The sequence below is a fragment of the Pan troglodytes genome, chromosome 5, assembly GCF_028858775.2.
Source record: "Pan troglodytes isolate AG18354 chromosome 5, NHGRI_mPanTro3-v2.0_pri, whole genome shotgun sequence".
Lineage (NCBI taxonomy): Eukaryota > Metazoa > Chordata > Mammalia > Primates > Hominidae > Pan > Pan troglodytes.
Window position 1 is genome coordinate 177858506 of NC_072403.2, and position 72089 is coordinate 177930594.

The window sequence follows — 72089 nt, forward strand, 5'->3', positions numbered from 1 at the left end:
CGCTGTCACCTCTCATTGGGAAGATCTACAAAAGTTTAGATGTAGGCTTTGTCATATTCCATCGCAATTACTTTTAAACAGTGAAGCAACTGGTTGAAAACTTTCCATTTCTAGCTTCTAAAAAATCTAGTGCTTTTTTTCCCCCTAAAACACGTCCTCTAAAACCCTGAGAAAATATTTTTAAGGACAGAGTCAGTAAAATACAAACAGGTAGAGAACAGCACAGCGAAGGCCTCTTAGTTCCTAACTCTTCTCAGCTTGTTAGTCCCACCGTCCCCTCAGCCCCTGCTCCATAAGAATGCTCTGGGCAAGTGTCAAGTGACTGTCGGTGTGAGAAAGAGGTAACCCACAGGGTAGGATGATCAGAACCATGAGAATAGGGTTATTTCTAGCTGCTTTTGCACATCCTGTGTATTGTAGGGCATTTGCTCACATTTACTTGAAATTAAGCGTTTAGGCTAGAAAGAGGAAGCTTTCGATCACAAAAGATTCAGCCTTTTATATGATTATCTCATGTAGTTACATGTCGCTTATAAGGCGCTAGCAGTAATTCTATTCATTTTAAAGTTTGATATGTCTTATCCTCACTGTTAATTTGGCACAGAAGCCAAGGTTTAGTGCCTAATTGAAAACCTCCATACAAAGTTTAGACAATGAACTGGAAACTCTATCAGAGAATCTGAAGCCTTTTACAAATTAAGGTCAATCTTCCATGGGATTGTTTTGCTTTTGCAAACTGGTCAAGTTCCTTTGTTTTTAATGCCCTCGCTTTTATTGTTTATTAGTTATGTGGAAAACACACGTTCAGGCGGTGTCTGCAGCCTTGGATTTTGTATAAGCCAGGAAATGAAGTCAGCAGACCTGCAGGCTCAGCAGTGATTCAACCTCTCCTTGCTGAGAGAAGCAGGCACTTCAGAGGTATTTAAAGAAAAATGAAAAGACAGTGACAAAGAAATTGTAATAAATGTGTTTAGTAGTTTGCCATGTACTTAGAACCATTCCATTTATGTAAAACTTTGGAGGCATGAAAATCCTAGGTGGCACAGAGCTTTTTTATATCAATAGCCATTTGAAGATTATATAACAGAAGATTTTGACAAAAAGAGATGCTAACTACTTGAGTCTTTCAAACTTTCCATTTTTTTATAATTGAATTTTCTGGCCCACAAATAACAGGCTTGACTTCTCATTTATACCTTTAGCTAAAATGAACAGAGATGCTTTCTTGTGCTTCTATATTAAAAAAACGGGCTTTTGGATTTTGCTACTATCTTTTCACTTGGACACTTGTTCTAATCAGATTTTTGTTTTTTGCTTTGCCTTAAGTTCCCTAAAAGACTGGGTCAGGTGGCACTGAAAAAAAGTACTTATTGTTAGACTAGGGGACTAAAGAGAGCAACCAAGAGTTGTTTATGTAAATGTATACTTGTTTTAAAAATATTTCATTGAGATTTAATACATATACCATAAAATTCATCCTTTAAAAGTACACAATTCAGGGGTTTTTCGTATCTTCACAAGGTTGTGCAATCATCACCACTCTGTAATTCAAGAACATTTTCATAAACCCCAAGGGGAACTCCACATCCGTTAGCAGCCACACTCCATTCCTCCTGCACCCTGTCCCTGGCAACCACTAGCCTCCTTTCTGTCTCTATAGTTTGCCTTCATATTCCATGCACTTCATATAAGTAGAATCAAGCAATGTGTGGACCTCTTTGACTGGCTTCTCTCTCTTAGCATAATGTTCTCAAGAGTCATCGATGCTGTGGCATGTGTCAGAATTGCATTCCTTTTTATGTTGGAATAGTATTCCATTCTATGGATATATTTTGTTTATCTACTCATTATTTGATAGACATTTGGATTTTTTTCCACTTTGGACTATTATTAGTAATGCTGCTACGAACATTCAAATCCTCGTGTCTGTGTGAATGTATCTTCTGGATATATCTCGTAGTGGAATTGCTGGGTCATTCACTCTCTCTATGTTTAATTTTTTGAGGAATTGCAAAACTGTTTTCCAAAGTGGCTGCACCATTTTTAAATTCTCACTGCAATGCATGAGGGTTCTAATTTCTCCACATCTTTGCCAGCACACCTTGTTGTCTGCGTTTTTTGTGTTTTTTTAAAAACCATCCTAGTGGTGGTAGAGTGGGACCTAATTGTGGTTTTGATTTGTATTTGCCTAAAGACTGATGATGTTGAGCACTTTTTCATGTGCCTATTGGCCATTTGTACGTCTTCTTTAGAGAAACGTCTATTCAGATCCTTTGCACATTTTTTTGTAAATTGCGTTATTTGCCTTTTTATTGTTGAGTTGTAAAAGCTCTTTATATATTTTGTACACTAGACCCATATCAGATAGATGATTTGCAAGTATTTTCTCCCATCCCATGGGCTGCTTTTTCACTTTCTTGATAGCATCCTTGGCTTTTAATTTTGATGAAGTCCAGTTTGTCTATTTTTTTTTTTCTGTTGTTGCTTGTGCTTTAAGTGTCATATCTAAGAAACCACTGGGCAATCTGAGGTCCTGAAGATATACACATAGGTTTTCTTCTAAGAGTTTTACTTTTAGATTTTACATTTAGGCCTTTGATCTATTTTGAGTAACTTTTGTGTAAAACGTTAGGTAGTAATTTATTTTAAGTGTCCTTCACTTAAAATAAATGTTCCTTAGAATTTTTCGCATTTATAGGGAAATCAAAGATTATCCAATATGTTTAATAACGTTTGAACACCTACAGGAAGAATCCTATCATATGGTATTTCTAAGCACTTCTGAAGTTTAATGTATCATATATTTTTTAAAAAATTAGGATAATCTAGGGTTGGAAATTCAAAGAATACTAGGAAGAAAGGCAGGAAATCAAGATTGGCCTCTTAAATCACTTTTCCCTGAATGTCATTTAAGGGCATTTAACTTTGTAACTCCACACAAAGCAGCACTGCCCCTAAATTTGAGTCAAATCTTGCAGTATTAAATAAGAGGAACTTGGTGATCGTAATCATCTTTGTTATTCTCTAACTTTCCTCTCTTTGTCTAAAAGAAAGCCAAGCAAAATGGACCAGAGCATCGAGCGCCGCAAAGTCAATTATTTACACTTTAAAGTGAAAATGGTAAAACGTGCCTACTTTCAAAATGTGAAGTTTTTATGACTAGTCTATATTCTATTCTACAGAGAACATCCATGAAACTGCATCTTTGCTCTTATTACACTTTACAAAGTGTATCAGAAGCTTTTCCATTTCAACTCTGCTTATGAAATATGCATATTCTAGACCAACACTGTCCATTAGAATTTCCTGTGGGGATGGAATGTTCTAGTATGGTGCTGTCCAGAACAGTGGTCATTAGCCACACAGAGCCATTGAGTACTTACTGCGTGGCTGGAACAGCTGAGGAACTAAATTTTTCATGTCATCTAATTTTAATTAAGTTAAATAACCACATGTAGCTGGTGGCTGCTGTGGTGGACAGCACAGCTTTATAGTGACTCTGTGTTATCTGGTAGCCAGTAATTTGCTTAAAACAGTGACAATAACAACACGAACTATAGAGTAGGTAGTCTATTGAAATTATAACCTATTTTGAAAAATAGTGAAAAGTTGGGGTATAGCTCTTGGAGCAATTTGTATTGGTGAATTTAAACAGTGATGCATATGGCTAGAATCACTTCCTCTTTGTCTGCCAAAGAAAAGAATGTATGCAGACTTCTGGCTGCACACATCCTACACTCTGCCAAGCACGGAACTAAAATTCAACAAAAGTTTAATTGCTAATAGTTTTTTTCTACCCTGTGAAAATCTTGGAAAGCACAAAATCATGGAAATGACATGCAGATAGAAATGGAAAACATTAGCAAAATTGCCCGCGAACAAAGGCACAGTGTCTGGCATCTAAACCAAAGTTATTAGGCATTTTACAACATGGAATAGAGCAGAGAGAGGGCATTGGTGCTCCATTTTGAGAACTAAGCTGCCCACTTACCTGGCAAGTTAGCCTTAGTGACTTTCTGTGTACAATACAAATAAAATAAATTATACAATATAATATCTAAAGACTTGGAAGATACTCTTAGATATAAGTACCTTATAGCTATAAATACCACCCTTAATCCATTAAGTAATTTTCATTTTCTTTTATAATGTAATTCCTGAAAAGGAAAGTATTAACACCTCAAGACAGATGTACTAACATCTCAAGAAAACAGATGCTCTGCTCTAAGAAAAGTCCTGGCAAGACCTAGCTTCCGTCTCTAGTCCTAAGTACAGAAGTGCAAATATTACCAAATGAAAACAAACAAACGAAAGTAAATCTAATGCAAAAGGGCAAAAAATAAAAAAAGGAGTTAGGTCTTCTCAGGACTACATATGAGTTCCATGAAGTTTCTCTTACAGTGGATCAAAAAGCATCAAATCAAATGATGTCACATTTCCCAGTACTCTGCAACTTAGGAATTGTAGAATAACATCTTTTTTAAAAAAAAGAAAGAAAGAAAGAAAGAAAGAAAGAGAAATCAGATAAGCAGAAAGGTGTTAAATGGAAACTAAAAATCTCCCTCCTGACTTCCAACCTCCATATCCACTTCATAAATAAAACATTTTTCTTTAGATCCTTCCAGGATGTTCCCTATATACAGTCTTTTATGTATAGGAGGTAATCTTTTATTCAAGAAGTGATGTAAATTGTAAGATCTTGGAGACATGCCCTGAAATTCCACCCCAGAAACACTGGAGCCAGCCTGGACTGCTACTTGCCTTCCTTTGCATCAGCCCGCAGCCCTCCATTCTGCCTGGGGAGCGACTCAAGAACGCCTCCCTCCTCCCGGGAGAGTCATCTGCCAGGCTCAGGCCTCATCATCTCTGCTCTAAAAATGGGCATTAACCTTCAAGCTGGTCTCTAAACCCAGTGAGGTCTCTAAAACACAGGTGTGTCATTTCACTCTCGAACCATTTGAGGTCAAGACTTCACCTACAAGAGAAAAGAGCACTTGGAGGCTTCGCTGGCCTGTCCCCAGGTGCTCCCGGGGCCACCTTGCACGTGGGCACACTGCGCCTCCACCCGGCCATTGTCCCCCCATTCATCCTGTAAACGGTATCTTTTCTGGGACCCCTCCTGTCCCTCTGGCTCCCAGCCACCATTCCCCGGTGGGACGGAGCTCCATCCCTCTTTGCCCACAGTGACAGTTACTGCCATTGCAGGACTGGATTTAGAGAATGAGGCTTTCAGGGCAGAGCCCATGTTTTGTTCATATTTTTATGTGTTGTGCCTTGAGCAACCAATGGCTGAAAGAAAGGGCACCAAATAGTCTCTGCCTCTGTTTATTAAATCATAAAGAGATGCAGAGAGCCTACCGTGGGCGCTATGGAATTATATAGTTTTTTAAAAAGTGAAATCTGGACTGACTTCATTTTGTTTCCTTATGTAGAACCCTGGGGGCCCAGAAACAACATCTGGTTGGACTCCACCTAATGACACAGGGTATCAACCTCTCAACTACACAGAGACACTGCCCTGTGAAATGTCCTTCCAGCTCGGGGCTCCTGCTCACATGAGCCCTACAGACATTTGCATTGTTCCAATATAACCAGAGTCACCCAGGGCTCACACGGCCAACAACCGGGTTCTGATTTGGAGGCAAGACCCAAAGAGAAGACACCTGGGAAGGACACAGAAAATCAAACTTCTTTCCTCAAAGCGCACATTCCTCAACAATTCTCTAAGTAAAATAAATAACACATTTGCAAAAATGGCCAGAAAAATCCACTCCAAAATCCTTATTTCACTTCTGTCAAATCTCCAGTTTAACAAGATAAAAAAAAAAAAAAAAAGCATGCAAAACAGAAAGCAAAAATGAAAAGCCCTGCTATGTCTTCAAGTCATTCAGGCTTTAGGTTGGAAGCTGGATGGCAGGATTGGGAAGTCTGGGGACTATCTCACCTCTGCCTACACGAGAACTAACCACAGCGACATTTTGGATGAATGCTAAGTGGCCTGTGGGGCGGATGAGCCGCCCTGGCCTACGTGGTGTGATGCACAGCTGGCTGCATGAGGGGAAGACAGGCCAGAGAGACCGGGGTACCAGAAGGCTCTGGCTGGGGTGGGGGTTGGTCTTCCCTTGGCAGGCTCATCAGCACTTAACCTCCTTGCTGCCCCACCTGAAGGTCAGTCTTTTCACCACCCTGTCTTTTGCTGTGTTTGAAATGCTTCTTTAAAAGATTCACCTTAAAAAATTCGTATTTCCGTGAAACTAAAATAGTGTTTAACTCTGATAATACCTTATTTAAACAATACAAAGTGTTTTTAGCCCCACCGGCAAGTACAAAGAATAAAGCATTGTATTTTTGAGGAAAGCCTGACAAGGAAACTACAGTATTGACAAAAACTCAACATTATGGGGATTATTTTCAGTGTTGAAATGGGATGCATGTCAGTTATTAAATGCAACAGGCTAAATGCTAGATTTTTACTATATGAGAGAGTAAAGCCCTAAATTCTTAGGGCTTATAAAGTCCTAAAACATTGAAGGAGAAATCCTGACACTTTCCCTCCTCCTTCCAAGCCCCATTGTTTCCTAGTGCCTGTTGTAGACATCACCTCCAATGTTCTCCATGCGGCGTCCTAGGGCCTCCGCGCTCTGGCCTTCTCTCCTCTCCTGTGTCCAGGGCCCGCGTTGCCATGGGGTCATTATCAGCTCCCAGGGCCAGTTGCCCAACCGGGGCTATCTCTTCATCTGTAAAAATGAGGCCTGCGTGACCTCCGGGGCCCTTCCGAACTCTATGGTCCCACGATGATGATTATTGTCATTGTATATTTTAATTAGTACTTTATTTTCCAAATACATCTAGCTGAGAAAACAAATTTAGGGGCGGAAGTGAGGAAAGTTTATGCCCGTTGATTTGGAGGCGGGGTGGGGGAGCAAGGAAGAGATAGAGTGAAAAATCTGAAAGACAGAATAGTGTAGAAGCAGCAACAATGTAGCATTTGGAAGTACACATTAGGAAATGGACTAACAGCCTCCATTCCCTGCAAAATGCAGAGACTCCTGGCTGGGCATCCTTTTCGTAGAAATCAGTTACCAGTGAGTGTTTAAAATATAATCCATAGATAATTGATTCTTTCAACAAACTCATTTTTACCATTTCCTTATGCTGAATTATTTTTAAAAAATAGATTGCCGAAATGATCTGTGAAGCAAGGATCCCTTTGAATTTTCATTTTCTATTCAGATTCAAATTAAAGAGCTTTTACTTATTCCTACTCCAACAGCACAAACTATGATCTTAAAATACGCACATCCGTATCTGGTCGCTTCCAACTTTGGCAGAAGAAATAATCATTTCTTGTTCTTGTCAGTGTCATTTCTCTTGTTTACTTATTGGGGAAATGCATGTTGACATTATGAGTCCTCTTAGATGTTTCCACATCTGAAATAATGTTCAACAGAAAGTTTTCCTGAAAATATGGCCAATAACTATTTTACTTCCAGAAAGGGCTTGTTTTGTATTCTTAACGGAGCTCGCTTAAACAATGAATTTGCTATACAGGCTATATTTGAAATGTTGCTCTATATCTCACGTTAACAACTTGAACCCTATTTCTTCATATTTTTCCATATTCTCCAATAAAAGTATAAGCTTAAAAATATATAATTTACAAATACTTAATTTTTCTTTCCACAAAACAAATTTCAGAAAAGTCCAGATCTTTGAGTTCTGTTATTTTGACCAAGATATAGCCAAGAACAAAAAATAAAGACAAACAAGGCCCCTGACTCAAGCGCATGCAATAAACGAATTCACTATTGATAAAAGATTAGTTTGGGCTAATTAGTTTATTGTCAAAATTTCCAGATAACAGTCTATTAAGAATTAGGAAAGAGAGAGTTTCCTGAGTCTCTACCACTGATGAAAGGGGAAAAAAATGACTGTCAGTGTGATGAAAAGTAAACAGACAGAAAAACTGTAAAATCTAGACATAAGAACTCAAAACCTTAGGGTGTCATTTACAATAGTGAAAAATAGCCCTGAACCCTGAAAATCGTAAAAGTAACATGTATTACAACTATCATATGATTCAAACAAGTATTTCAACTTTTTTTTTTTCTAAAGCTGAGATGCTTTTAAGACATTATTTCAGAAAGACTTCCATCAAAACTTTTCAATTTAAAAAAGATCTGACATTTCAATTGTCTGGAAAATTCACTTACGTGTGACACTAGCCTCTTTAAGAAGCCCCAGTGATTAGAAGCCTTTCACATTAAAACACTAGCTCCCTCTGAAAGCCAAATAGGAAAAAAAGTAAAATAAAAAGTCAATGCAAAGTGAAAGAACTTCTAAAAATGGGAAGATAAAATGAATGCGACTTGAAAGTGATTATCTTAACATTTGTGCCTTCTTTTCATTTTAATTCCATTCTGAAAATGACTATTAAATAACAAGACTGCTAGGAATAGATTTGCAATAATAGAAATTACTTTTCAAGATAATTTTGACAGGAGAAAACAAATTGTAAGGACATGTAGAAATAAATATGTATTTTATGTGTATTTTAAAAATGCATGAAAGTACTGAATATTGCTCTTGAATATATGTATATATAATAAAAATATAAAATAAACATGTATATATAATATATAAAATATGTATAGATATTTATTACCTATATATTTATATATTACATATTATATATAATTTATATACAAATATATAAAACATAACATGCATATTATTTTATATACTATATGTATATAGTATATAAAAGTATATAATATATATAAAATAAATGACCTGGAAAAGAACTACCAAATTTGCTAGCTGATAGTTACTGCTTCTGGAGAGGGAGGAAGGGCTGGGATGCTGAATCAGATCTCTGATGTTACCAAGATTATTTTCTTTACTCAAACAGAGTGGCAGCTAATGTGACACAATTATAGTTCCTCATTCTGGGTGGCTGGAATATAGCTCTAAGTTTTATTACTTTTTTTCTTTTTTTTTTAGTTTTTTGTTTCTTTCATAGTCCTAAAAAAATCCCCCAAGAGCTCACCAGCATGAAAGCACTAGCTCTGAATATGATATGGAGGAACAATGATTTGAAGACCTTCGAAAGGCAAGCAGCTTAACACGGGGCATCTTTCTAGATCATCGTTTGGAAGAGAACCATCAGGACGAGCCCAGGGGTCCTGTGAAACGCTGTTGGCCTGGGCAAGGAGGGAACTGGTGCTCATCACTGGCCCTCTTCAGAAACAATCTGCTCCGTCCAAGTGCAATATGAGTATTTCCAGCTGACCGTGGGGAAACTTGTTTTCTAGTTTATCCCAGCTACATTATCAAGAAAATAGTCAATGGAGTCAACAAATGCAAACCTCTGGAAAACATTTCAGAGACTGGCTTGTTGCTACAACAAGAACGGTGATATCATAATCACCATTGTGGAGCGGATGCCAGGTAGCATTGCCAACCTCTTCAGAGTAATTGACATTTTTCTAACATGCAGAGTGGCCATAACAACCACTTCAGCTACACAATAGCCTCCACCGTAACACTTCCTTAGCAACCCGCTTAACACCATGACTTTGAAATCATCCGCTATTTTGGCAGCAGGATGAATGTTTGCTGGTCGTGAACTTTTCAAAGGTCATCAGCTGGAAACAAGCCTGCCCACTTCCTTTGCCCACCCCGCCACTGCCTGTCGTACCCATCCATCACAGGACATAACGCTTAAGCACTTGAGGAAAAGATAATGCACCGCTTACATTTTCCTAATGGAACAACAAATTTTATTTCGGGGATGTTGGGGGAAAAAAGTCGTAGTGTTACTGACCCATGTTTTATTAACCTGTCTCCGATTAACAGAAAGGATGACACTAATTGAAAACAAACCATTTTGCTTAAGCAATTAATCTTTTTTGGTTTATCTTTTAAAGCCAGTTATTAAAGTACACCTATAAAGCTCATAGATAGCAAAAATACACAATTAATTGATATTAAACTTGGAACTTGTATTAGAGCTCAAAACTTATACTTTTCAGTGAGAAAAAAATGGCCAGTAACTGAATTACTTCCAGAAACGGATTGTTTCGTATTCTTATGGAATTCAACTTGAATAATAAATTTAATCAGCTTCAACATTGCCAGAGTTTTCAAGTGATTTTATTCGATTGGTATGTTCAAGAAGAAATAGGAGAAAGTAACCAATAGTATTGAGCTGCTTTTATTTATTATTTTCAAACATCCCATTTGATGAGAAAAAAAATAGCCAAACTGTTTCTTCACAAATATTTTTAGCTATGAAGTTCACACTAATTTAAATAAACTTATTTTTAGATTGACTGTGGTTAATTATATCAATCAAGCAGCTGTTCCTTATTAATTATGCATATGTATAATACACATTTAAACTTTTCTAAAGTAAAAAAGGGTTACAAGTGTAAGAAAATTTAAGAACATTAATACATAGTATTTCTGCTTCCCTTTTCTCCTAGGGGGTTACAGTAACATCCAAGTAGATTCAACAAGTTCAGAAGTTGATATAATCATTGGCCATTTTTGCTTATTTCGATTAAATCAAAGCACTGCAGTAAAAGAAGGCAAATAAATGTTTCATTAAAAAATTGCTTGCTTTCACTCTAATGCCTTACAGAGCTGGGAGCTGTTTTTGATATGCATATGCCGATCATTAGCAGTAAATGACCTTAATAATGGCATTCATCACTTACATTTGCAGAACACTCTCCAAAGTTCACAAAAGTTTCTCCGTATTATGCTCTTCAACAGTGCTGCAACTGAACCGCCTCCCACCCTCTCCTCTCTCCTTCTCTTCGTTCCTCTTTTCTCTTTCCATCCCTCCTGGGCACTGCATTCAGCCCTGACAGAAATCAAGGAGGTCTGGTCCTTGACCCTTGAGAAGCTCAGTGAGGGCCACAGAGCAGAGAGGAGGGTGGCAAGGCAAATGCCATTCTGTTTTAGAGATGGTGCAACTGAGGCCCGGGAGGGTGAAACCGTTGCCTGAGTGAGACCACATCAGCCTCAGGACTGAAATCGCCTGCCTGCTTTCCAGGAAGCTTTTCTCTTCCTGGAAATTGCACAGACAAGTGCAACAAAATTACACATGCATGTTTGTTGTGTCATGTCCCTCTTTCTCTTCACTTTAAAACTGAGGAGGAGGGAATTGTAAAGTGAGGGCGAGGAGAATCTGGCCCTGCTTCCCTGTGATCTTCAAAGCCAGTATTAATACCTGGCACTCCATGCTTGTCTACTGAGAACAGCATCCCGGACGAATCTCAGCTTTGCTCTGCGGGGCTGGCATTGATAGGGGCGGGGCAGAGTAGCTGGGAAGAGGAGATGGGGCAGTCACCTGGATGGAAAGTGGATTTGAAGTTGCATTTGGGTGGCAAGAATGCTTCTTTTCTAGAATGTTTATTTGAGGTGGCTTTGAGGGAGAACAGACAAAGATCACGGGAGCATCGGGGTGCAGTGGGCTGAGCGCTCTGAGGGGCGAGGTGAATGATTCTTCTCCGCTTTGGTCGTGGTTAGGTTTTCCTATAGGACCCTTTTCCAAGGAACTGGCCCTAACAAGGGCACTCAACAAAAACCCTGATGATTCCACACATGTGAAAACAGAGGGAATCTCGTCTTTGCAGTCAGTAGTGGCCCATCTCTAGGAAGGACAGACAGACTCTGAGTTATCCTAAGCAAGATGGTCAAATGGTGAACTCTGTTAAATATATGAACGTCTCTCCTGTGGCTTCAAACCCTCTTGGGGGGAAAATGCTGGCTGAGCAAAACCACTCTGAAGCCGAATGGACAGATAAGATCCGCGGCTGATCTCCCCCAGGGTATTTACATTTAATTGTTAATTATGGAATATTTAAAACATACAAAACAATCTACATCTAACACACAGAGGTACATCATAAAGCATCATAACGGATCACTCGTGAGCCAGTCATCAAGTCCGGAATTGGAAGGTTACCTACCGACACCATGGTGTCTGCTGGCCTGCTCCTCCCAACACTGCCTCCTGCCTCTGCCCCCTAGAGGGCCTCCATCACTGAAATTTTGGGTTAATCATTACCTCCTTTAAAAAAATAATTTTAGCACATATATATGTGCCTATCTCAAGAATGATACATTACTTAGCTTTGCTTGGTTTGGGGTTTAAATTAAAAAGGCCACTTTTTTTTTTCATTTTTGCTACATGTTTATTTTCAATTTTTAATTTTTATTATTATTTTTTGAGACGGAGTCTCACTCTGTCACCCAGGCTGGAGTGCAGTGGCGCGATCTCAGTTCACTACAATCTCTGCCTCCCAGGTTCATGCTGTTCTCCTGCCTCTCCCGAGTAGCTGGGACTACAGGTGCCCACCATCACGCCCGGCTAATTTTTTGTATTTTTAGTAGAGACGGGGTGTCACCGTGTTAGCCAGGATGGTTTCGATCTCCTGACCTCGTGATCCACCCGTCTCAGCATCCCAAAGTGCTGGGATTACAGGCGTGAGCCACCGCGCCTGGCCTACATGTTTATTTTCATTCAGTATTTTGTTTCTAAAATTCATCCATGCTCTATAGTATGTAGGCATAGCCATCTTCACTTCTGTATAATATTCCATTTTTCTCTATAATGACTTCTGGGCTGTCTCCAAAGCTGCTCTGGACTTCCCCGAGCACAGTTCCTGGTGCCCAGATGCATGCAAGTTTCTATAATGAACACGCCTAAGAGTGGAGGTGCTGCCCGTGGGCTACACAAGTGTTTTGCTTTACTGAATACACAGTGCCTGATTGTTCTCCAAAGCTGTTGAGGCAATTTACTTTGCCATCAATAACGGGTAAGGGTTTCCATTATCTATATCCTCACCAACTTTTAAATTGTATCACTGTAGTTTAAACTTATGTTTGTAAGGAGGTTGAGCATCTTTTCATATTTCCACTGACCACTGGAGTTTTTTCCTCTATGAAATTCTTGCTTGTATTTGTTGCCCAATTTTTTTTAATTAAATTTTTTAAAATTAGATTGTCTTTTTTAGAAATTGATTTTAAGAGTCCTTTATGTATTCTAGGTCCAAATCCCTTGTTGGTTATTGGTGTTGCAAGTGTCTTTTCCCAATATTTGTCTTGCAATTTCACCTTTTTAATGCTATTATTTAATGAGCAGAAGTTCTTAATTGTAATAGGGTCAAGTTTAACGATAATTTCTTTTGTGGGTAATGCTTTTAGTTCTTAAGATGTTATTTCATTCCCAGAATCATAAAGGTATTCACTTATCGTTTTGGAGTTTTAATATATTGCCTTCCACACAAACTATTAGGAATTGATGGTGTGAGGTAGTGATACAAATTTTTGTTTTTTTCCCTACGCGTAACAAAGTTCCCCAAACCTTCCTTGAATGCCCTCCTTCTTTTCCAGGTGACATGCAAGGGGCCTTTTCACTTCGACAGAAAAATAAGTCATTGTTTAGTTTAAAATAATGGAAAATCATTGTGTAGTGAATGATTGTGCGTTCACACTTGCACATGTGTGTATAAATAAAGGTCATTTTTTTCTAAGTAAAGGGGATTTCCCCGCATCCCCAAAGTCACATCACTTCAGCAGCTCCCTATTACATCTACTCTGCATCAAGCCCTACGTGGGGTTTTCATTTGTCATTGCAAAGCGGCCGTACTCTGCTGCAATTAATCCCCCTTCCAACAAATGTAATTTAATGCCTTTTAAAAGTCATAAAATGTTACTTGCTTTTAAAATATTGTTTAATTATTTGGGGTGGTGGCTACAAAGTTGATTCTGTTTAATTTTTTGCTTGCATTTTCTGGAATTTTCTGCACACATTCTTGATCTCAGGCAAACTAGCAGACAGGGTTCTGGGCCCCTGGCAGAGCTGAATTCGTGTTTGACTGCTGTGATGCAGCTCCTGTCTCCCAGGGGCTCCCTGCACCTCCCTCTGCCTGTCCCTGACTCTTCTTCCCACGTGGCCATGGCAGCTGCTTCTCCTCTTCCTCCTCCTCAGGTTTGCCAGGGAAGGAACCTTTGCTGCTCTCCCGCCCAACACTGCCAACCCACTCTTCAATTCACTCCGCTGGACCACGAATGGTTGGAGAGCATCTATCGAGTGCCTAGCCCTGCTGGTGTCTTAAGACAAAAACACCTGTTCTTGCCTCAAGTCTAAATGTGTTACTGCCTTTTCTCTACTCTCCCCCTCTATACTTAGTTTTTCCCTTCTCAGATTATTTACATTTGTATCTTTAAGTGGTACAAGTTTGAATTCAATTGGCTAATACCTTGAGTTCTTCTAAGGGGACTGAAATTTAATAAATAAAAATACTAATGTCTAGTAAAAACTTTTTGCCTAATCATTTCGTGTAAAAATGCAATAAAACAGAATACTCTTTAATGTTCAAAAAGGCCAGTCATTTTCTTTCAAACAATTGAACATTTTCATATTTAATGAATGCCAGTATGTAATTAATAGAGATTATAACAATTATCTTCACACCATATCAAAATAGGTGTATCATAAGAGAACAGATAATAAGTCTTTAATGTGATTAATTTGTAAATGCTCTTAAAAGCCTGTTTTATGGAGAATAAAAATACTTATAAAAGTGGTAGGTGGAAATGATAAAGTAAAATATCACAGCCATGCAGACGACCAACAGATGCTCCATTAGACCCTGTGTTCTCAGGATGATTAAGAGCAAACCTGACAAGCCTGGAAGGCAGATTCCTCTCTCCTCCATCCCCCAGTGTTTACCAAAGTTCACCCTGCAAGAAAGCATCATCTAGGAGGTTTGGACCATCTTTGCACTTTTTCTAATTACCAAGTCCTTACATGAGAAATAACGATTGGGCTTATGTTTATGCAAGGCTTCATCTTCCCACATTGGTGCCAGCTGTTGGCCTTCAACTTGCCTGAGGTCTCACCCTCTCAACGCTTTTTCTTCATGATTGTTTAACTTTTTGGATCTCTTTGGTATCTGACTGCTGGATGGTTCAGTTCTAGGCTTTCTCATTCCCTTTTTTGGTGCATTTGGGTCCCAGGCTGGTGCTATGGTGTGGGTATGGTTGGCTTTTCCCCACCAAGCCCATGATGAAATTTGGTCCCCAGTGTGGTAGTGTTGGGTGGTGGGGCCTAGTGGGAGGTGTTGGAATCACTGATGCAGATCCCTCATGAACGGCCTGGTGCTGTTCTCATGGTAGTGAGGTCTCACTCTGGAAAGACTGAATTAGTTCTCCAGGGAATGGAATAGTCCCATGAGAGTGGTTTGTTACAAAGCCAGGAGGCCCCTCTGATCTTCTCTTTGCTCGTGTCCACTTACGCTTTGACCTTCTCTGCCATGTTATGACGCAGCACCACAAAAGCCCTTGCCTTGCCAGAACCAAGGGCCATGGCCTTGAGCTGCCCAGACTGCAGAACTGTGACTTAAACCCACCTATTATTTTTTTTTTAAATAAATACCCCATCTCAGGTATTCTGTTACGGCCACACTGTACAGACTAAGACACTGGGGATCAGGTTAAGTGAACCAGATGAAATGCAAAGAGATGTAGAGAGAAAAAATCATGTTCTCCATCCAGGGATTTACAGGTAGAGAAAGTACACACCAACTAACTGCCACATGTGGTGAGTGCCGGGTACATGCTTGTGGTTGGGCAGAATGATGCCCCAACAAAAATGTTCACATCCAAATCTCTGGAACCTATGACTAGGTTACCTCACGTGGCAAAAGAGACTTTGCAGATGTGATTGATTCACTTAGGGATCTAGAGATGGGAGGCTGCCCTGGATGATCTTGGGGGCCCAAGGTAATCACAAAGGTGGAGACAGCAGAGGGAGGAAGAGGAAGACTTGTCTACAGTAGAGGAAGTTCAGGGTGATGCTAAGTGAGAGGAACTCAATCTGCTGTTGCTGGCTTGGAAGATGGAGCAGGACCACAAGCCCAGGAGTGCGGACGGCCTCAAGAAGCTGGAGAAGTGGGGAGATGGATGCTTCCCTGAAGCCTCCAGGAGCCAGCCCTGCCGATACCTCGAGGTTAGCCCAGTGAGACTTGTGTTGTTCTTCTAACTTAGAGAACTGTAAAATAATGAATTTACATTGTTTTAGGTTACAACATTTTTGGTTGTGACATCAGCAACAGCAAAGTAAGACAATGACCCAGATAGTAAGGTAAAAAAGTCCAAAGAAGGGAAAAGTACCCAAGAATATGAGAATGAATGTAGTTGATTTACTGCCTAAGTGTAATCTGGAAGTTCTAATTAAAGTATGTTCACCTTGAATTCCTTAAATCAAAAGTTTCTTAATAGTTCAAAATCTAATCACAAAGTTAGCGTGTAGCTCAGTAAAAGGACGAAGTCATGTGAACTGCTGACAAGTTAATTGTCCTCTGGGATTTTACTGTCATCCTCCTCAGGAATTTGATTTATTGCTTCAGAGAAATAGAATTGCTGATTTAAGTCTGCTCACAGGCATTGCTGTAGACGAGTCTCCTCCCTTACTTCAGTTTACAGGCATTTATTGGGCCATCTTCACCGTAAATCACTCTCAAACCTCGTCAGAGTCCACAGCAGGGCCAAGGCGTGGGAAACCTGATTACCTGTATCACCAACTGCCTACAAAATCGGCTGAGTGCACGGCAGTTCTGATGTGTATGAGGGCTACATCCAGAGTTAGAGATCAGTGTGGTTTCACTATTTTTCATTTGACCTTCAGAAATGAACATTGGACTCAATAATCCAACCCTCCCCTGACATTTCCTCTGGAACTTGGAACTCTGTTAACACAATCTGTCGTATTTCCCCTGGGTCCATGTATAACGTAGTATTCATCATAAACTAATTCTAAAACTAAGATGCCTATTCCAAAGAACATCAAGAACTACGTCTTATTGTGTACCCAGGGACGTACTTACCCATCCAGCAGACAAGCCCTTGCAGATGCATGGTGACTTAATGGGTACGGGATGTGGGGAGCAGGAAATTGTACAATCGGATTTCAAAACTCCAGTTCCATTTCTGTATGGGAACCATGTGTGATTTTTTAAATGCTGCTGCGTATGAAGGAAAGAAGAAAAGCCACCTATGCACAAATACAGATGTTTGTGTGGTGTTTTCACATGACCACGGCTTCCTAACACTTGCTTTGTGGTCCTCTCTGATGCTCTACATACACTTCCTCGCTTATAAATTCATGAGTATGTGACTCACATACTCTGTAGAATTATGTGGTCTGTGAAGGCAGTAACATTTTTTGGCTACTTAGCCATCTAAAATAGTGTTGAAAATATTTTACTCAGTTCATAAGTGTTTATTGAGTAGATGCTATGCCTGAAGCCCCTTACTAGGGGCTGCTAAAGTAATAACAGAGGGCACCTCATCACACTTGTCAAGTTGCACAGCCAGCTAGCTGTTACAGAATACGAATGACGATTACAGTCATCATTTTAGTCATATTTTTGGCACATGTGTCTTATCAGTTCTACTAAGATACAGTCTTTTAAAGGTTAGGACCAGGTCTTTTAGATTTTTATCCCCCACTGTAGCATGTAAGGTGGCATGTTTTTACCCATTCATACCATTTCTATAGAAGGAATGAATAAAATTAAGAAACAGAAATGAGTACACTTAAAAAGAGGCCACTTCTTGAGATTGGGAACTTTTATCTATTTGATGATTCCGTTTTTCTTAAAGTAGTGGTGGACATTGTTCACAGAAGACAGGATGTTTTCTTATGAAAGGAAACGAGTCACAAACATAGAATGAAAACATCAACACCTGTAATATCATCAGTTTAGAGAAATCTCACATTCAGAGCAAAGGTATCACAGAATGAGTCCTTTACAAACCCTTACCAGCCGTTACTAGCCCTGTGTAAGAACTGTGACAAAGACTGAGATCTAGGAACAAGCGATAGAGCCCATCTATGTCAACACCATTCATCCCAGAGAAGAGGAAACTAGAACAAGTGAGGTTACGTGACTTGCCGCGTTCCTAGTGCAAGGTAGCTTGAAAGCCAGGAGTAACCTAGGTTTGAGAAATAAATGGACTGGTGTTCAAGAAGAAAGTGAGAAGCGGCTATGAAAAGTTGTCTGCCTTGGCCGGGCGCGGTGGCTCGTGCATGTAATCTCAGCACTTTGGGAGGCCAAGGCAGGTGGATCACGAGATCAGGAGTTCAAGACCAGCCTGGCCATCATGGTGAAACCCTGTCTCTACTAAAAATAAAAAAATTAGCTGGGCGTTGTTGCATGCACCTGTAGTCCCAGCTACTCGGGAGGCTGAGGCAGGAGAATCGCTTGAACCTGGGAGGCGGGGAGGTTGCAGTGAACCAAGATGACACCACCACACACCAGCCCAGGCAACAACAATGCGAGACTCCATCTCAAAAAAAAAAAAGAAAAGAAAAAGAAAAGGTGTTTGCCTTTAACTCACTGGACGTGTAGCATCCACCCACTTCAGCCATCCTAACCTCAACCATCGCCTCCCATGAGCACCTCCTTGGTATTTACCTGGTCCTTTCCACGTTTCTGACTAACGTCCTGATTGTTTGCTTAGCTTAGCCCTCTTTCTACTAAGGGACCTTAGGACAACTGAAGAAATTTGAATGTTACATTTCAAAACTTGAATATGGTAGAAGGTAGAATAACAGACTACTCATATTGTTTCTATTTTAAGAGCAGTTAAATGTAAAGAATAGCAAGTAATGCCAAATTGCTTATTTAAATGCGCACTCAAAAATTATCATCCAAACAGCACCCTTCTGATGGACAGCCGGCATCTCTGATCACTTTTGCTTTTATTTACTCCTTTTCCATGCAGGTCACATTCGCTGGTCAGAGGGTGGGAAAACTATGGGTATTGGGACAGCCAGAGACACTGAGACAAGCTAGATGGAATTCAGTGGCATCCGTAATAGGGTTTGCATGGGAAACTGTATATTCAAGCTGGGATGAAGACAGGTGGAGGCTACTGTGGGGATGGAATCACTTAGTTGGTCCAGTTCCATTAAGACAGGATCAGAATGGTAAGGGGGAGTTGGGGCTGAGACTTTTCAGTACTGAGAGAGCTCCTGGGGAACTGGTTTTCACAGAGAAGACCAGGAACCAATGCTGTCCTTTATCCCGCAAAGTGTCAAAGGTTCTCTTCTATCGTAAGGTCCTAGAGCTAAAAGAAGGATAGATCATCATGGATTGGAGAATTAAAACTCTGTGGGAGAATTTCTTGGGAGTCTCAAAGACATGAATTCTTTCATCACTGCTTTGCCTTTTACAAGTCACAGGGCACTGGACAAGGTGTGCACCTCGAAGAGCCTCAGTCTCCTGATCTAGAAAACGGACTTAGGGTCCTTGCCTCCTGGTGTTGCTGTGATCGTTGGAGACAGATTATTCACATGAAGCGCCTAACCTAATGCTTGACACGTTCTAGCTACTCAGTAAATACTAGTAGTTATTCTCATTTTCCCCCATATACTCCTTTTCTAGACTATGGACGGAATTTCTGAAAAAGCAGGGACTAATATCTGAATGCTCTTTGAGTCAATAGTTTTATCTGGCTGGTAAAATAAAGCTTAGATTTTAACTCAAGAGGGTGCTTGATTAGCATCATAGATATCCTCAGAAAGACAATTAGACTTAACCGAAAAAGTCTCAGTGCTAAGAAAATACTATTATTGTTGTTGTTATTGTTATGCTTTTATGTGTTAAACCAAATTCGTATCCACTTGTCATTATCAAAATTTAACAGCCTCTAAATCCATTGTCCTATGAAAAAATAATAGCCTTTTATCAAATTTCTGCACCTTGTAAAATAGTCCTGATGCTAAATCAAAGTAATTCAGATGTCTTCCAAAAACAGTTCTTTTTATTAGGGGGATAAAAGAGAATTAAGGATGAAGTGAGACTTCTAGTCAGTGGTTCCCAAATGGAGCTGCATGTTAGCATCGCCTGGGAACTTTCAGAAATGGATTCTTAATCATATTTTCACACACCTCAACCCAGATTCTGTATTTCAACAAGGTGATTCCAATGTGCAAACAGGTTTGAAGGCCTGTGATAGAGTTCAGAACAAGTATCTTTAAAATAATGGGTTTCTCATTCAAATGTTTATACTTCCGTAATTTGTTTTGAAACTGCTTTAGTAACTCAAATTAGCGGTCACCATATTCCTCATTAATGTCATTCAACAATATTCACAATGAGTTGCGACTTCCTAAAATACAGACCTGAACGATGTATTCCAGAATAACGTTTTAGCTACGTAATCGATTTATTGAGTCTGCTGCATGGAGGAAACAGATTATTTAAGACCTAATCTCAGCATTTAACAGAGTGCACATCTGATGGGACTGACAATTTCACACATAGAGAAAAGCCCCTGATACAGTCTAAATCAGACAGTGTACACTGTGAGTGTCCCAGAAGTTCAAAGGAGGGGTGACCCCAGGTGGAGGGAGACCTGGCATAGCACAGGGTTGGCTGTGCTTTTAAACCCACTAAGCGCTGTATGAAAAGAGTAATTAGCAAATGCAAATTCAGTTTGTGGACACACCAACATTCTTTTCCAAGACATCACTAACTCATTTTGAAGATAAAGTAAACTTAACTTGGGTTAGTATCAAAATAATTTAAATGTACCTGTGAGGGGTAAAGAAGCATTTCTCCTTCACAGAAAGAAGACTCATTTTCCACATGACTGTTTATGGGAAAACTGGGAGGTCATCTTCCTGCAGCTTTTAGAATACAAAGATGACACATGGGCTGTTTTGCATTAATGAGGCTGATGAATCTCACCACATGGCACTTCAGCTTGGTGTTCCCTGATTTCCACGATGTCCTATGAAACTGATATCAGAGTTCTTGTTATCAGAAAAAAAGAGATGGAGGAACTTCTCTATTCCTGAAATGAGAATACTAGAGCAACTCTAAATGGATGAACTTGTGAGTCATAAAAACTTGATTATAAAACTGGACATTTATAGATATCTTTCCTTTTTGAATATTTTTTGATAGGTACTAATGATTTTCTTATTTAAAATTAGGTTGCTAATTTCAAATCTTCACATATAACAATAATGGCAACTATATTAGTAATTATTCTATAGTTTAAATTAGTGTTTATTAACATTTCTTTGCTTCATTCTAGAAAGTATAAGTGAGTAATTAAATATATTCTTTAGCGGCAAATTATTCTCAGTGGGTATTTTCAAATTCAATTTAATGAATAAGACCTCACAGTTGATGGCATAAAAATTACAAACGTGAATAAAATGTAAGCTCTCTCTTAAAGAAGCGAGATAAAATTTAATAAATTCCCCAAGTAGAAGTACTATAGGTTAAAATGATCATGAAGTTACTGATAAACAGCCATTAAAAAAACCCATATAAAAACAAGAGAATTTCTAGAGACAAAAGACCCACAAGTTCCTGAGTGTTAATGAATAGTGAATGCTTTACAAGAAATGAAATGATAATGTTTTCCAGCATGAAGAACTAGGGATTGGATACTCGTGATGATGGTGTTCCAGCCCGGGTGAGGGCCGGTCCCGGTGCTCTGGCCTGGTGAGCATGTAGAAACTGCACCCAAATTACTGAAGGCATGAATAAATGATGGAAGGGATGGATAAGCAATTGGATGGGGACAGAGCATCATTTTCACCATCTCTCCTTTATGCCAGAAGCCATAAAAAGTCCCCCAAATAAGAGACAAGCATAGCTGTCTGTAACAGTATTAGGAGACATACAGAATTAGAGTTTTACAGAATGCTACTTCGTAGGAGTGATTACTCAGCAATGTTAGTTATCTAACTACCTTTAACCATCATTTTTTTCTTATTCAGTAATTCATCCATTCAATAAAACTCATTGAACTTATCCTGTGTGCCAGGCAACCTGCAGGTATCCTATTTGGAGAGAAGGTTTATTAATCAGAAGAGCGGCTAATAGTTTACCATCCGCTCCACTGCGAAGTCAATCTGGAACATTAGAGATCAGGACTAAAATCATCTGAGAATCAGTTTTCTGATCTGAAACCATAGGAATAAATATTTTAAAAGCTCTTTCAACACTTCTTGACCCAGAAGTTCTATAACTTGTTTGCTATATTATAGCACAATCTAGCATAAATAAGAGACCACCTTCATGTTCCTCAATGAGAGTGTGATGTATAGACATTCATTTAAATCTGTATTTATTAATATTACACAATCTGTCTTTACTAAGATGGAAAGCCATCCTTGCTATATTAACTGAAAATGCAGGTTATAACTATGGATTATTCCATGTTTTGGTGGCCACATGCAACATGTATAGCATATATCTACATATATTATGTGTAGAATAAAATGTAACCTTTGTGTGGTGAGGTTACGTAACCCTTTCAAGAGTATACTTCTGGCCAGGTGCGGTGGCTCACACCTATAATCCCAGCACTTTGGGAGGCCGAGGCGGGCAGATCACCTGAGGTCGGGAGTTGGAGGCCACCCTGACCAACATGGAGAAACCTCATCTCTACTAAAAATACAAAATTAGCTGGGCATGGTGGTGAGCACCTGTAATCCCAGCTACTTGGGAGGCTGAGGCAGGATAATCGCTTGAACCCAGGAGGCAGAGGTTTGCCATGAGCCGAGATCACACCATTGCACTCCAGCCTGAGCAACAAGAAGGAAACTCTGTCTCAAAAAAAAAAAAGAAAAGAAAAGAAAAAGAAAAAAAAAAGAGTATACTTCTTTCCTAAGTAGGTATTCTATTTTCTCAGCTTCTGTTAGCTTTCAGGGGATATTTAATCTAACAATCCTGAAATTCATCTCATTATCCTGTCCTCAGCCTTGAAGAAAGAATTCAGAACTACTGCTAATTCTAGAAGAAATAAGTCAGTTTTTCCAAATTAAAGCAGGATGGTTATTTAAAAGTTTTATTTTCTATTCCATAATCTATCATTTAGACTGTTACTTTGTATGCGGCCATTTTTGCAAGTTTGAATGAGGGAGAAAACCTAAGGTAGATGCCTTAGGTATTCAGTGGAGACAAGCAGGACAAATGGAAGCCAAGTGCGTGCACCACCCCCAGTGTGTGCACCATCCCCAGGAGAGGAGGCTGGAAGAGGGAGGGAGGTGGTGGAAAAGGCAATGATGGGACAGCTCCTGGTGGTGGCCACAAGGCTGCTCTTCTGGCTGAGTGGAAGGAGGCCGAGGGAGGGGCAGAGCATCCTCTGCGGGGGCTGGAGGTGAAGATGGCCATGTGGAAATGACCCTGACACAGACACTGAGACTGTAGGGTCTGGAGTTCAGGGTTGAGGCAGTGCCAAGTACCACATCACAGACAAATGCTGGTGGACCACTACAGGCAGAAGTTAATAATTTTTTTACATTTAAATTTAAAATATAGAATTTGTTCAACACATTCTGTTTCATAATAATCCTCCAGTAAATAAAAATGTAGTCAGATTTGTACAAACATATTAGAACTTCACAAGTCTTAAACTTTGCCAGAGATGGCCAAACTTAGGGACTATTTTAATATGGGAGCACTTTTGATCAATTCATCAAGCATAATTTTAACTCACATTTAGCCTTAAAACCATCTGTGAAGCCTATACATGAATAAATTTGTTAATTGTCCTGGGGGCCTGAATGTACAATGAAAAAGTTTATATTATTTTATATATTATTTTATTCCTGGCCACTAGTGATTTTAATCAAGATATATTACTTTGGTTAAAATAATAATTACATAAGAAAACAGCAAATACTAATTGCATGGATTGTTCTCTGGAATATGTTAATCCAGCAACATCCAGAAGAATGGGTTTTCCCACACCAGAATGAATTCCCATGATAACAAACACCGTGCGGTCACTAGAGTTTGCCTTTCCTTTCAGTCGTTGAAAATGTTAACTCTCAGTTCTTTTATTACTTGCCAAAGACATGCTTTATCTTACTTTTCTCCTTTAGGTTCTCAGGCACTTTTTTTTGCATATATGGAAAAAATATATACGGTTTACTCATGGTCACTATAATATTGATAGTTTGACCCTGGTAATTTAAACTGAGAATCAAATTGTTCATGTTTGTGGATAAGAAAGAGACGGGATGGTGTGGAGAGTGAGGGAGAGGAAGAGAAAGAGAAAGGCCACATTTGGGGAACTGTCGATTTTCAAACTGTATAATCTACTGGCAAAGAGGAAGGCACGCTCTGAAGATATGCAAGCTAATTTCCAGGGTCGCTCTGTCAGTACTTTTATTACCACATTGTTAATGTGGAAGAAGTAAGGAAGGCATCGTATTCATGCAATGTTGGAAGCACAATATTGATTTTCATAATTATATTTATAGGTGTTTTCTCTAGTTTCATGCTCAATAAGATTCAGGAGAAAGAGAGGAGGTAGAAAGGAAATACACGTCAGAAAAGATTTCTGACTACTACATGGAATATGCCCTGAAAACAGCGGTGCTCTGTTTGCACACTTCTCTGGAGGAGGAAGTCTCTTTTTAGATCGTTCCTGAGTTAATGTAAGAGAGTTTGGATAAATATAAAATTGTAATAAGCCAATAAGCAGCATCCATAGCACTTTGTCATTAAAAGCAATAAATTCTATGTGCGGCAGGGGTGAATTCTTATCTTCTCGGCAGTGGGCAGGGGTAAGTTGCCCAGAGACATGGCTCATTCTGACACTGGACGGTTTATCAGATGGCTCTGGGGATGATTCCTAATGGGCTGTGTTGAGACCCCGTCAGCCGTCTCTGCCCGTGGGAGTTCTTGCTGTCATTCACTGTGGAGGCCTGCTTTTCTCACGTCCCAAGAAGGTCACGTGGGGTCATTCTTGGCTGGAAAGTGTGTGGATTGAGCACACTGTGTCCTGTGATGTGTCTTGCACGCTACTAGCATTTACAACTTTTCCTAACGTTTTTATTTGATTGACGAGAGTACTTAATGTGTGATCTACCCTCTTAACATTTTAAGAATACAATGCATTACCGCTGACTATACCTGCACAGTTGTACAGCAGGCCTGCGGAGCTTACTCTTGCATAACTGAAATTTTATGCCTATTGATCAGTAACTCCTTATATCTCCCACCCCTTAACCCCAGCAACCAACTCCTGGGCTCAAGCAATCCTCCTGCCTCAGCTTCCTAAGTAGCTGAAACTACAGGTGCATACCACCATGCCCAGCTAATTTTTAAAACAATTTTTGCAGAGATGGGGGTCTCACTATGTTGTCCAGGCTGGTCTCAAACTCCTCTTCTCAAGCTATCCTCCCACCTTGGCCTCCCGAAGCGCTGGAAGGGCAAGGTGGGAGGACAGCTTGAGGTTTTTTGATTCTATGAATCTGACTGTTTTAGATTTATCACACCAGTGAGATCACACAGAATTTGTCTTTCTGTGTCCTCCAGGTTCACCTATGCTGCCACATATTGCAGAATGTCCTTCTTCTTAAGGCTGAACCACAGTCCTTGGCATGTAAATATGCCACAATTTCTTTATCTACTTGTTGATGGACATTTGGGTTGTCTCTGCATCTTGGCTATTGTGAACAGTGCTGCCACAGTCCTCTGACTTATTTTAATGTTTATTTTCCATGGTAAATGCCCCTGTGTTTTCCAACCTCCCCGATTTCTGTTCACACTTTCTGAGACACCTGAAGTGACACTGCTGGGTCTTTTGATGTCACAAGCTGCCCCCTGGCTTATGAGACACGGCTCATTTCTAGGGAAGGACAAAGATCAGCGCAGTCTCACAGCTCCATGGCCTTCACCCTCCCAGCTCTGCAGTGGCTCGTGCTGCCTTACCAAGAGTCTCCGGCCAGGTCAGCTTGACGTTCCTTTCCCAGTTCAAACTTACTGTTTAGGAAAAGCGTTTCTTGGGCTTTGCTAGCTTGTAGGGACAGCGTGAGAAGAATCTCTGTAATCACACTCCAATGATACACATTTTTAGGGACTTCCTTGAAACCCACATAATCCTGACTGTCTACTTGCCTTGGGGTCCGAAGTCAGCTCTGTGCAACACACATACAAGACTCTCAGCATCGGCTGTGAAACCATGATGATGTTCTGCTGTGGCAGATGGAATCGATCGGCTGGTCCTGCATCAGGCCCCCGCACGCAGCCCGGCCTGCCTGCCGGTCATGGCTCCTGCCCGACGTCGTGGATCTTCAGTGTCTAGAAGGAGGCACACTCAGTCATGCACCTGCATTCCCACACCTGCTGCTTCTCGGGCCTGCAATGTTCTCCCCTGACCCACTTGCCCTCATCTACCAAAGGCAAATGTGAAACTTGTGCAAACAACTACCAACCAGGCCGGGTTTTCATCCCTAAGATGAATCACCGTCGAGCAGAAGGCCATCGCTAACCATGTCCTCTGGATGGAGCAGGACGCAGGCTGCAGAGGGCCAGAGCGTCTCCTGTAAGGGAGCGGGAAGGAACAAAGTTGATCAGCGTCAACGCCACCGCCCTGGGCAGGTGCTCTGTCGCCGCCAGAGGGCCCGGGGTAGCCAAAGCTGCTAGTCACCTCGGGTCTCTCCGGGCTTCTCTTCTCAGGGCACTTGGTTCCCTGGCTCACTCTCTCCTTCTAATGCTTTTGTTTGTCTCCAGGATGCCACTCTGTTTGACTGGCACCTTTTTTTCTTTCCAGTCTCCCCAGTCTCCGCTGCAGGGTTCCTCTCCTTGCCCCAGATTCCGCCGGGTTCAGTCCTGGGTGACTCCTCCACTGCTGTGCCTTGAATGCGGTCCCGACGCTGACCACACCCAGGTTATGTCTCCAGCCCAGTCCTCTCTTCAAGTCCAGACTCCAGTACCCAAAGACTCACCCCATTTCCAATGGGATGTCCAACACCCCTATCCGACCTAACACGGTTAAAAGGTTTGTAGGTGATTGTTGTGGCATCCAGTATTCAATAGATTTTACTGACAAATACATACTTAGAGGTTTTAAGTGTTTCTTCTATTTTCTCTGCTGGGACTCTTATGGAGTGAAATGTCTCCCAGCTTTTCCTGTCTGGTGGGGTCAAGGCCGGCAGGCACAGTGGTGCTGGGGTGGGGGGTGGCTGTTCTCAGTTCCCTTCAGTCCCCTTAAGAATTAGCTCTCCATTTCATAATGCAGATTCAAATGCTCAAAAATAACACAATGTGTATGAAGAGACAGAAATGAAGCCTTCACACCGTTTCATACAACAGACTCTGAAGACTGTCTCAGGCCAAGCATTGAAACTGGGCTTTATGTGGAAGTTAATCACCAAAGGCACTGAGGTTCGGGCTGAGAATTATTACCAAATGCATGAGCCAAACTACCACAAACCTTCTCTCTATCTGCTCCCATTCTTTTTATTTTTCTTTTTGTATCTTAATTGTAAGAAGTCCTCGGCCTTATAAGAAAAGAAATAATTCAATATGATGAAGATAAAATTCCATTTACAGATTCCAAAATCCTGTCATCAGAAAAAAAAATACATAATGCAAGCTCTTATTAGCAGAAGTTGTTTTGCCAAGCAGAGGGCATTCTGGACAGTGGGAGAGCCTGCGAGTCCTCTCCCTGCCGCCTGAGACCCGGGGCTGGGGGGCGTGGGGTGCAACTGCACACCTGACAGTGCGCTCCCTGAAATCTCCCTGCAATCCCACCTGACACAACCTGTGCTCTCCACACCCCCAGCTTTCCATGACAAGACTCACAGCAGAGCAAGCGATCGGGGCTCACACTGGCCTCTGCTGCACCGCTGGGGGTCTCCCCACAAAGCCCTGTCGCTGTGACCTTATGGAGTGCCTTGGCCAAGTGGTGGCACTTAGATAAACACACAGGGGCTGGCATTGCCACTTTGCCTTCGGCTTGTAGTTCTCTGATATTCAAAATGAATACAGACCATCTTACAAAGATTTCTGCATCAAAATTCATCGGAGGACAAGGAGATGTGCACACAGTGACAGTAACTTGCATTTGTTAGATGCTTATAATGGGCCAGGTACTGGGATTGGCACTTCACCCAAATTATCTGGTTTAATCTTCACAAAAATTCTGTAAAATAGGTATTATGTTTCTTTTACAGCCCTAAAACCAGCCTCACAAAAATTAATGCCAGTCCAGTCTCAAAGCTAGTAGCAAGCAAAGAGAGACAGGATTCAAAAGTCGAGCCGTTTGACTGCATGCTCCAGCCTCCTGTTTATTGTGATGCAACATGGTTCTACGCAGGCATACACACACACACACACGCTCACACTCACTCACACACACTCACTGCACACTCATACACTCCCTCCCACACTCATGCACTCACGCTCACACACACTCATCACACAATCATACACTCCCTCCCACACTCACACCTGCTCACACTCACATACACACTCATCACACTTATGCACTCCCTCCCACACTCACACACGCTCACATACTCATCACACACTCATAAACACCCAGACTCACACACAGATGCTCACACACACTCATACAATACCCCACACTCACATGCTCACACTCATCACACACCCCTACACTCACACTCTCACTTGTACTCACACACTCACATGCCCATGCATGCACGCACACACTCATTACACACACTACACACATGCTCACTCATACACTCGCACACCCTCACACACACTCATTACACACTCACAAGGTCACTTACACACACATTCCTTCACACACTCATCAAACACACACATTCACTCACACACTCATACACTCACATACACATGTATCTCACACAACCCACACTCTCACACACATTCACACACTCAATAACTCACACACTGACAGGAATATTTTCTCATTCACCCACACAAAAAAACCACTAGTTTTGAAACAATTAGATTCCCTGAGAATTGATGTCTCCCTGACACAATCATACTTTAAAAGGCAGGTCTTAAGTGAAGGGATGACTTTATCGTTTAATTTTATCAATAGTTGGGCGTAAGTAAAACTTTCTTGAATAGGAACTTACAGTACTGATGAGAAAGACCCACAGGACTGTTCATGAATAAACATGAATGTGCCTATTGTTTCGTGCTGCACACAATCCTATTATAGAAAAATATTCAAATTATATAGATACTCTATTATAAAAGAAAACCTTATGTGACATGGGCTTATTTCAGGGCTCTGTCAAAACAGGGCTGTCACTTTAATGTCAAAAAAGGGAGTGAATTTTCTGCATCTACCTACCCCACTCTTCCTGGCAATGGCTCCTGTCATCTTCAGGGACCTGAACTGACTTTTCTGGAGGTGGCTCTGAAGAGACTAGAACAAGCATCACCTCTGGAGGGAAACTTGCAAACATCTTTTTCCTTCCCTTTCTCTCTTCTCTACTTTTCTGTGTTCTTCCTCCTGGAAATTCCCTAACATTTCCTGCTCTGTTTAGTCAGTTGGCCATCAAGCTGTCTGCAAGGGTTTTCCTTTCTAGCAATGACTTTGCTGCTGAGACCCTCATCCACCGTCGTGGTGCCCAGCGTGAGTGACGGGAGCTACACGCAGGTCTTTATAGCACATCACCTGTGACTGGCATAAAAATGGGTCAAGGGCTGGGCGCGGTGGCTCATACCTGTAGTCCCAGCAATTTGGGAGGCTGAGGTGGGCAGATCACCTGAGGTCAGGAATTCAAGATCAGCCTGGCCAACATGGTGAAACCCCGTCTCTACTAAAAATACAAAAACAAACAAACAAACAAACAAAAAAACCAGCAGACGTGGTGGTGGGTGCTGTAATTCCAGCTACTCGGGAGGCTGAGGCAGAAGAATCGCTTGAACTCGGGAGGTGGAGGCTGCAGTAAGCCAAGATCGCGCTACTGCAAGATCCAGCCTGGGCAACAAGAGAAAAACTCCATCTCAAAAAAAAAGTCAAGGCTCGCAACTTAATGTAGTGGCCTGAGTCTAATTTGTTCATCACTCTCCTACCCCTGAAGACATTCTTACTGGCAGTGACCTTGGTATACAGATGAGGTCAAAAAGAATACCACCTTACAGTCCTCTCCACCCTCCATACCTCCTCAGACTGTTCTGTGGATTAGAACTGCAGTTATAATATGCACTATGGTTGGGTTTTTAAAAAGCTTTTCTTTTCTCAATGCTCATCTGAAGTCTTTGCTCATGAAAAGTCTCTGAATTCAACACAGGAAGATTTTGTAGCTAGAATGCATTTGCACATCTTTTCTTTTTTTTCTTTTCTTTTCTTTTTTTTTTTTTTTTTTGAGACGGAGTCTCGCTCTGTTGCCCAGGCTGGAGTGCAGTGGCACAATCTCGGCTCACTGCAAGCTCCGCCTCCCGGGTTCACGCCATTCTCCTGCCTCAGCCTCCCAAGTAGCCGGGACTACAGGCTCCCGCCACCACGCCCGGCTAATTTTTTGTAGAGACGGGGTTTCACCGTGTTAGCCAGGATGGTCTCTATCTCCTGACCTCATGATCCGCCCGCCTAAGCCTCCTAAAGTGCTGGGGTTATAGGCGTGAGCCACCGCACCTGGCCTGCACATCTTTTCTCAATCAGTCACTGGGAAAAGACATTTCCTTACATCTTCTCAGTCATTTGTTTCTTATCTTGATCTTATTTTGGTTTCCCCAAAATGGCAGAGCCAAGACAGAGACAGCTGTCCTGCCCAGGATAACATTTGGGGGATGTATATAAATCAATATGGTTATGTGTAAGCATCAGTTAGGGAATTACCACTACAGAGGTCAATAATAAATAAAATTTTTTCCTTTCACATCCATTTCACAAAATAATAATAATTCTCCAATGACATCTACAATCAACTCTCCTCAATGATTCCCATATATCTATTATTCAAGCTTTTATTTTTTGTTATTCCAAACCAAGACCCAATCCAGGTGCATGCACTGCACTTTAGCTGCTATGTGCCTTGGGTTTCAAATAGTCTATAAAGCCTCACACCAGCCCCAGCCCCACTTTCCCCCTCATTTTCAAGACATTGACAATGGGAAGACAGCAGGGCAATTCTGTGGGATGTTCCACTTTCTGGATTTACTGATTGTTTCTTTCCTCATGGTACCACTTAACTTATTCTTCTATCTCCTGTATTTCCTGTATCCTGGAAGTTAGGTATAAATAGAATAACCCTATACTTGATCCACACTGGAATACTTTGAGAGTGAATGGAGTCTTACCAATAATTGTACCCAAATAACAGGTAAAAAGCAGGACTCTCCTAGCAAATGGGTGCAAGTGACCGTTGGTTTGATGGCTTAGTCACATTCAGGTGATGGAGTTCAGATGACGTGCTGAGCAAGGACACTCCACGGTGTTTCTGTGTGGCCCACGGTGTCTCCCACCAGACATGCTACTGAGATGCTAAGTTTGATTAACTGGCTACTGGCGATCCTTCAATCTCTCTGTTGTATAGGCATGGTTTTGTCACTTGCAATCAACAAGAGTTTTAGAATCCACTGGTAATCCTTGTAAAATCTATTATTTACTTGGAGGCTAAAAAATGATTATTTTTCTAAAGCTATCATTTATTCTACACATATGAGTGTGGATTTTTTCATAATAAAAAGCTTTCCCTTATTATCCAAGGTAAACTTCAGTTCCTCCTAAAAGACAGAATCAATTCTTCTCTTTACTTCACAATATTCAGAACTAGGACTTGAAATAATCGTCATTTCAAATAGTGGAGCAAAGAGGTTTATCCCCTCTTAGTATTATAATACTATTGTCTCAAGAGTATTTGTTCAATATTTTACAATTATTTCTAGTCATTATTATTTTTGATGGCAAGCAAATTTTTAATATGGTCATAAGTTTAGGTATACTATAGCCTGAAAATTTAGGAAATGATGAAAGCATTATAATCAGTTTTAAAATGAAAGTAGTTATATTTATAATATATTCCTAATCTTTGTCTTGAAATGACGGAAGGCAAACCTTACACGTACACAGCAAATGTCTCTTGTTTCTAAGCAGAGAACAGAAATGTCCTAAAAGGACCATGGCTAGATTCATTGATTATGAGTATTTTTGTTGTTTTTTTTCTCTACTTTGATAGAACATAATTATTCTGAGAATATAGCAGATTAGATAGAACAACAGAGTTGGCTAATTCAGGTCACTTTCTAAGTTAAAGGTTTATAAAGTTAGTAATTTTGCCCTTTGTTTTCATTCAATTAAAGAAATGTTTATTGAAGGGCTGCAATGTGCTACTCTTTAAAACATACTTGAATATATTTAATAAATCAGGATACTTGGTTGGCAAATCATATTAGCTTTTAATGCTTAAGATCTTACTAACACCACATTTCTAAAAAATAATATCACCATCAAGACCAATTGTAAATACATACGAAAGTTCCTAATTGTATTCTGCCTGTTTGCTTTAATGAGAAATGAATACAGGTAAATTTTGTAAAATTGGGCCCTTCTGAGAGAAAATTGAGATGAAAAGTGTAACAGAGGCATTACGGGGAAAAAGGATAGGAACTCAGCAGGGCCTTCTGAAGGTTTGCTGTGCTCCCGTTGCAAGACCCACTGGGTCCCAGTGCTAAGTCATTCTGTCCTTCTGTCAGTATGTGGCCACTGTGCTCATCCCAGACCTCACAGAAAGACAGAATTCAAACGTTTTTATGTCCACAGAACCTGCAACCATTGTCCAAAGTTTTAAAATAGCATTTAACTCCGAAAACGGTACCTAAAGGCAGGAGTATGGCTGGGGAGAGAAGAATCTTGAATGTCCCACCAAGAGGGAAACTGCCTCATATTTAATAGAAAAATCTGGAAATCTTCACATGAAAAGATAATGTTTTAATGATATTAATCATCGAGGTTAAATTTAAACCAATCACACACACACACACATTTAGACAGAGTCTCACTCTATTACCCAGACTGGAGTGCAGTGGCATGATCTTGGCTCACTGCAACATCCCAGGTTCAGGCGATTCTCGTGCCTCAGCTTCCTGAGTAGCTGGGATTACAGGTACGTGCCACCACGCCAGGCTAATTTTGGTGTTTTTTGTAGAAATGAGGTTTCACCATGTTGGCCAGGCTGGTCTGGAACTCCTGACCTCAAGTGATCCGCCTGCTTTGGCCTCCCAAAGTGCTGGGATTATAGGCGTGAGTGACTGCACCCGGCCCCAATCAAATACTAAGAGTTATTTAATCCACATGAAGATGCAATTATTAATGATAAAAATTGAAGACAACAGGCTCCATGGAAACATCAGCCACTCCAATTTAAATTCTGGCTAAGCAGCAACAGCAACAACACTCCGAAGCTGGGATTCCCATGGTGGCCAGCAAAGCCCACCCCTGATGTGGAGCTCAAATCTGGCTTCCGGAGTGAATGAAAACCAGTGAAAGAAAAACCAGCGAATGAGAAAAACAGATGGAGGAAGAGGGCAGGTCTACGTACCCCACTGGTTTTTACCTCTTCCTTTGCTAGAGGAGCAGAGATTAGAGGTCATTTTTCTTTTTTACAATTTTTAAAATCAATTTTGAAGGGCATTTTTTTTGTCCTGCTTCTTGGTAACAGCTTACTTCATCTTATTATTTGCCCCTCACCTAAAAAGCAAGTAACAATAAAGTTCTTTCACTATGGAGGGATTTTCCCTAGAAGAGCTTGCAAATGCATTTTCTGTTTTGGATTGTCTACTGTATGGAATCGATTGTATGTCAGGCCATAAGGCGCTGTTTCATCCACTGTGAATTAGTTCAGCCATTTAATGAATATGCATCAAGCTTCTATGTGCACAGTATCACACCGGATTTTCACAGTTTCCAATCGTCTTAAGTAGACACTGTCTACTTAAACTTTAACCGTCTTCAGAAATTTTTTAGACTTATAACAAATAAGTTCAGTAAACTCTCCTGAGCCTGATCACCTTCCTCCCTCTTTTGCAGATATTATCATTCTTACCAAGTGGACCATCGTAACTCTGGGGAACATACACACTGAAATTCTTTGTGTGTGAAACCCTAAAATCAGCATGCTTTTCCTACTGCTCTGCTTGGCCCACGCTTTCTGCAGTTAACCAGGTCATCTGGATAGCGTGGGCCTGCAGCTCCCCTGGGACGTCTGTCAGGCAATTCCTGTTTTCTTTCTTATGAGCACATATTAAAGATAAATAGTGGAAGCCCTGGAATTTTACATTTCCCCAGAAGTACATTTCAGTCTCTCCTTGTTTGACAGTGAGACCCGTGGCACCTTCTTTCTGAGCTGAAGTTCTCAGAACAGAGGATTTACAGTTTCATAAAACTAGGTTAAGGAACATTTTCTAAAAGTGAAGATACTCATGCAATTCCCCAAGCAAGGAGGTGTCATTCTGCTGAGCCCTGAACAACAGCAGGAAAAAGGAGAGCTTAGGTGTTCTTTTCATGATGATTGTTGGGGGCTGAGAAAGGCTCGTTCTACTAATGGGCCATGTTATGTCTCAGGACCCTGGGACTGTCCGCCTGTAAAGGTGTAAGGAAATTGGGAATTTTTATACTGTGTTGGAAAGGCCTCCATGTGAGATGTGCACACAGACAGGAAGGGCAGCTGGAGGGTCAGGGAGCATCGGCTGGAACTGCGGCCAGCTTTGCAGAGGTGTGAGCCTCTCTCTGGCCCCAGTACATCAGGCCGAGTGCCACAGGAAATGCCATCCAGTGTGGTCAGCGAGGCTGAGCCTTTCCAGAATCTGGTTACAGTGATGATAGACCTACAGAGCCTGAGGGCCCTTGGAAACCCAAAGTCCCACCCCCCGACTTTACGGTTGTGATTTATGATCTGGACACATGGTGTCTAGCATAACATAATTCAGCGAAGTGAAGCACCTCGTCCATGGACAAACCATCAATTGATGGGCAAGGTACGACTACAACGCAGGGCCCATTTGGTGCCGCTAGAGCATGGAAATGGTTAGTAATAATGATTCTCCACATCTGAAGACTGTATTACCATTTAAAATCCATTTAGAGGGCAGCGTCCAGCCAGAGAGGGCACGGAGGAGACACTATTGCTCTTATGGTAATAAGGAGGCCACTGCACTCTGAGAGTTGAAATTCCTCTCGAAACAGAGCTTGGACTAGGATCTCCATCACCTGGCTCCTGGGCTGGAGCTGGAGGTCCCACCCCAGATAAAAGGCCGATTATGAAGGCGTTCATTCTTAGTAGTCAGCTGGTCTGCTTAGATCTTATAAACTACTTGGGATCATCAGTGCTTCCTGAATTGTTCTCTGAAATCCTGTAACCAGATGTTTCCATCTGCAGCGAACTTGTCCATGTCAGTGTCCATAATAGAGACCCATCTACATCCACATCATTGTCATGAACAGCATTGCAAAGGCATCACCCTCTCTTCCCATGCACTGGTTCACTTTGCCTTGGCTTAAGAATTCACAGATCAGGCCAGGTGTGGTGGCTCACGCCTGTAAACCCAACACTTTGGGAGGCTGAGGCGGGTGGATCATTTGAGGACAGGAGTTTGAGACCAGCCTGCCCAACATGGCTAAACCCCATCTCTGCTAAAAACACAAAAATTAGCAAGGCATGGTGGTACATGCCTGTAATTCCAGCTACTTGGGAGGCTGAGGCATGAGAATCATTTGAACTCAGGAGGCAGAGGTTGTGGTGAGCCAAGATTGTGCCACTGCACTCCAGCCTGGGTGACAGCATGAGACTGTGTGTCAAGAAAAAAAAATTATCCACAGATCAACATTTTATCTTGCCATAACGGACTTGCTGAATTATTAGGACATGTTAATTGTCTCAAGTCAAAGATCCAAGCAACACCACATTTAAACCCTTTTCAAGCTAAATCAACACCATGTTTCTAGTTAATTCTCGGTATATGTTTTTCTGTAGAGCTATATGGACAATTGGTTCTAAGATTGAGGCTTTGAGCTTTTCATGTTTTCCTTATTAAACATCAAAATGAAAGCCTATCAGGATTGAGAGAGTGGTGCAGGAGAGAAAGAGGTTGTTGGTTCCAGCAGCCTACCAATGACTGCATGAAATAAGACCACTGCTCCCACAGGAGACCCATTATATGCCAAAGGTGGATGCTCAGGGACCAGCAATGGAGATGGGCACACAGACAACAGGCAGCCACGTGTTTTTAAGAGGAAAAATGTAAAGGCCTGGAACTTCTGTCATAAAGTGGGGACAGATGGATGCAGCTGATTTTCATAGCCACCCATAACTGAGCAGAAAGATTTGTGTGACCTGAGTCCAAAAGTCACAAACAGTGACAAGGGCTACAGGATGATGAGGCTTGGGTTGAGTGTCTTCTCCTCTCTCCCTGGCTTTGATAAACAGCCATCCAGCCAGTTCCCTGCCTTTGGTCTCTCTTCCTTTTATCCATTTGCACACTCCAGTGAGGTTCACTTTCTTCCCACATGACTTCTGCTCTACACTCAGCAGCTGGGAATGGCCCTCCCATGCTTCATCCATCAGACCTGATCCCAACCCAAGGCTGCACGAATATCCCCTGGCATTCTTCAACACTTCCCAAGTTTGTCACACCTCTGTAGTCACTGGACTGAAATAACCACTAGCTGAACTCCCATACCATGTCTTCATGTGGCTATGAAGATGATGAAGTGAAACCCTCTGCCTCCAGGGAGATGCAAGCAAGGAAACACAGGAACTACAATTTGCCCTGGGAAGAGCTACCGCAAAGTGGTGGAGCAGAGCCAGGCTGCGTGCGGCCTGAAGCTTATGCAACCACGGGAGCCCTCCTGAAGAAAAATGTTACCAAATTATGAAGGTAAATGTGCAGCCCTAAAGCTCAGACTTTATCAGCTTCCTGGACAACCTGGTCCGTTCCACACATATGGGGTCTGCAAGGTGGATGTCTTTGATATCTACCTCTGTCTCCTTACTTTCAGTCAAAAGCATTTGGTTCGATATGTTGTACCTTGAATCCCCTCTCCCTATCCAATTTCTACCAACTGGACCTATTTGCCTCAATTTCTTCATAAATTCATTCCTGATCGCATGGTTTTCACTTAGGTCCCTCTTAAGTGCCTTGCTGTAGCACTGTTAGTGATCACGTACCACATACAGCAACTTGTACACTTTTTCAGTTGTTTCTGGTTAGATTTATTTTGGCCAATAAATTACGAGTTCCCAGATGTCAGGGCTTTGTTTTATGATGCAGATACCGTGGTGTCTGACATGATATTGATATATTGCCGATAATTAAATCTTGCTTGAGTCATAGATGGAAGAAATGATTGAACTTGACAATTCCATCCTTTGAAACCAATGCTTGGTAACACCAAGGGGCATAATTTTTATTGTGCCTCTGGTCTTACCAGATAAGTCATCTCTGAATATAAACTTGGACCCTTCCCAAATTCACCATTTGGACACAAATTCTCTGGAATTACATCCTTGCTCCTTTCATTCTAGATATGCTCCCTGAGTGGTTTCCATTCCTCTCATGTTTTCAACTTGTTCATCTGTGTCGAGGACCCTCAAATGTATATTTCTGGCCCAGAACTTTCCCCTGAGCTCCTAGCTTACATATTTAGCTACACTTTTGTGTCTCCATGTCCCCAAGGAGCCTGTACCTAAAATGCACCCACAACTAAATATAGGAGGGCACTGGTGGGAAAGAAAAAACTTAAGAGACAAATGCAAACCATGTTCGTGTCTATGTCCCAGTATTAAATGATAGGCTCCTTGCAGGTAGGAATGAGTCCTGTTCATCTTTCTGTGCCCAGCTTGTAACCTAGCCTGGAACAAGGTGGGAATTTAGTAAGTCTGAGTGACTGGGTGAACGAGTGATGTCTCTGAGACAGTTCCTATAGTGAATTGCTAAAAATAAATATGGTATTTAGGACAATCACATAAAGTCTTCTTTGGCCATACACTTTGCCATGTTTCATTCACAAGATGTCTGTGGAGGAGATGTGTACCCAACCCTCCTTGTATACTTTTCCATACATGCAGGCACAGTTAGAGAACTCACAGAATCTTCCATCTTCCTACCTGGAAACTACTTTGTGTAGGAGGGACAAGGTGTGCTTTAAGTTGGTCTCATCATCTGCCTCCCTCCCCATCTCCCCAACCCCAGCTCATCTGGGCCTTCTCAGGGCATCTGAATCTGCCTGCCATGGAACCAGTCTGGTGGCCTCTATTTTTCTTAATGAGCGAGCCATCGTTTTTGACAGCACCAATTGCAAGGTGGATGCTTTTGAAGAAGGAACTAATGAATGAAAGAGGGGAAGGAACCCGTCCTTAACCAAGATCTAGTCAATTTAATTTCACTTTATAAGTGAACAACACATCGGTCTAAAAAGTTAAATACTAAGACATCATGGAAATAGGTGTATTTGGGGGGTGGGCTGATGGGCAGATTGATAGGGAAGATTCAAGGAAAAATATTTTATCAAAACAATGACTCATCTTATATTCAAAGATCCTCAAATTGTAGTATTTTCTTCCAAATCCACGTTAAAATGTTGACAGCTGCTACAGGAATGTGCTTCAAATTCCATTGCGATATTATAATTTTTCCACTTTCGAGAATTCGTTTGCTTCGTTTGTTTTGTTTTGTTTTGGGCCCTATGCTGGCTGAGAAAACAAGAATGTTCACGTCCTTGTATTGGGCGGTGGGGAGAGAGACCAATTAGAAGGTGAATCAAATGTTTGGCGCGAACCACAGAAACGAGGCCAGGAAGAAGAGGTCGTGGTGAAGTGGCTGCAGGTTAGTTTCCTCCGAGCAGCCAAGGAGCGCCGGAGTTTGGAAACCTGGGGCCCTGGAAACCCGGGGGCCTTGGCCTGCAGGCGGGGCTGGTGGGATCAGAGCGCGTGGTCGCGAAGGGGAAGAGCAGAGGCACCGGCTCGGCTGCAGGTGGGAGGGTGTCCGGGTGAGGGGTGAGCGCGGGGTCGGGGAGCGGCGGCGGGGGACTGGGCGACGGCCCCGGGGCCGGGCCGCGGGCGGAGACTGACAGGCGTGGGCGGCGACAGCTGCAGCTCCGAAGCTCCCAGCGTGGAGTCACGCGCCAGGGCGCGGAGGGGAGTGGGACGTGGGGCAAGCAGAGGGGCGCACGGAGGGGAGCATGGAGGGACGTGGGGAGCATGGAGAGACGTGGGGGCGCACGGAGGGACGGCGGGGCCTGGAGCGAGCATAGGGGCGCACGGAGGGGCAGCTGGGCGTGGGGCGAGCACAGGGGCGCACGGAGAGGAGCATGGAGGGACATGGGGCGCACGGAGGGGCAGCGGGTCCTGGGGTCGAGCAGAGGGGCGCATGGAGGGGAGCATGGAGGGACGTGGGGCGCGCGGAGGGGCGGCGGGGCGTGGGACGCGCGGTTCTTCCTCGCGAAGTTGGAGAGGCCTCGGGTCGCAGGGCACCCACTGTGCGCCCTGGACGAAGCCTACCCTGGAGGCAGCGGCTCCGAGGGACGCGGGAAGGAACGGCCGCTTTCCTCAGGGTCCCCGCCTGCACCTGCGGGCTGGCAGATCCGGGGCGTCACTTCTCTCCCAGGGCCCCGGAGGGAGGCGGAAGAAGGCGCAGGTGCGAAGGATGAAAAACCAAAACCAAATCCAAATGAAAGTCAGTGATGTTTGAAAGTGGGAAAGCCCCCAGTGGAGGACAAAGGGGCCTCTCCCAGCCGCGCCACGGGCCAGATGTCCCTTTCTCCACCAAGAGCCCCTGTTTCCAGACGCACCCCACCTTCGACATTATTTACCCCAGCCACTTCCCCGACCCTCGGCCTCCTTCAACTCTATGTACAGGTATATTTAAAACGTTTTGCAAGGCGAGAGGGGAGAGAACGGGCCCTCAGTGGCCTGAGATAGACGCTGAGTCAGGGACCCCTCTGGATCTCCCCAATTCACTGGCTGGTCTTTAGTTCATCAAGATGAACTCTCAGAGGTAAAAGAACTGCTGCCTTTCTATGATTCATACCGAGTTCGGGGCCAGAAAGCTGGTGGATGAGGACATGCTCTAGGAGGAGCCGGGCTGATGGATCTGGGTGGTTGCTCTGGCCCCGTTCCTGGGAACCCCACAGAGTGCACACGACGCCATCTCCCCGAGCCAGTTCCAACCTGTAAGGAAGAATCCTCTTGTGTATCTCAGCCTCCTTAAAGAGGCGAATGAGAAAGCGCCTGCTTCCTCAGTCCCTGCTTTGTAGGCAAAGTCCTGGCAAAATGATTTGTAGTTGCTTATTTAAAAAAAAAAAAAAAAAAGATCAAACAGCTAAGAACATCTTTTTCTGGGCCTCATCCTCTATCTATACATTCCGGGCCAGAGGGTACTCAGGCAGTTTTCTAAACCACCTCAGAGACACAGCCACACGTCTACAGGAGTCAGTCAACGTGGCTGTGCTCTTTTGTGTAAGGCAAACTCTTCATCTTGGGTGTGTAAATATGGAAACCCCCGACAGAGAATGACTTCCACATGGGACCCGCCTGTCACTGTCTATTCATGTGGCACGTTTGTCCAAGGCTCCGCGTTCTCCGTCATGTAGGGCTGGCTGCTCCATCGGGGTAGGTGACTCACCCTAGTTTTGCCACCAGATAGGAATGGGACCTGGCCCTCTCCTAGCCTTGGTGGCCCCTGTTTGAACCTCCCCATCCTCAACCATTTCACGCTGTGCTGCGCAGCCTGTGCCCTGTCTCCACAGTTTCTGAGCCTCTGGCTCCTTTTCCCTTTGGTGAACTGGCCTCACCCGTGGGATGTGCTATTCTGGGAGCTTCCTGTGCACGGACTCTCCTATTGCGTCTCTTCAGCTACTTCCTGGACATGCTACATGGCTCTGCTGAGCGCCCCCCCCAGGCTCGTCTTTAGACTTTGATGAGGTCCCCTTCAGTGCAGCCAATGTGACTTGCTCCCCTAATCTCTCAAGGGAACCAGGGATCTTTCTTTAAATAGTGTGAACACAGATGTCAAGGACCTCACACACTGAGGAGAAATCATCTGGAGAACCAGAATCAGCCACTTCAGCTATTGGGGTTCATTTAGTCAATTTGAAAGGGAGGTTGGTCATAAAGTAGCAGGAATCTTTAACATTGAAGTGCTTAACTTATACCCTTACCATGTTATGTTTTTTCACTCAGTGAGTACATCTGTGTGGTGCCATAGGCTGTTGTGGGGCCCATTCTCAAATGGCCAGAAACAGGGGTAATGTCACATTGTGCAAGTTCTCAATCTTCATCACATGGAGTTCTTTTGGACCAGCGTATGATTTTGCTTCTTAAGTCATTTCTCTCTCTACACGTGAGAGAAAACCTGAGATGGAGAGCTGAGTGGACATTCCTTCAGTGGACTACTAATTTTTTAACTTGTGCTTTTGATTCTCTTTCTCAAAGAGAAAAATACTCCACAGTATTCATAAGTCAGATAAGCAGATGTGGACACGCCTGCATATTTTCCTTTTTAGATACTAGTAGAATGCTCGTTGATGGTATCAGGAGATGATTCCTCTGTTGGGATCTTCACTACAGTAAATAGAAGGCAATCACTTTTGTTTCCATGAAGCTAAGATGTCAACTCCTCAATAAACAGATGCAGGGCTCCAGGCATCACTCTGAGTTCAGCCTTTCTGCCCCGCCCACAGCACAGCACACCAGGATTACAACCCGAGCTCCCACAGGAAAGCAGTGAGGACAGCAGGTTCGTCCTGCAGTAGAAAGGGAAGGTTGAGAGCCTGGGGGCCAGGATGGCATGGGGTTAAGTGAGAATTGTGGCTAATGGAAATGTTGACCATAAGTTGGAAGGAAGAAAAGGACAAGTTCAACGTCAACCTCCTGTTTATCTAGAGCTTTAGAAACATTTGAAAAGAACATGCTTTAACTCCCACAAGTCCTCTTAGAAATTCAGATTCAAGCTGAAGACGCCAAAGAAATTGGCTTGCTGGCGGCAGTGGTTCACCTAACGGAAAGGTCACCACCCTTGGGCTCTGGAAGTCAGCAACGATAACTTTTTCAGTTTGGCCTGAGTTTGATTGTTTTTGGAGTTAGGTACGCCTTGTGCCTGTTTCCATATGTGTCTATAAAGCTACAATCTGTTTTCTTCTACTACGAAATCCAGTGTGCTAGTGTGTGGACAACTGAGAATTTCTGCAAGATAGAGAGGAAGAAGCACACAGTATGAAAGAAAAGGATTCCTATTTCAGAATCCCTTTGGGAAGCCTTTCAGTGAAGGCACGGGGGTCTTGCAGTGTGCAGCCAAATTTCTACGGCCTCACGTGCTCTGCTTCTGTTTTCTCTTTCTCCTCCTTCCTTTGGAGTTGCATCGTGGGACTGTTCCAGACTCCCTTTCTAGTCATGCTTCCTGGGAAAACCTTCAGAAAGTATTCATCTCAGATCACCCTGGACAATTTGCTGAGGGTCAGTCCTGAGCGTGGACACAGCTTGTGAGCATGTGATCTTTAATGTGATGAATTATGTCTTTAATAGTTGCCAGTCCCTCTGGTCCTCCTCCCAGAAGTCACATCCATCTGCTGAACTGGCTCTGTGCTCCCCTGGTTCAACAAGTCAAGGAGTGAAGCGATTCACACAGACAGCGGGTGATGTCGCAGGAGGAGTGGTGGCCAGGGAGCGTGGTGACCTGGGACCAGCCCTAATTCTGCCCTAACTGGGCAGCTCTAGAGAGGTCTTTTCCATGTCCTAAGCCCCAGCTGTCTTCTGTGGAAAATGCAAAAAGTTAGATGAGATGATCTCTCATTTCCAGCTTGTGATTCTATCCTGTTTTCTCTCTTGCTGGAATTATGCTCTGTGGCGGGAGAGGAATTATCCGTGTCACATCTCATAGCTTACATTTTTTGGTACTTGCTATTCTGCGCAACTCAAACTCCCTGGCAGAGCAGAGAGTGTTTAATGTTTACTTGTCAAAGGCAATCCAAACATGAAGCCATCATTTAAGTCAGTTGACTTATTCTACGGCATATGCATGGGTCAAAATGGAACATAACCTTGAATCCCTTTGAAAATGCTCTTCTCAATTTAAAATGATGAAGGCTGTGTATTAAAATAGCAGGGTGGAATTTTTCTCTCATGTGAAGTAAAAGAGATCTTTCCTTGCTAATTATTTTTTGACATGTTACTGACAATGTGGACAGTAAATATAATCAGAGCATTCTACATCAAACATTTTCCTCCTGTTGGGCACCATTAAGGAGGTAAATAACCCCTGTCTATAGATCGTCCTGAGTTTGAACACATACAGACTTTTGAAACACATTGTTTCAGCCTATGAATTATTTCCTCCAGGACTAAAATGTAAGTGTACACAGCTCAGGTAGCAGAGAACCACGTTCTCTGAGGCCCTGGGACCTGCGATGCTAGTGAGAAAATTAAGCTTGTTCTTCCCTAAGAGGCAGAAACACTGGTGCCCCCCTTCATCCTCTGCAGTCCTGGACTAAGCTGGGTGCAGCCCTGGCTGCCCTGGCTCTGGTAGTACCCTGTCCCTGCCCTCTACAGTCAGTCCTCCTCCCTGCTGCAACTTGACCATGTCACTCTCCTTCAGGGTCAAGTTCAAATCCCCAAGATTTGGAAGCAAGGCTCTTCCTTGCTGGGCTTTGCATCCTCCTCACACTGCTCCTTTGTTTTCCCTCCACTCAGCATGCTTTGGAGCCCTGTGCTGTGTCCTCTGAGGCACCCCTAGTGGCCTGTGCACACCTCCTTCTTGGTGACCCCCATACCCACACTGCAAGGATGGCTTGATTGCCCATTTGCCTCTAGCCTGCCAACTCCTAGAGGTGGGTGCCATGAGTTTTCTGAGTGGCCAATGCAGAGCCTCACTCCACTTCTGGCTCCAAAAAGCCTAGTGAGTACTTAGTGAGCAAACCAAATCAGTAAAAAATGATGCTTCAGGTCCACTTGTTAACATTTGTAGGAAAAGAAAGTCACACTGCATGGTCCCTTCCCAGCCCTCCTAGTGGGTGAAAGGCACATGGAAGGCATATTAGCATCAGCCCTGGAACAGGCGGCATCAGGGATCGCAACACAATGCACAGCCTATGCAATGAATTTCCCATGTTAGCTGAAAGCCCACAAACACTTCCAAAACACAGAAAACCCCAAAGCCCAGACCTGACTATCTTTCCTTGTATGATAAATTTGCTCTGTGCAATGTGATGGAATATGCTGGCGGAATATGCAGAGCGCTTGGCAGGCAGGCCTTCCTCCCGGCTCTCAGGAGGATCCTCTCTCTGGGACCCAGGGGTATCCATCACCACCACCGCCCCAAAGATGAGGATTTCCACATCAACATTTCTGAAACTAAGACTTGGCAAGCCAGGTGGTTCAGGAGAGGTGAACTGGTGTTGATCCCCCGTGAGCTCTGTGTTTCAAGAACACTGCATTCTGGCCGGGGAGGAGAGAGCACCACCCTCGGTCTGCCCTTGCTGTCTGGAGTCATCATCCTGACTGGGCTGCTTTCATCTTTGAAGAAAATGTCCAAAGTAGAATCCGATCTGTTGAATGGTGGGGTGTGGTAACTTTCTGAGTATTCCGCAAATGTGGCCTCTCTTCTGCAGGAGAAAAACAGAACTAGGCTCCCCTCCTCACTGGTTCTTCCTCCTCCTGGGTTACCCATGCTCTGGAAGCCTGGCATTCACCCTGCTTAATTCACTTCACCATCACATCCTCAGAGCACTCAGCTTCATGGGCCAACTGTAACATCCCTGTCCATAATTCCTAACATAGACTTACGCCATGTGCCATGTCCCCAGCCACTTATGCTCTCTGCAGGATTCTGCTGGACGGTTGAACATCTCTGGCACCAAACTCCCTTCTTCTCTTTCAGTCACTTGGCAGAGGTTCAGCCTACCCTACAAGCCTCCTCTTCCCCTACCTTCCTCTCCCCAGGATGATGTCCTGGTGTTCTGCTCGCTCAGTCTCTTCCCTCTGGAAGTTCTCTTACCGTAAACCCCCACCCCTTCCCTGTTTTTGTTGGGCTTTACCTTGTGGACTCTAATTACTGTGGGATGGCTGTTGGTCTTTCTGCTCAAGTCTGTCTTTCCTAACACCACTTTGGGAACTGCTACTAGATTAATCTTTCTAAGGTGTTTTCTTAATTTAGTATTTTCCATTTTTCTAGTTAAAAAAAGAAAACAGGCCGGACGTGGTGGCTCACACCTGTAATCCCAGCACTTTGGGAGGCCAAGGCTGGCAGATCACAAGGTTAGGAGTTCGAGACCAGCCTGGCCAACATGGTGAAACCCCATCTCTACTAAAAATACAAAAATTAGCTGGGCGTGGTCCACGTGCCTGTAGTCCCTGCTACTTGGGAGGCTGAGGCAGGAGAATTGCTTGAACCCAGGAGGCAGAGGATGCAGTGAGCCAAGATTGCACCACTGCACTCCAGCCTGGGTGACAAAGCAAGACTCCGTCTCAAAAAAAACAAACACAAAAACAAACACACAAAAAAAGCACTTCCTAGAAGCTAGCATCTGAACAGCTTAGACTGGAATTGAAGATACTGATAGTTACATCATCTCTGCAGCTCTCCCTTCCACCTTTCTTCATCAGTCCTCATGCAGGCCACGCTAGCCTCTGCAGAGTCTCAGGAAATATGGGTTCTGTCCCTAGGCCCTCGCCTGAGCTATGCTCCCCACCCTTCTCCCTTTCCCCTGAATAAACAGCATTATTCTAGAAGGCCCATTCTGCTTCTTATGTCCTTTCTGTCCCTTCCCTGGTCCACTCATTTCTGCTGCTCTCCTGCTCCCTGGCCATTTCTATTTCCCGTCTGGGTCCTGTTGGACTCCAGGAGGATAAGACAGACTCCGGCCTCCCTGTGAGAGAGTGTGCAGCTGAGCAGTGAGGTAGTGGCTCACCAACCGGCTCTGCTTAGCTCCTGCTCCTGAGGCCGGGAGGGGGGCTCTGTCCTGTCTTAGCTGCTAAGTTTGTTCTGAGTTGAAATGATCTGGTGTATCACTCCCTCACTACTTCCGTTGACTCATTTATTTTAATTTTGTCTTATGCTGACGGTGTGTTTGGTCTCCACAAGCCAGTGTCTTTTATTTTTTATTTTTTTATTTTTTTGAGACGGAGTCTTGCCCTGTCCCCCAGGCTGGAGTGCAGTGGTGCGATCTCAGCTCACTGCAACCTCTGCTTCCCGGATTCAAGCAGTTCTCCCACCTAGCCTCCCGAGTAGCTGGGATTACAGGCACACGCCACCATGCCCGGTTAATTATTTGTATTTTTAATAGAGACAGGGTTTCACCATATTGGCCAGGATGGTCTTGATCTCCTGACCTCATGATCTGCCCACCTCGGCCTCCCAAAATGTTGGGACTACAGGCGTGAGCCACCCACCTAGCCAAGCCAGTGTCTTTATAATAAACCACCTCATGTTCTTTCAGAGAGTAGGAAGGTAGACGTATGTCACACTCCTGCCATCTTCTTACTGTCTATCCACTCAGATATTGTATTACATCTGCAGTAGGCACCAAATGAGTATTTTTAAAAGGATAATATTATATTGTCCAGACAAGAATGTTATTTCTAATCTCCAGTTTCAGTGTTTAAACAAAAAATAACTTTTAATAACTTCAGCAAAATTTATCAGTGGTTAAGCAATGAATATCAAAGAACTTGGAGGCAGAAAAAAAAAAGTGTCCTCTCGTTAAGTATCTTAAAAGTCTAGGTGAAGAGGAAAACTGACTTTTTCACACTGACTGCATAGTCACGGACTACAAGCTTGAAGCCAATCAATCAATGGAGCTATTTTAAGAATGGGTAGTGACTTTCTCAAAAGTTTGGAGTTGCTTTGGTAAAGTTTAAGGTAACAGCACCATCATTAATTATGGTGTGGTGAAATATAAGTTAGACATCTAAAATTTTAAAAAGAGAAATGTTTGATTTTATATGTTCTCCAGATATTACCACTTGTTAAGGTACAATTTATTGATCACCTAGAGATTCTTTATTTTCATGTCTACTCTCTAACAACCTACAAAAACGGTAGGTACAATTATCTTCATCATACAAAAAGGAAATTGACCCCAAGAGAGCTTAAGTAACTTCTCTCCTGTAAATTGCGAGTCTGTGGTGTGGGAGGGGGAATTAGATCAGGTTTCATGGACTAGAAATCCTGGGCTTATTCCAGTACTCTGCAAAGTATCCACCCCTAATTTCTAAACCCAGTGGTTTCTGTGTCTGCTTAGAATTTGGAGGAATGCCTTGATGATCAAGTTAATAAAACCATTATTTCACTTAGTGCAAAGTAGTGGTAGGCAGTGCACTTGAGCGTTCTATACACGCTTGTCCTTTGCTATTCTCATGTCTGAAGGGAGAAGCTGGGGCTCAGGGAGGTTAAGGAAATGGCTAGCTTAGAGTCATGCTAGACCTTGGTCTAGATGAGCCTTTAAACTAGATGTCCTTGCTCTCTAGACTATGGTTTGAAAATTTTAAACAGGTTGTGTTTAAAAATAATCTCATGATAGCCTGCTAACCTTATATTTTTGAGGAAGTTTGAATCAGTTCTGTAGACTGGCAGAGGGGAAAGACACATGAAACCCGGAAGGAGCATTTACTGAGAACCTCATGGGAACCGCATATGTTATGGAGACATGGAGACGTGACCGTCTGCTACTGTCGTCTGGAGGTGACCTAGTGAGTTTTCCAAATCAGGTCATAAAGAGGAAAGAAAAACATTGACGATCCTACATCCTAGGCTCCTTCCTGACTTCTGACATCGCTGTTCAGCCCACACTCACAGTAGTTTTGTTTTCCTTGAGTATTTAAGGATGACAGTGCATCCGAAGACAATCTGTAAACTGTAAGGTAATATATAAATCTGACCTGTTCATAGCACAATAAACACAGCAAGCAAATAAACTCCATTAAATGTAATTTTAATTTATTCAGTGGAAGACAACAAAGTTGATTCAAAAGTCAAAGACCTAAGAGAAGATAAATCCAAACTCTATAAAACCTTGATTGATGCTAATCGCAGACAAAAAAAAGAAAAAATAGTCTGACCGTCATAGACACTCATTGAGATGGGTCACCGACAAGTACTAGGGCCACAATGTTGTGCAAACCTGCACTTCCCAGAGTGTATTTCTTAGGCTATTAATAGGCATTAGATGAAAAAAGGATTCTTTGGGCAAATGCAGTTTGGAAACAAGGAGTTAACCAAACTGATAGGTTTTGCTATTGCTGGGATTCTCTGCATTGGTGATCTCAACATCAACTGTCATTTCTAGAGTAGGGCGGATGAAGCAAACAGATTTGAGTTGATACAAAGTTGTCAAGGATGTTATGAAATACACGGTATATTAATTACCATTTCAAAATGCAACACATTCTGAATTTGGAAACACATGGGGCCAGGAGGGTTCTGGATATGGGACTGTGGACCTGCAGGTGTGGGAATGTGTGATCCAGTGCTGGAAGGAGCCGTGCAGCAAGGCTTCCTGGGTTCTCAGCACTGTGCTCCTTCCTCAGCACCCGGCTGCTCATATTACTCCATGACTCCACACCCTCCACCGCCCGTAACATGGGGCAAAACGATCCCAGCCCCTTGCTCCACACAGGGCCATTATGAACATCACGTGAAATAAGAGATAAGCAAACCTCCAAAACGATTCATACATTTTTGGAAATTTTTTATCCTAAAGGTATTTTTTTTTCTTTCTTTCTCCACTCAGAGAAAGACAAGGAATCATTTACTTTTGATAAATTATTTCACGGCCATTTCCCCCATGACTTCATATTCTTAAAATTCTGATTCACTAAATATCAATTTAAAAATTCCTAATTCCTTGACATACAAGTAAAGTAAAGTAGAAATCAAAATATAAAATTTGTAACAAACCTCTTCGTATAGTCACATTCCTCAATTTGGTGTTCCCATTTTCTGTAATCAAAGGAAGAAACAGAGAAGAGCCAACCCTATCTGGAAAATTATTATAGTCAAATGAACAATAGCCCAGCCTACCACAAAGAGAAAGCTAAGGCCTTTAATTCCCTGGGTTCTCGAGACGTCACTCTGCGGCGTATGTCCAGGCGAGCTGTGCATCAGTTCCGTTCCTCTGCTTGTGCCTCAAGAGTCTGGCATCAGATGGGAATTGACAAACCAAATACTGATTTATCCCCAGATGATCCTTGGCCCCAGAGAGATGAATGAGTCACACAATGAAAGTGGACTCTCTATGTGCATTTATGATTGAAAAGGGAGACGGGGAGTTTAAAAAATGTCTATGATTTTAATTCCGGTTGCCTGTTCAAACAAAGCAATAAACACTGTCAGGGTCAACGTTACTTGCAGAAATAGATGAGCAGGAGAGGCTCTCTTTCGTCATCATGCACGCCAGTGCCCTGGGCCCAGCTCCTTAAACACTGAATGTGCTCAATATATATCTATTGGCCAAATGAGTCAATCAGTTGACAATAGCCAAAAAATCCCACAACTCTTCCCTACTGTCCCACTACAATGTGCAGAGTTCACTGTGTTTTTCTTCTTGAGGGGCAGGCATTTTAACTGGGTTTTGAAATATTGTCATGGAAATCCAGGTTTCAGGTTGGGAGAGGTCAAGCACGAACAGTTTAGTTCCTGATTAACCCATCATTTGACACCGTGGTGTAGAAAAAGAGGTCCCAGAGAGAAGAGACAACAAAGTCAACCGTGTTGATGGGGTAACGAAGGGTGGAAGGAGAGACATTATGAGTCCTGAGTTACCTGAATACCACCCAAGGACTCAGATGTTGTGAAAGGATTCAGCTTGGATGAAGGGGCAGAACTGCATGGGGTCGGCGAAGGTGGACGGCCAATGAAGAAGAGAAAACCTGAAAGACGGTGCTGAGGTCCTAGCAGTGCGATCTCATCTCTTTTTTTCTGGTTTTTCCCCCCATGGCTTCATAGAGGGAAGTCCTATGAAGGCTCTCCAACGTAAAGTTCCATTGCACTTGGTCATGGACTATTGGAAGTACTTTCACTCTTTTTTAAATAGTTGCTTCCACTAGCCCATTCTGGTCCCTTTTGTGCTGTATTTGGGGGACAGCTGTGGTCCAGGGTGTGGAAGGGATGGTTCAGGAAAACCTGAGTCTCTGCAACTGAGTTGCCTCGTGACACGATTGTCCCCTTCTTGCCCCTACTCCAGGCTCATATTTTCTTTTTTATCTTTTTTTTTTTTGAAATGGAGTCTCACTCCATCACCCAGGCTGGAGTGCAGTGGCGTGATCTCAACTCACTGCAAGCTCTGCCTCCCGGATTCAAGCCATTCTCCTGCCTCAGCCTCCTGAGTAGCTGGGACTACAGGCGCCCACCACCACTCCTGGCTAATTTTTTGTATTTTTAGTGGAGACGGGGTTTCACCGTGTTAGTCAGGATGCTCTCAATCTCCTGACCTTGTGATCTGCCCGCCTTGGCCTCCCAAAGTGCTGGGATTACAGGCGTGAGCCACTGCGCCTGGCCCAGGCTCATATTTTCTAAAGCTGCCCATTCCCAGATAATAACCAACTCCTGATAAAGAAACTTGAATAACCATTCAGTTAATATTTATTGATCGATCATTCACTACATCCTCACTCTGCTAGTTCCCGTAAGGGATTCTATTTAAAGGGACTGATGCAGTCTCTGGGCTTATGAAGCCTGATGTCTGTTGAGAGAAAGGCCACGGAGCAGTAGTTAGGAGCACGTGCTCTGGAGCAGGGTCTGGGTTTGCTTGGGTTTGAAAGCCATCACCTCCCCTTACAGCCAATAAGAACGGGGGCCTTGCTTCCGTTTTCTTAGTAATGTTATGAGGGTTAAATGATTGAATACCTGGAAAGTTCTTAGAACACTGCCTGGCAAATATTAAGCACTGCATTAAGTGTTTGCTAAATAAATACACATAATGCAGTCAAATAACAATGAAAGCAATAGAATCTAGTGATAAACCTGAGACTACAGGCCAACACCACCAGAGTGCCCTGGGGGCTCAGATGGTGGAAAGAGGGAGGAAGATACATCTCTTGGCCCTGGGAAATGGGTTCCGGAGGGGGGAAAGGGCCGTAGAGCTTTTTCTGTTGGGGAAGTGCTGGGCACAAGGGGGACAGTGGAAGAGTGCAGGCAGGAAGGAAGCCTCTAAGGGGATGATGGGTGCGGCACACTTAATAGCAGGAGTGGCTGGGAGAAGCAATGGGGCCATAGTTAGAATCCTTCCGGGTGCAAAGAGTTGGAACCTAACATCACCCAGTGTTAGGGGGAAGAAAAGGATATCCAAAAACCTAGAGGAAAAAGCCAACAACCATGCTCAGGAAGGTTAGAATCATTGGTAACTGGAATGAGGAACTCAGAGCCTCCCACGGTGCCTCTCCATCTCCTGCTCCTGCTGCTCTCTGCTTGCCTGTCACATCTTTCTTCTCCCAGCAGGCCAGAGCCCTTTATGTAGAGGGATCAGGATTACTAGTAGCTCTGCATCTCAGTCTGACAGCTTCTGCTACAAAAGAGGGCTATCCTGGGAATAAACATCCTGGGAAAGACATTCACTGGCCCCATAGGGTCAAGTGTCCATCCCTAGCTTCTACAGCAGCCCTGGCTTGCAGCAAGGGGAGGGCCGCAGGGTCGGGGAGGACAGCTCCCAGAAGAGTTGGTTCAGGGCATCCAATTCAGAGACCCCCGCTCCCTACCACATACACACGCCTCCCATGTGATAAGCTGAGAGAATGCTGAGTACAAGGTTGGGTTGGGTGGTTAAGCATCAGACAGGCAATGTGGTGTACCCCTGACCGTAGGTGTCTTGACATGTTTCTACACCCTAGATGTAGTTAAACTGTAGAATGAGTCAACGCATACATGGATGGCTGGTCCCTGCAACAGAGCCCGGCTCAGTCCCTGCCATGTCATGTGAGCCGAGCAGAGTGTCAGGGGGAGACTTGGGAAACCCTGCCTTTGGAAATAGGACAACTGGGTTGTAGCGTTGACTGTCAATGAGTTTAGAAAAATAACAAACTCTGAACTCCAGTTTCCTGACCTGTAAAACAACATAAGCACCGCTGTTTATCTCACAGGGATTTGGTGGCAAACAAGGTCCTACGCATCCAATTCTTAAGTGCGGTAGAATGTTAATATTTGCAAGATGAAGGGCAGAGCAAGCCTATCTGACCCTACCTGCCTCACATCCTAGAAGTAACATGTCCCAGCTGTTGATCCGTTGCAAGGCACTGACATTGCACATCGTACTTCACACGGTGGCATGTAGCTCTCATACCTGCTCTCTGAGCAAAGCAAGCTGAGCTGAGTCCCACTGTGTAGACAGAACGCTCAGTTGTGATGAGGCTGCCCCAGATGTTGAAAGGACACAGATCCTGCTCTCACTGTCCCTCTTGTTGATTGCAAGCTTTCATCTGCTCGCTCACTGTCACACGCACCCATCTTCATCCCATTCCATCTCCTCCTCCTTATTCACCCGCCTTTCCCCACTGACTCCCTTCCCAATAAGAAGTAAAAGGAGAAAGTGATGAAGGAGGCCGAGAAATAGAAGAACAGTGACACTAAACTTAAAACCATATTAAGTGTCTGCAAACCTGGCTACCGAGGTTGGTTTCCTCTGTGCTAGTGGGTTGGTAACAATGGTGAAATGAAATGCGACTCTGCGGGGAGTTGTAAAGAAAGTCAAAGAATTTAAATTCAAGCATGCTGCAATCCAGGGGAAGGCTGAGCACACACAAATACTACAAGCAAAATGCAAGCTGGTTTATGTAGAAAAAAATTCACAAATCCACTAGCTGTGGTTTGCCCTCAGATCAGAGATGTGAAGAGAGTCCTACCTAATCAGTTTGCCTGTGGGAAATGGGAGAATGAACTTCAAATACTTAAAATACAAGCAAGAACATTATTTTATGAATGGTTATCACAGACTCCCAAATGGAGGCAATTTTTGATGAATGCTTCATATGGGTGCCAAAATCTAAAGGGCTTCCGAAGGTGATTGATAAATGTTCTCACGAATTTATTTGCAGCAAATCCATAGCAAATGATGAAAACTTCCTTCAAAGTGGTAGATAGAAGAGTATTAAACCCTGCTTACTTCATCTGTGTTAGACAGTACACAGCTGTAGTATGTTTAGCAGGTGTTGGGTTTCAAATTAATCTTAACTCTTTAGAAATGATCAATTTCCTAATTTGTTTATTTATAGGTCTAAAATATCAATTCAATGTATATAAAATGTAAGGGGTTGAACATGAAGCTTGAAGTGTGGCTAAAAATATGTACCTTTCGTTCTGTACGTTTATGAAGCCTCCGTCTAAGCTTGAGTCCTGTGTGCCCACTGGCTGCTGGATCCTGCAGGCATCTCAGTATTTCCAAAACCAGTTTTCAAAACCGAGTTCATCTCTGCACCTGCTCCCTCATCTGATCCCTCACCTGCACTTCCAGCATCCTGAGCCCAGTCAGCACACTTTGGGATAATTTTTGTCTCCTGCCCTCTCCATCCACACGTCAGCAGTTGCCCAGGCTCATGACTTCTACCTCTTAAGTATTTCTCCTTTCTTTAAAATCCCCACTTCCCCTGAGAGATTCAGATGCTCATCCTCAGCTCCTGTTGCCTGATGCAGTTGCCGACCCCACCTCCTGCACTGTTCCATTTCATGCAATCCGTCCTCCAGATGGCCGCTGGCACCACTCTCCGAGACACGCTTGCACCCTGCACATGCTGCCCTCTGACTGCAGGGTGCCGGCAGCCTCCTCCAACCTCCGAAGAGTGGTCATTGATTTGTCCTTCAGGCCTCATCCACTGCCGCGACCCCCACCCCGAGTTGCCCGACACAGTCAGGCAGAGCCGGTTGCTCCTCCCCTGGTTTCCGTGGTGTTTGACCAAAACCTTTGCCAAGGCTGTCAGTGTGCTGGATTTCACTGACTGTGCACCACGTACTCCTCACCCACCCTCCCGCTGTGAGCACATTCCGGCCAGGATCTGAAACCTACTGCAGTGCCTACAACAGTGCCTGCCACACAGTGGGTCTCAGGAAAGCTTTCTTTAAATGAATACATGAATGAATGATGGACTGAAATCATCATATTACTACATTGTTGAATGTTATTCAGCTCTGTTTGTATGTAATAATCAGTGGTTAATACGGAATTCAGTAACACAAGGGCACTATTTTTCAAAATCTGTTGTTAAACTCCTTAAACTCAAGTTAGTAATATAAAATTTGGGAGAAAATTTTAAAAATGAAATATATTTGAATGCTACAAATTATATTTGCTAAAATGTAAGTCTGTTACTACAAATGCAACCATTAAAAGTGACTTAGAAAAATGTTTCTGATACACTAAAAAATAGGTTATAAGATGCTATGTGATTTGAATCCATAAATGTTTGAAAAAGATACAAATGAATGAACTGCACAGATCTACAGCAAAATGTTCTAACAGAATTATTATCACTGATGTAGAACAAAGGGTGGTTTTTATTTTCAGTTTTGCTTATTCATATTTCAAAAATCCCCTGTAGTGAATATGTATTAATTCCTAAGGAAAAGAAGAATAGGAATCTTTTGTAAGTTTCTCCCCCAGATCAGCAGGATCACTTCAGAAATTCACCTTAAATAGTAATTTGTTTCCTCTCCTTTCTCCCTATACTTTCTGAGTCCTATATTTTGATTCCAATAAATGAGTTTTATCATTTAATCTGTAATTAAATGTGAACCTTGAATCTTCCTGGTTTATCCAAGTTTGGGTTTGAAATCAGGTGAAGACAATTCCTGTGGCTTAGCACATCCTGGAAAGAAGCCTGTACTCAGCATGAGCCCAGGCCCCCCAGCGTCTGGTTCTCCTGCAGGCAGGCAGGGCTTCCCAAAATGCTTCATATGCACAAGAAACTACCTTACCATGAAGGAAGCTGAAGGACAGACTCCTGAACCTCAGGTATACCCCTCATTCGCCAGACCATATTTTCAGATGACCTCTCCGTGAAAACATTCTTTCATAGCTGGCTACATTTTGTCCAAAGTAATTACTTTACTAGTCGTAATAGTCATTGCAATGACATTTGATAGCCTTAAAATTTGGGTAAATATTAAGATCTGCTGATTGGAGGACATAAATTTAAGACAAGCTATCATAATTTGGAATCAATACACCTTATCATATTATTCCATTAACTTAAATCAAATGAATTGTGCTGTCAGCATTTTAACCTCAGAGACCACTCAAAGATGGCCAAAAGCTATTCATTAAGTGCTAATCAACTTAACCAGATTAAGGCCAAATATGTATCACATGTAGCCTTGTAAATCTACCCAGGTTTTTGACAATTGGAAAGTAATAGGACTATATAATTCCCTCAGATGTTAGTACACTCTAAGCCTGCAGCGTAAAGAAATGTTTAACAAGTGGCTTTTGTACAGAACACACTCTTGGAACTAGCTTCTTAAGCAGGGGAAATTAGTGTTGGAGGGAAAATGCTTAATTTCTAACTATGTGTGTTAGAAATTATGACCCAGGAAACAAATCTCAGTCCTCCCATCATTTCTAAAACTTTCACCCAACTTCCAGGAGGCCTATTAAATTAGGAATTTCTACAATAAAGCCATCTACCCTCAAGGTGATTATAAACGTACTCATATGAAACGTAAGTATTGGCCACATCTAGCAAAACTGCAGTGACATCATTTGAAAAGTGACTTCTTGTTCCACTAATTCTGTTGTACTGGGTTAATTAGTAACTCATGGTGCCAGCGAGCCCCTTGGAAGGTCCTTCCTGTTGATTAGTTCCTCTCTTCCTTTCTCCTGTGCCCCCTCCCACTAGACTGTAAGACCCTTTGGAGAATTTGGGTATTGTTGGTCATTTTGTCACCAGGCTCTTGCACAATGCAAGTCACAAAGTAGATGCTCAATAAATTGTTGAATAAACAGTACCACTGAAAACTATTTTTGAAAATAATCTGATGTTTCATTCAGCCTTCCAGCAACTGGTGAGTGAGTGAACCATCCAGAATATCTGGTTTTTGATTTCTTTTCCCACTGTGGGAATCTCAGATGACTGGCATGTCCTTCCTTCACTGATAACAGGACCTATAGACGGCCTTTCATCAGCCTCCCTACCACCTCACTGCAGGCAGGCCTTGAGTCTGCAGTGAGTCTGTTCAGAGAGGCAGAAGGATACCTGGAATGAAGACACGCACTTCCCTTTCCATTGCAGAAACCACAGGAGAACAAACGAAAGAAACCCATAAAAAACTGGGGAAGGCTCTTGCCATGTTTATTCATTTGCTTTCAGAAAAATCAAACAGAGCTCAGCTTTACACCTTCTAAGTGAAGTATTTAGCCTGGTACAAATCGTTGGCAGCTCAGTAGGAACACCTATTTGAAGAAATAGTAAGTGCTCAATAAATACTTGAAGGAGCAAGTGAAGTTGTCAATTTAGACAGCTTAATTTATAACCCATCTTACAAATTCATAAAACATCTCCCTATCTTTCTCTCTTCCTCAGAAACATACATTGCACGTTGATAAAGTAATGAAATAGCTCAGGGACCAGGGCTGCGGTGGGGCAGTGGCTACCCACAGCTAATACTGTTGAGCAAATAGAAGACAGCGGCTGCCACCTGCTCAATTGGAAGGACATGGAGCAGCAGCCACTGATCAGAGACTAAGAAGCTGCAGCTTTGCACAGTGGATGCCAGCCTGGATTCAGAACTCCGGCTGATAGTGCCGAAAGAGTGTCGAAGTAGCCTCAAAACCCTCACACTCCACTTCCCTCAATGCCTCTTGACAACCTGACCTTTCCTTCCCTTTCCCCCTTCAGAACAAAAACTGAAAATCATGATCGTGACAACAGAGTGAGACAGTGAAATCACCTCAGTGATGAAGCATTTGATATTTTAATTACTGATAATTATGAGACTGCAGAAGAATATAAGAGATGTCATTTATTTAAATGTAGGAGACAAGTTTAAATGATGCTCCTATGTTCAACTTGTTTATAATAATTATTATTTTGTCGAGACAGAGTCTTGCTGTGTCCTCCAGGCGGGAGTGCAGTGGCGTGATCTCAGCTCACTACAACCTCTGCCTCCTGGGTTCAAGCAATTCTCCGGTCTCAGCCTCCCGAGTAGCTGGTATTACAGGCGTGCACCTAGATGCCTGGCTGTGTTTTGTGGTTTTTGTTTGTTTTGCTTTTGTGTTTTTAGTAGAGACAGGGTTTCACCATGTTGGCCAGGCTCGTCTCAAACTCCTGGGCTCAAGTGATCTGCCCATCTTGGCCTCCCAAAGTGCTGGGATTACAGGTGTGAGCCACCATGCTCGCCATTGTCTATAATTTTTTGATAGACTCATGGTCAGTTAACTGAATTGAGTGAGGTGCCGGGTTTTTTTTCCCTGCCTTGTAATTAGAAGTGGTTACATTCCTGTTCTGAAGGATGAGAAGGATGAGTCGTGGCATCGTCAGCCCTGAAAAAAGATGACCTCAGAAAGGGCAACTTGAAGACTGACAGTGCTCTGAGTTTGAAGTTTCTGAACTCGGCAAACAATTTTCCTGTTAATCTCACACCTACAAACTTAAATACAATTGTCAGTTGCTTAGCAACGGGGACATGTTCTGAGAAATGTGTCCTTTGGCGGTTGTATCCTTGTGCGAACATAACAGAGTGCATTTACACACACCTGGATGGCACAGCCCAACACACACCTCAGCTGGACGGCACAGCCCACCACACACCTGGATGGCACAGCCCACCACACCTGGGCTGGATGGCACAGCCCACCACACACCTGGATGGCACAGTCCACCACACACCTGGGCTGGATGGCATGGCCCACCACACACCTGGATGGCACAGTCCACCACACACCTGGGCTGGATGGCACGGCCCAACACACACCTGGATGGCACAGTCCACCACACACCTGGGCTGGATGGTGTAGCCCATTGCTCCCAGGATGCAAACCTAGGAGCTAAGTACTGTTCCAAATACTGCAGGCAGTTGTAACACAATGGTATTTGTGTATCTAAACATAGAAAAGGTATAGTAAAAATAGGGTATAAGCTTAAAAAAAAAATAAAAGAGTGCACCGGTACAAGACACTTATCACGAATGGAGCAAGTTGCTCTGGGTGAGTGATGAGTGAGTGGTGAGTGAGGGTGAAGGCCTCGGACATGGCGTGCACTACTGTGCACTTTATCAACACTATACACTTAGGCTGCAAGACACTTGAAATATTTCTTTCTTCAGTAAGAAAAGCTAAACTTAACTTACTGTGTAACTTTTTAACTCTATAATTTTTTTTTTGAGACGGAGTCTTGCTGTTGCCCAGGCTGGAGTGCAGTGGCGCGATCTCAGCTCACTGCAAGCTCCGCCTCCCAGGTTCACGCCATTTTCCTCTTCAGCCTCCTGAGTAGCTGGGACAACAGGCACCTGCCACCACGCCTGGCTAATTTTTGTATTTTTAGTAGAGATGGGGTTTCACCGTGTTAGCCAGGATGGTCTCGATCTCCTGACCTCGTGATCCACCCGCCTTGTCCTCCCAAAGTGCTGGGATTACAGGAGAGAGCCACCGCTCCCGGCCTATAATTTTTTTTTTTTAACTTTTGGGCCCTTGTCCAAAAGCGTCCAAACACTTAGCTTAAAATACAAACATGCTGTACAAAATATTTTCTTTCTTTGTATTCTTATTCTATAAGCTTTTTTCTATTTTTAATTTTTTTAAAAAAACTTATTAAGTGTTTTTGTGAAAAACTAAGACACACACACAGCCTAGGCCTACACAGGGTCAGGATGATCCATATCACTGTCTCCCACCTCCACCTCTTGTCCCATTGGAAGGTCTTCAGGGACAATGACATGCATGGAGCAGTCATCTCCTGTGACAGCTATGCATTATTCTGGATACCGCCTGGGGCTGCTTTATAGTTAACTTTATATATATATATATATATATATATATATATATGAACTTTAATTATAAATATTATATAGAAATATATGTATACTTTATATATAAATATTCAATATATAAAAATATGTATGTAGAAGGAGTACCCTCTAACAATAAAAGTATCATAAATACAAATCTGTAACAGAATCATTTATTGTCATTATCAAGTATTATGCATTGTATAGACTGAGATGTGCTGGCATCACAGTTGGTTTGTTTACACCAATATCGCTACAAACACATGAGTAATACATCGCACCGTGACGTTAAGAAGACTATGACGTCACTGGGTGATAGGAGTTTTCCAGCTCCATAATCATCTTACGGGACTGTTGTCATATATGCAATCTGTCATTGAACAAAATGTCATTGTATGACATGTGACGGTATTTATGCTTTAAGTATGTATGTATTTCAATATGTCCTAATTCACAGAGGGCAATACTTTTTATTGCTACATAAAAAGGTTTCATTGGTTTGCCTAGTTTAAAAGTCCCAAAGGTTTTGAATTCAGACATGCATGGGTGAAATCTGTGATTCTGCTGCTTAAATGCTGTCTGACCCTTACAAAGTTATTTAATGTCCTGGTGACTCAGTCAAATGCCTCCTCCATGGGAGTGTAGGGATGTGTCATGAGACATCATGCGGAGAGTGCCTGGCACATAGTAGGTGTTTGTAAATCACAGCTGTCTTCACCTGTAATAGATTACGTTCATTAAAACTTGTGTTCACTAAAACTTCTTAATAGCCATTCAGTTTTCAAAAAAATTATCACGTTTAAATTTGATAAAGAAGAAACAAAACAAAAATTCAACAAAAAGTTCAATCCCCAAATATCAGATAGCATGTCGAAATTTTCAATGAGTTTCTGAGTGGGGTATTATGGACTCAAGAAGCTTTTGCTTTGGGCAACGATTATATAATTGCTACGTAACTCATACACTACAAATGGATTTTACTCATAACCTATGTTTACCTCACCATGGTCTTCTTTGTCCTGATCTTCTAATGCTTAGTCATCTAATCTATCAAACATTTATGATCCCAATGAGGCAGAAATCACTTTATTTCTATTTTCACCTTGGAACAAAGAATGTGCTGTTATTTGTGTTTGCAGGTGACAACCCGGCTCACAGACCTTTGTTAACATGGCAGCATCGCCAAGGTAGACCTTTGTTAACATGGCAGCATCACCAAGGTAGTTGGTGCCATCTTGGTGTTTGTTGGAAAAAGTTTTTCGGCAGCTTCATGTCATGTTTTTCTTTCAGGACAATCTATTGTATATTTCTTATGGAAAAAAAATCATTTTAATTTCCTTCTCACCCACTGAATCTTTTGAACACTGTTGCATTGTATTTGAAAGGGGTGCATTTGGCTGGGTGCGGTGGCTCATGCTTGTAATCCCAGCACTTAGGAGGCCGAGGCAGGTGGATCCACCTAAGGTCAAGAGTTTGAGACCAGCCTGGCCAACATGGTGAAACCCCGTCTCTACTAAAAAAAAAAAAAAAAAAAAAAAATACAAAAAATTAGCTGGGCATGGTGGCGGTCACCTGTAATCTCAGCTACTCGGGAGGCTGAGACAGAGAACTGCTTGAACCCAGGAGGTGGAGGTTGCAGTGAGCTGAGATCACACCACTGCACTCCAGCCTGGGCAACAGAAAGACTCTATCTCAAAAAAAAAAAAAAAAAAAAGAAAAAGAAAAAGAAAAAAAAGAAAGGGGGGCATTTGTTAAAGGGTTTGGGGTAAGCTCCCGTTCCTGATGTGAGCAGGGCTCTGCCTTGCTCAAATTTCCTCACACAAGCCCAGGGGTGTGTCTGGATGAGGAAGCCGAGGCCTGTGGTGGCCAAGTGGGTCTTTTTCATTCCTCATGGCAAAGTGGTTTTTAATTGCACCATAAAGGATGGCATGATCTGAGGGCCCCGTTAAGTCATCACTCATGCTAGCAGGCCTCAAGCTGTGTGGTCCCCAAACTCCAATTTAGATCCCTGAAATACGGCCCAGCCCTGCTGCGGTTCCTTGACATTTGAGGGAGGAAATCCTAATGCTGAGTGCCCTCCAGCTTGTCCCTTGTGCTGAGTCTACAAAAGGCTCCTGCTGGGCCTCTCCAGCCATGTGGGCGGCCACAAAACAAAGACCAACAAAAGCCAAATGCCCAAAGGTTGGACGGAGGCCCTGGGGAAGAGAGCAAGACTGCAGTTACCCAGCTTCCAAGGAGGTCGGTGCCTGACTCTAGCCATGGCTCCTGTGCCTTGGGAGTCCCCCTGGGGGTTATCTGTCCTTCAGTAGTGGGAGTGGGAGAGCCTGAACCTGCCTCTGCCCACGGCCTATGTGAATCCTCAACCCAAAACTTCCAGGCAGCATCAGCCACTCCCAACTTTCTTTCCATCACTCCTTACCCGGCTTCACCATTTTCTTATGAGGACCTTCCATACAAATTAATGATAATGAGAAACTCCCTTTTTTTCCTCAGAGGTCCTAAAATATTAGTCATAATTTTGATTAGTAATAGTTTCAAAAGGAAAAGAAGCATTCCAAAAAGTCTTCTCAAGCTCCTGAGACACCCCCTGTGACCTCAGTTCCAGTTCTTTATCATGCCAGGATGGCAGAACAGCTTTCTGTGTCCCAGCCTCAGCTTGGACACTTCCTGCTTTTCTCCTAACCTTGTCTGTGGGATTGTATTTCTTGATCACAGAGTTGACACAATGTCCTTGCCTTTTATTTTCCTCAATAAATCACATCCCTGTAGACTCCAGGTGACCTGGGCCCATAATTGAGTGCAGTGGCAGGATGGCCATGATGGCCCTCTGACTCGATGTCCCTCTGTCCCCATGTCCCTCTGTCTTCATGTCCCTCTGTCCCTGCATCCTTCTGTCCCCATGTCCCTGTGTCCCCGTGTCCCTCTGTCCTCGTGTCCCTCTGTCCCTGAATCCCTCTGTCCTCATGTCCCTCGTGTCCCCATGTCCCTCTGTCCTGGTATCCCTCTGTCCTTGCGTTCCTTTGTCCCTGTGTCTCTCTGTCCCCATGTCCATCTGTCCCCACGTCCCTCTGTCCCTGTGTCCCTCTGTCCCTGTGTCCCTCTGTCCCAGTGTTCCTCTGCCCCTGTGTCCCTCTGTCCCCGTCTCTCTCTCCCACACTCCCGCCACGCCCCCAGGTATGTACCCGCAGCCCAGTCCTCGTGGTTCTGCTGGAACCATGGGGGTGGTGCGGGGGAGGCCGAGGGCACCCCTGTGTGTCTGAGCAGGGTCTCCACTGAACAGAGGCACGGTGGGAGCGGGCGCGTGGTACTCAGGTGCATCTGTCATCCAACTTGGCAAAAGGAGCCGACATCATGGAGATGTGCGGTTGGGAGGGGGGATGCACAGGGGGAGGCTAGGGGGACAGGGAGGAGAGACGGAAGGGGTGCTGGGGACACGGAGGGATAGGAGGTGGCACTGAGGGAGGGGCACAGTGAGAGAGAGGACAAAGTGGGTCATGAGGTGGGCACAGGAGGGATAAGCCCGGGGGAAGGGGCAGGGAGGTAGGAAGTGGGGACAGAGGGACATCAGGAGGGGCACGGAGGGGACAGGTAAGGGCCAATAACTTGCCTGGGTGACGCCAGCCACACAGCCTCGGTTGTCCCCTGACCAGGACTTGGCCCGCCGGGTAGGGCACAGGGAATGTCGGGGCCGACCCGGGAGAGCCTGACTTCCTGCCGGCCCACCGCCGTGGTCCAGACGCTTCCCCTATTGTGCGCTCAGGTGGAGCGCGAAGGCCAAGTTCAGTCTGACCCAGGAACCACCAGGTCCCCCGCAAAACACAGGGAAGGGTCAAAGCCCCGACGTCCTCCCAGACCCCACGCCCGTTCGCGGCTGCCCGCTGGGGAGGTGCAGGGGTGACGCGGGGTGGGGGCACCCGGCGTCCAGCTCGAGACCTGTGCGGGGACAGGAGGTGCCCGGTGACCGCGCCAAGCTCCACCCCGAACTCTCCCAGAAGAACTCCTCCCAGTAATTCCTGGGAATGTGGTGGTCTCTCCAATTCAACAAAACGAACCGAGTATCCTCCTCCCTCACTGCTGCCTCCCGCAAAACGCCAAGGAAACCAAAGCTAAACCCACCTACCTACAGAAACACACCTTACGTGGTTCCAAGTGCACCGGTATGCTGGTGGTTGTTAAAAATTGAGAGGATGGTACTACTGAACATACATTATGTATTTCAATTCTTGGCTTTAAATCTGTTTTCTTTCTAATGCATTTTTTATTGCAATAGGTTTTTGGGAACAGGTGGTGTTTGGCTACATGAGTAAATTCTTTAGTGGTGATTTCTGAGATTTTGGTCACCCGTCACCCAAGCAGTGCACGCTGCACCCAATATGTTGTCTTGTATCCCTTGCCCCCCTCCCGCATTTTCCTCTGAGTCCCCAAAGTCCATTGTATCATTCTTATGCCTTTGCATCCTGATAGCTTAGCTCCCACATATAAGTAAGAACATACGATGTTTGGTTTTCCATTCCTGAGTTGCTTCACTTAGAATACTGGTCTCCAATTCCATCCAGCAAGAAAAACCGACTCTTCATTAACTGCTGGCCCCACAGAATCTGTTCTAGACTAGCACAGGAGGGGTAAATGTCATCTCAATGATGCTCAGGCCAGGAGCCTACTCTTGGATTACCCATTTGCAGAAGAAAAATGATCAAAATGAGTACCAAGATGTGGAACCCTAACAAGAGAGAAATAATTCTAGCTAGAGAAAAATGTTGGTTCTAAGGCATAGTTCTTTGTTAATAACAATGGAATTAGAAGTGTGAATTATTCCTGAATATACTAAACACCTACTGTTACAGGCTAGACCTGCAGTAGGTATGAAATATACAGAGAAAAAGAGTAAACTCCTTGCTGAGAAGAATGTCAAAGTCCAGAGGATGAAAAGTATTCAATGCCCATTTGAGAATAAGCTAGGTCTGAAAAATTAGTTGTATTAGCTAGGGGTGTTGGGACAGAAGTGTAAGTAAGTTTAAATGAAAGTGAAATGCAGGTAATGACATACACATACACATACATAATACAGGTGTACATACATACACACATGAACTTAGACATGTGCTTATTCATGGGCACTCACATATGTGCATTAACTCGGAACAGGAGATGTTAGTATTCCCATTTATGAAGATATTGAAGTTCTGAGGAATGAGGTAAAATTCACAAGGTTGCACAGGTGGATAAGCTGCAGTTTGAAAATTCGATCACAGGCTCCTTAAAGCTGTTCTTTTTTGAGGAGATCTTGCTGAAGCCTGAACTGAAAAATGAGCAGCCGTCACCAGCATCCCAAGGGAAGCAGAGCCCACTGCGGGCAGTGGAGGCCCTGTGCCCCCACCCTCAATGTCCCATCAGAGTTCTGTTCTCTTCCTGCCCTCAAACCTCTCCTGACTTGTTCTTGCCTGGTATGTATTTAACAAAGAAGAAAGCTTTCAGTGTGCAAGAAGAAAAAAAGGCTAATTTAAGGTAACACGGCAGCGTTAATGAAATCAAGCTAGTTAATCAGTAAAGTATTGTAAAAAATAGCATCTATCTTAGGTCCTGCCTCCATTCCACTTTGATTGGGCTGGTGCTGATCAGGGGTCACCCTGCAGATGAAGTGTTGGGGTCCCCACCAAAAGAGAAAAGGTATAGAATGAGAAGATGGAGGGTAAGAAATGGCCCCAGCTTCATTCCCAGGCTGCTGGGGCGCTCCCAGTGTCCTTTTGATAGTGGCAGGCCCTAAGGATGCTCTCCAGTGCATCAGAGCCCTTGTGCAGGCCACTCTGCCTCCCTGATGTCGCTGCTCCCCCAGTGGAGCTGCCCTGGGCACAGCTGCTGGATTTTCAGATGCCCAGTGCTGAGTCTTCCTCCATTTGTCCCTGGTAACCATTAAGGGGCTCATGATCTCATCAGCCATGCAGTCCCACTATAAGGCAGCACGGGATACACAGTTAGAACCTTAAAACATTCTGTAGTTCAATCTCTAATGGAAACAATACTGGTAAATCAACCTTAATTGGTTCCAGCAGCAGCCTTGAGAAGCTTTCACAGATTCCCTTCCACGAGGATGTACTAAGATGAGGCCCCCATCCTGGGGAGGAGCATGTTTCGCCATCAGGAACTGGGCAGGTGAAATGTGGTGCCTAAAGTGCAGCATGCCGCAGCCAGCACCCAGCACCTCTGTGTAAGGGTAAATGGCAGTCCATCCCAGCAAAAGTGATCAGATCTCTCGATAAACTGCCGGTCCCATCTAACCAACAGATCCTACTCTCAAGTTTCCGAACTCTTACTTTTCCCCAATGCTTCCTCTGCTAGCTGACCTGAGCCCTCTCCTGCTGGTATCTGCCATGGAGGAGATGTTTCTCCAGCAAAGGAAAGATGTCCCTTATCAGACACGGCTGGGCTCTCCCCCACCTCTCAGCAGCAGCCTTGCGGCCCCTAACACCAGGGCTGCCAGGCAACAGCACCAGAAGAAAGGTGAGCTGTACTACGTTAGCAGGTACCCACACTCAGGGAAGAAATGTACAACACAGACAACTGTACACAGGCGAAGTTAAATTTAGGGTCTCTGTGGCAGCGGCAATAAACTGAAACTTCAGATAACCCCTCAAATATTCTGGAAATCTTATTGAACAAATGAGTATCAACATGAAGACATGAAGATTCAGTATCTTGCAAGCAATTCTGGGGTCAAAAATGCTGTTTCAAGGTTGGAGGTGAAAAGCAAAACTTATTGACAAGCTACAATGAAAATAGAAGAATCAGTTTGCCTTACTGCTGTATCATTTTCTCCATGAAGTGCCTAGGGGAGGCCTCACAAAGGCGCCTCTGTCCCGCACTGTCTCCAGACAGTCGCTCAGCTACCACCCACCGCTTTCCTTTGCGTGGGAGCTGCGCTACCTAAACACTGGAGAAACAAGCCAAACAGTGACAATCCTCCTCAGTCAATGATGCACTAATATTCTCCTCTAGAATACATTCCAAAGCCAGGCTTGCTGGTCCCTTCCGAAATAACTCAAATGGCTTCCAGCCTCTGCCTCCATATGAGGATCTCGGCGGGGATCTTAGGTGGATTTTAGATTACCGGTTTGCCGCATGTCCAGGAGTGGGGAGCAGCCTGCCCTCCACCCCCACAGGAGCAGTGTGCACACTGGGAGTTACCCACGAGACCAGACGCTGAAACGCTGCATCTTAGGAAGTGGGGCCAGGGCCTCCAGGTCCTGTTTGTGTTTATGTCTTGTCCTTCCATGGATTATGAACGGGAGATGTTCTGTCTCCTTTGTGAAGGGACAATCTGAGCACCTAACACCCCTATAAGCAAATAAATGCAGAGGTAATTAAACTTCAATTCTCCCCCATTTCTTGTGCCAATAACACATGCTCTTTCAGAGTCAAACTGATGTGAATGGATAATTCCAACGAAATCCAAAAGCTGATTTTAAAGGTGCTGGAGCTTTAACACCCATGATTGCATCAGACCTAAACAACCAACTCTAAATTTTGAGGAGTCACAGGAAAGCACTTCCGCTTTTCTCTGAAAAACCCCCAGGTGCCAATCATCCTACTGGGAACCACATGACATTTTATCTACATAAGATAGCTTAAAATAACTTTTAAACAGAGTCCTCTCCCTCAACAAAGTCATCCCTCCCTTCTGGTAAGAAAGGATTGCCAGGCCGGGAGCGGTGGCTCAAGCCTGTAATCCCAGCACTTTGGGAGGCTGAGGTGGGTGGCTCACGAGGTCAAGAGATCGAGACCATGGTGAAACCCCGTCTCTACTAAAAATACAAGAAACTAGCGTGGCGTGGTGGTGGGCGCCTGCAGTCCCAGCTACTTGGGAGGCTGAGGCAGGAGAATGGTGTGAACCCAGGAGGTGGAGCTTGCAGTAAGCTGAGGTCGCGCCACTGCACTCCAGCCTGGGCGACGGAGCGAGACTCTGTCTCAAAAAAAAAAAAAAGGATTGCCCAGGATAAGAATTCACACTAAAATTTCCTTTTCATATATTATAACTTTCTGTATTCTGAAAAATTGCAGGAGTCTTCTTTTTTTTTTGTTTTTTTTTTTTTTATTATTTGAGACGGAGTCTCGCTCTCTCACCCAGGCTGGAGTGCAGTGGCACGATCTCGGCTCACTGCAAGCTCTGCCTCCCGGGTTCACGCCATTCTCCTGCCTCAGCCTCCCGAGTAGCTGGGACTACGGACTACAGGCGCCCGCCACCACGCCCGGCTAAGTGTTTGTATTTTTCAGTAGAGACGGGGTTTCACCGTGTTAGCCAGGATGGTCTCGATCTCCTGACCTCGTGATCCACCCACCTTGGCTTCCCAAAGTGCTGGGATTACAGGTGTGAGCCACTGCACCCGGCCGCAGGAATCATTTCCTTAGTAAAAGACTCCACTCTCCCCCCTGCCTTTTTAATACTGTTTTTCTGGATACTTACTAACACTTCATATTCTGCCTTTCTTTTGTGCTTCTCAATTCTCCCCCTTACCTCTTCTACTCCTCCAGATGTCCTATTTTTTTGTTTTTGTGTTTTTACTTAAAGACAAATGCAAACAAACAAAAAAAACCACAGAAACCTCCAACTACAAGGCCAACAGGAAGTCAGAAGAGACATCAAAGGACTGTTACAATGAGACATCATGGAAGTTACAAAAGTGAATGTATTTTTCAGTATCTTTAGTTTACACCCTAGGAAAGTCTCTAGTATTTTGTTTCAGAATATATGTATACATATAAATATTTTATATATAACTTATATGTATGTTTAAAGTCCAAATGGAAAATACTTAGTTCCTGTCACAAACAACAGCAGCTTCCTCGGTGGGAGACAGAAGTGGTGGTGGGAGGCGGAGAGGAACGTTCTGGAGGAAGGAACGAAACAGCCGCTCTCATTCAACCGCTTAATTTAACCTAAGAGGAAACTTTGACTCCAAGAGGTTAACTACCTTGTCGAAGTTTATAAAGTAGATGATTTATGGAGCTGGACTTAGAATCCTGATTTTAAAAAAAAAAATTGGTGTGTGTTTTTCTTTTACTTAGGATTTTTGGAAGCACATTGAGGGGGGACCTCATTTTAGACAGAATGGAAGCACATTTGTCAGGAGGGCCCTTCAGCTCCTCTGGGCCTCTGGCTTCTCAGCCAACCCCAGGAACCCAGCTTCGAGCTCCGCTGCCTTCTCCGTGGCCCTAAACAACCCGCAGTATGAGCGTTCCCACCCACTCTTCATCAAAGCCGTTTCCTCGGTGTGGATGAGCCCAGCTAGGAAACAGGAACAAAGTTTTAAAAATGTCACTGGCAATGACTGATACACTTAATTCTGGTTAAGGTGGGAAGTTTACATTTCAAGAGGCTTTTCTGGGTTTGACAGAGTTTAATTGGCAGAATGTGTTGGAGACATTTTGTGGTGAGAAAACACGGTCTTCACCCCTCACATATTCCGGGTTAACTCCTCCCTGCAGAATTTAAATTCACAATACTGAGGTTGGCGAGGACTCTTTCATAAGGCACGATCCCAGCCCTGCCTGGTCCATGTCTAATGTCAGAGTGAGGGTGCCATGTACCCATCACCTGTGTGAGCTATTCTGAGCTGGAAAAACAATTAACACCATCAAGAATCGTAACCGATTCGAATAATCTGCTCATTCTGATTTTTACAGTCCTATAACATCTTTATTCTCCTATTTGGTTATAGGATTTTCAGTTTATAAAATGACAATCATAGATGTCCCTGTGGCTTCTCTTCTCAGGACATTACGCAATGAAATTCAAGTGATCTTTGAAAGAAATACAGGAGGTTTTTTCTCTTTATTGTATGGCGTTCAGAGGTCCTTGACAAGGAGCTAGAGGCAACTTGTCCAGCCTCAATTATGATTCACCAGCCTGGATAAACTGTAATATACAAACGTGAATACATTTATCTTCATTAAGTCCCTACTGTTCTAGGTGTAGTGAGGTGGGAAGGCTAATCTCATAGCCTGGGTGGGAAATACAGAGAGGACGCAGAGGAGGCACCTGCCCTTTGCAGGCATGGAAGACAATGGACCCTTCCAGGGCCTCAGGCAAAGAGCTTCTCCCAGGTGCTGGATTCAGCAAGAAGTGACACCACCTGTGCATGGCCCAGGGCGTAGCAGGCAGCCAGCTGAGGGCTGGAGGAGCAGGCAGTGCCCCAGAGCCCATCAAGCAGTTCCTTCAGCACGAGGGGGGCCCAAGTTCCTGGAGGGAGCAGCTGCTCTGCCAACCAGGCTGAGCACAGCCAGGGGCAGCAATTCTTCTCGAGATGTTCTTGTCCCATTTGATCATGCACACCTGGATTGGCAATGGCAGGAAAGACCAGCCCTGGGAAGGTTCTGACTTCCATTCCAGGTAAGAGTTGATAAAGATCAGGTAGGAAAGGTGCAGGCATGAGATGAAGGTGGTCCCAAATCAGGAGCTGAAGTCACGTGGAGGAAATGCCATCAGCCAAAAGGTCTAGCCGAGACCTGATTCCAATGTCTTCCTGCTAAGATCAGGTAATTCACTGCAGTCTGCCTAGAAGACAGTCTCTGGAGACCTAGTCATGTGAGTGCCCCCAGCAGCACATACTAGAGAGGACAATGTAGCCACTGGAGTGACTGAATAGATAAGGAATAAGTGCTTTGTCCCACTTGCGAGGGGCTCACGGAGGGTGAGCTGGAAGGAGCTTAGGGACTTCATATGTAGGTGTGGCAACACCTGGGACCACATGGAGCCCTCCCCAGTTACCCAGGCAGAACACCTGCCCTGCAGACTCCTCAACCAGTCGGGGCCAGGTACCCAGGTGACACTCAGGTCCAGAAATGCAGTGGGACTCACCAGATGCTGGGTAGACTAACAATCACTGTTTGTATTGCCAGGACTGGAAGCCACACTTTCCAAACTGGCAGTCCCAGCCCTTTCTACTCTACACAGCACCCCTGAAGCAAGCACAGAGGAGAAATCTAAGTCTGTGCAGCCTGGGGGTGACGCTGGCTAGTGGCCGGGTGGCTGAGCTGGTGCCCCTGTCTTTTGTATCCTTCCCGCCTGCGGGGGTAGGGGGTGAGACGATCAGAGCCCAGGTGTGTTCAGTTTAGTGGAACAAACATTTCAAATGGTGAAGAGCAGCAGGGGCTTGGAAGGCACAGATCTGGAATCCCAGCTCAACTTCTTTTCACAAGCCACAGGACCAAGAGCAAGTATTTGCCTTGCTCTGCCACAAAACTTCTCCTCAGCACAGTGGATCCCTCCCCTGTTCAGCACCACGTGGCTGGTCTTGGCTCTGTTCTGGAGGCAGCGACTCCAGGTGAACAAGAGTGGCTGCCATCCAGAGACTCACATCTAGACAGACAGACAGAGTCAACAGGGGATGCTCGAAGAGTGGCCAGGCATTGTGCCAGCCGGCAGGGAAGGCAGCCACGTGGAGCCATGACAAGTACCAGTTCCTACAAACTCCTACGGCAGAGCTGGGGATGCAGAAGTGAGAGGAGTTAGCTTCCTTCGGCTCAGTGCACCGGCAGGGTTAGGAGCCAGGGCTCCAGGTGGAGAGGCCCAGCCAGGGCTTGGGAGCTCAGGGGCCAGGGGTGTTGGCAGATGCTGACCAAGTCAGAGTCCAGCTTTTCGGAGCACGTGTGGGCTGCAGAAGTCATTCAGCGGGAGGCAGTGCACAGAGGGCAGTTGGCGAGGACACAGTGCAGAGAGAGGTGGGGAAGGGCCGTCCTTGGATGTGTCAGAAACTGCAGGTCCTCACAAGGCTGGATCCTGATGGGTAACTCCCATACCTCCAGCCCCAGAGACCTGCAATCTATGATATTTTAACAATGATAAAATTGAGCCTTTAAAACAAATTTATTTTTCTTTGCTCCTGCCTCACTTTCTCACTCAAATGTCTTGGGATATTCCTTTATAAGGATGGGCTTTGGCAGATGTGCCATCCCAGGCTGCCCTGGGCCCATTCCGCTGGTCACTGTCCAACAATTTTCCTTTATATCCTGATCTTTCTCCCTCAGGCCACTGGCATCCAGGGTGCATTCTGCTCCTGAGGCCAAGGCGAGGACAGCACTGCCCACGCCTCCTGTGCTCGCCGGCTCTGCTGCACGAGCTTCCTTCCTCCCTGCTGGTCTAAGCTCGTGGACGCCCACAGAGCCCCCAGGGAAGCCTCCTTGTAGGATTGGGGCTGATGTCTCACAGCCCTTCCAGGGAGGGCTTTGCAGTTGGAGCAGTTTCCTTACACCCTGTTTCCTGGGTTGGTGTGAGAGGACCCTGCAGGGCTGAGAGACCGGAGCTCCCGCCAATGCACCTGGAGAACAGGGAGTCCCTGGAGCTGGGCTGCCAGCTCAGAACAGCCTTTTCACAGCCAGCAGCGTACAGGAGGAGGGGGAGCGTTTCCTAGGGCAGGCACGGGCTGAGCAGGACCCAGGAAGGGCAAAGCCAGGCAGAGTAAGTTGAGCCACGAGAAATTATCATTTTTGTAGGTCAGAAAATCTTCCAGTATTAGCGGTTTGCTCTAGTTCAGCCTCGCCCCAGGCTGTCTCCCCTGTTTGGACAAGCTGCTGTCTCCCAGCTGAACTTGTCTTCTTCTGAAGCATGGCCTTCTATCGGGGAAAACATCAATCTTGTCACAGTGCTCAAACATTTTGCCCAATCTAAAACGCTTTCCCTGTTTTCTCTGCCTGTCCAAAGCCTCCGTCTTCTGAGCTGGTAGGAGCCAAGTTTCCTGGCGAGCTGTGGGTGCTCTGTGCTTGCTGTCATTGTTGTGACTGGTGAGAAGCAAGACTCAGAGGGGACTGTAGATCGTCCAAGGCTACACCAGACCTCTTCCGACCATGTCACAACCCTACACACGGGTCTCATTGAGCAAATAACTATTTTCTGAAACATTTGAGGGTACTTCTACCTTTCTTCCGAGTGACAAGAGTCTAGCGCCCACTATGTTCGTTTTGAAAAGTTCTGACCGGCGCACGTCGGCACAGCCCCTCTTAGGGGTCTTTCTGAGCTGCTAACCCCATGGGGCAAGCCCTTCGGCCTCCATGACTATCTGCAGATACTCCAGCGGTCAGGCAGCTCTTCTATTCTAAACAACGTGCTGTTTCTGCTTCTGATTAAGTCTTACAATACTGATTACTTTATAATTAGTCACATGCTAGCATTTATCTATGTACCAGGTTGTCTTCCAGATGGGTCATTCAGAGAATCCTGCCTCGGGGCAGTGACCTCTGCGGTCAGTGATATCCGGGGACCAAGCTGAGAAATGACAGGTTCAGATTGGCTTAGCCCTCAAGGGCACACTGTCCTCCTGGAGCTGAAAGTAGGGGGTCAGAAGGGGAATAGGAAAACCTACCTCCCATGGTACCTCTGAATTCCCCCAAAGCTTAAGA

General features: G+C 44.0%; 1 long non-coding RNA gene across 1 annotated transcript; it reads right to left on the reverse strand.

Moving 5' to 3' along the window:
• Positions 1 to 955: 955 nt before the first annotated feature.
• On the reverse strand, positions 956 to 38853 carry LOC107975389 (uncharacterized). Its single transcript, XR_001718900.3, has 2 exons — positions 9050 to 38853; positions 956 to 7431 (listed from the first exon to the last, which is right to left on the reverse strand). It is a non-coding gene; the product is annotated as an uncharacterized LOC107975389 (long non-coding RNA).
• Positions 38854 to 72089: the final 33236 nt, after the last annotated feature.